The sequence below is a fragment of the Salarias fasciatus genome, chromosome 7 (genome assembly GCF_902148845.1).
Source record: "Salarias fasciatus chromosome 7, fSalaFa1.1, whole genome shotgun sequence".
NCBI classification, from domain to species: Eukaryota; Metazoa; Chordata; class Actinopteri; order Blenniiformes; family Blenniidae; genus Salarias; species Salarias fasciatus.
In genome coordinates, this window is record NC_043751.1 from 645 (window position 1) to 72,300 (window position 71,656).

The 71,656-nt window shown below is 48.8% G+C and overlaps 1 protein-coding gene, 1 long non-coding RNA gene and 3 pseudogenes across 2 annotated transcripts; all 5 read left to right on the top strand.

Annotated features, from left to right (window-relative positions):
- The first annotated feature begins 2,281 nt into the window (after positions 1–2,281).
- LOC115391236 (uncharacterized) lies at positions 2,282–2,662 on the top strand. Its single transcript, XR_003931753.1, has 3 exons — positions 2,282–2,315; positions 2,402–2,502; positions 2,589–2,662. It is a non-coding gene; the product is annotated as an uncharacterized LOC115391236 (long non-coding RNA).
- A 5,592-nt stretch (positions 2,663–8,254) lies between these two features.
- Positions 8,255–31,300, top strand: LOC115391473 (ATP-sensitive inward rectifier potassium channel 15-like; annotated as a pseudogene).
- A 4,317-nt stretch (positions 31,301–35,617) lies between these two features.
- Positions 35,618–36,616, top strand: LOC115392083 (ATP-sensitive inward rectifier potassium channel 15-like; annotated as a pseudogene).
- Positions 36,617–53,355: 16,739 nt separating this feature from the next.
- Positions 53,356–58,943, top strand: LOC115391474 (mitogen-activated protein kinase kinase kinase 14-like). The gene is made up of 6 exons (XM_030095749.1): positions 53,356–53,380; positions 56,869–56,978; positions 57,078–57,216; positions 57,303–57,403; positions 57,490–57,565; positions 58,933–58,943. Exons 1-6 carry the CDS (start codon positions 53,356–53,358, stop codon positions 58,941–58,943), a joined length of 462 nt encoding a protein of 153 aa, XP_029951609.1.
- Positions 58,944–63,194: 4,251 nt separating this feature from the next.
- Positions 63,195–64,193, top strand: LOC115392146 (ATP-sensitive inward rectifier potassium channel 15-like; annotated as a pseudogene).
- The last annotated feature ends 7,463 nt before the right edge of the window (positions 64,194–71,656 follow it).

The window sequence follows — 71,656 nt, forward strand, 5'->3', positions numbered from 1 at the left end:
CCCCACAAGGCACGTCGTTCCACGTTTTGCTATCCTTGTGGAGACATTTGGCCCCGACAAGGATAGAAATACAAGAAAACACACACACACACCACACACACACACAACACACACACACACACACACACACACACACACACACACAGCCCCCCCTTTTGTGCTGCCTTCACTGCACTAATACTGTAGGAGTAATGAAAGTCATACTGACCAATTAACAAATAGCAGAGCTGTTTTAGTATATTCTCTGCTTCAGTTTGATCTGATGTAGTTTATTCTTATTGCCGATGCACTGCTATAACTTTTTATTTTATCTATTTATTTATTTATTTTATTTTGGATTTTTATTTCAAATGACCGTGCATATGTTAATTACTAATATTAAAAAAAAAGATGCTCCAATCCAGTGCCTGAACTGACATCCAATTGAAATACCTCTGCTACAATGAAGAGCTATAAGAATATTCCAGAGGTTAAGAGTCAAGGAACCTCTGTTCAGATGTTTTCGTCTTAAAAACATTTTTTTAAAGGTCCACTGCTTGTTCCTTGGAGGCAGCAGCACGAGGCTCGCAGCAGCTCGCCCCGCACCTCCAGCCCCGCCGTGAGCCGCCGCCGCAGCGCCGTCGCTCCGCGGACCAGCGGCGTCCCGCTCCTTGGAGCAACCCCGGCACCTGGACAGACCGGAGCGTCTTCCCGCCGATCCTCCCGGGGCGCGATCAGCCCAGACGGTCCCGCGCTCCCGAGACACGGAGCGCCCGTCCGCTCGACCGCACCTGCCAGCAAACATGCAAATAAAGGCCGTCAGGCCCGTTACATCTTCCAGAGAGCAGCAGTCCCTCCTCTCCCCCGTTTCAGCGCCCCGCAAACGCTCCAGGCTGCACTCTCCACCGGCTTCGGCTCGAGTGAGCATTTCTCTCCGTCCCGGCCCGGATCCCCGCCGTGGGGTGTCCCGGCCCCGGCCGCACCCATAGCGCTCTCAGCAGCGTTTGTCCGCCGACCTCCGCTCTGTTAGCATGACGAGGCGTCAGAGCGGCGGTGCCGTTACGCCCCGGGCTGCCGACGTGCAGCGCCCCAGCCCCGGCGCCACTCATGCCGCTCCCAGCGGAGTTTCTCCGCCGAACGGCGGACTCACGCCGGCCCGGGTGTACCGCCGTAAAGCGTCCCGATCCCGGCCTTATTCGTGTTGCTCCCGGCAGCGCTCCCTCGGCTTCCCCGTGTGTTGTCACGGCGGAGCCTCGGAGCAGCGGAGCTTGCCGTCCCGGGCTCCCGCTATTGAGCGTCCCGGCTCCGGCTTCAGCACCCCGGCCAGCGACCCGGAAGGCTCCGACATCAGCACCGAGGACAGCGACCCGGAAACTCCGGGATCGCGCTGCCTCTGCTCGGATTGTCCCCAGCAAAGCGCGGTCCGCGGCCCCTGGCGGCCGCCCGCACTCATTCAGGGGACCCCCGCTCCACAACCCTTTCGCCGGGCCCCCGTCTCCCGAGGCCGGGAGGAAGGGTGGGCCGTCCCTCAGGCCGTGGTACAGCACTCACGCTCCGGTTTCACGCGTGGCGTGTTCTGTTGGGACCGCTTTCTCCCTGGCTGTCCAGGACACTGAGAAACGGTTTTATGCCCTGCAGTTCACCGGTCGTCCGCCTCTCTTCAACGGCATCCTTCGTACGCGGCTCGCATGCCTGCGGGTGCGCCGCTCTCGAGGCAGAAGTAGCCTCACTCCTCCGCCGGGGTGCGGTCCGGAGCTGAGCGCGACAGAGGCGCCCTCGGGTTTTTATTCCCCCTACTTCTTAGTCCCCAAGAAAAACGGGGGGGGGGGGGGGGGGGGGGGGGGGGGGGGGGGGCATTCTGGACCTGAGGGTCCTCAACACTCACCTAGCCACCAGGAGGTTCTGCATGCTGACGATCAAACACAAATTTACATATTGACGTGGGGTTGAAGGTGAGTTGATTTGAACCCGCTCACCGCTCTCCTGCAGATTTCTACCTGAGCAGTCTGTCGCAGCTTCACTCGGCGGAGATGCAGGAGCAGCTCCTGTCCTGTCTCAGCAGCGGTCCGTATTCCAACTGGGAGCCATGGGACAAGAAGGTACTGAGAGCATCACGTGAATCCACGGCACGGGAAAAATAATCAGCTGTTAGGTCTGACCGTAACCAGTCTGGTGTTTGGTTTTGTCCCCGCCCGCAGGACTCCGGCCGCTGGTCCCTGAGCCTCGGAGACGACCTCAGCTCCGGCGTCTTCTCCTCCAACAGTCAGCCGGACGCGCCGGTGTTCAGCGTGGATCTGCGGGCCACGCTCAAGTGCCGCCGCCCTGCTGCTTTGAAGGTGCCATGTCAGACATGACCACACATCAAACTGTGTTCCCAAACGGTGGATCTCTGACGTGTCTGCTGTGTGTCTCGGCGGCTCAGGTGTGGACGTCTGCATCCCAGACTTCAGCCGGAGGAGCATTCGCATCAGAGAGGCCCGGCGGGTGAAGGTGGGCCACATCGCCACAGGAATCAGCGATCAGGTGAGGACTGGCAACGTCACGCAACTCGCGTCTCGCCGAATCAGTCAGCAGAGGTCAGAGGTCACACGTGCGTTTCTCCCGTTCAGATCTCGGAGAGGGTGTTCACGCTGCAGACCCCGCACGGCTGGCACGTGGCGCACGACGACGAGGTGCAGGACTCCGGTATGGAGCCAGACCCGTTGCCAGACATTCGTCTCAGGGGGGTCATATCAAGTGTATGGGGGGGCACAAATGTGCGTTCAGCGGGGGTGGGGGGGCTCTTGCCCCTACGTAGACCCGGCCCTGTTTGAAGCGCTGATTGGCTGAAGTGCGCTGTAGTCAAAGGAGTAACCAACACCCCCTGCAAGAAGTTTCAATGGGCTCCTATCCAGACTGAGCTTAACTCCAAATCCAAATGTGGATGAGGAGTAAGTGGGTCTGGTTACGAGGCAAATGACAATAACCCAGACTCTTTCTTTCTCCCTTTACTGCCCAGACCGGTCGATACTTGAGTTCCTTTTATTTATTTCTTTACAGTTGTGTTGAAACTTAAACAACTTCTGTAACGGATGGTGTTGTGAGTGCATGAAATGTAATTTAAAATCCAACAGGTGGCGGTGTTGCACTGTATGTAATTTTATCTTGCGTTTATTTGTATGTTGTATTATAAAGAGTCACGGTGAATATTGTTTGTTTTGCATATTAATTGAAGTATTTTGATAAGAATTAAATTTATACTTTATTTATTTATATGAAAGGGGAAAAATTGTATTAAACCGTTCAGTTCACTTCCGGGTGATGACGGAGTGTCCGCATCTGATCAGCTGATGGCAGAAGGTTCCTGGTAGAAAGTTTCTTATAAAGCCAAGATGTGAACAGAAGAAGACTCAGCCTTAGCCATAAGCAGGCCAAAGCGGTATGTGCGTTTTCCGTTGTAAATATGTGTATATGCTGGTTTTTGGGTGTTAATCACTTTATGTTTTGTGATTAGTTCTACGGTGTTTGGTGTTTGGTGTGGTGTTGATCAAGCCAATAACATCTGTGACGGAACATCACGTCTTCGCATTCTGACTGAGGCTGCAAAACCTTCTTCTCTTCTTCAGCTGAAATGATTTCCTCTTTGGAGATGGCGGACGCTGGCGCGCGTTGGCTGCCGCTCCGTCTGTGTTGCCACTAATTTAACACTGTCATCTCTACCCTGGTTCCTGATCACGCTCTATCTGCCTCGTTTTTGATGCCCAACAACTTGGATAAGGACTTTTTACGATCATCAGGATATATCACTTCCAACAACTGGCTTACCGCTTCTGCTCCTGTCCCGCGCCGGTTCCTGTCCCACCAGCTCCTGTCCGGTGGCTGTTCCACACAGCTGTTCATCTAACGGTGTCTGGCCTGTATTCTATCATCCGGAGTGGTGTCCCTCGCTGTCACGTCAGTCTGGCCTCTGTCCCACTGACTGTCCACCAGGATCTAACGATCCCGGTGCGTTCGGTCCGGTGGGAGCACGAGTGCCCCGCTGGTCCCACAGCCTTGCAGTGAGACACACTCCCATGCAGACAGCCCGTCCTCACACTGGACCCCAGGCTTCGGCCTTCCACCGGACTCCTTGCTGGGCGATGACTTGCATCCTGTGGACTCTTGTCAGCTCTCTTTGCCTCTCTGGATTTAATCATCAGCCTCATCCCGCCAGTATCCAGCTCCGCCGGTCTGAAGCTAATGCTAGCTCCCTGCTAGCATCTGCCACTCGGAGCATGCCGCCGCTGCAGTCCTCCGCCTCTGCGCTCCTGGGCTCAACAACAGCCGTCGTCCGGCCTGCGCCGCCTCTCTCCAGCACCTCGGACTCCTCCGCAGCTCCCGTCCTCCTCATCGGGGATCTGGGCGCTCATTCTCCCGCCACATCGCCTCTGAAAACGCCATTCCCTCCATCTGGTCTATCGTTCAGCCACTTCCGCATTACGTCATCACAACAATCCACACGTGAGTCGGACCAATCTCCGCCCTCTCCCCCGGGACCCACAGCACACAACCAACACACGTCACCTCAGTTTCTCCCTCCTCAACAACCCGCTCACTCAATAATAAGGGACTCATTCTAAATGATACATCACTGACAATAACTGGATTTTCTCTGTTTGACTGAAACCTGGCACAAACCCGTGGACATTAAATTAACTCCCATATCCCTCACAAACACCCACTCCTTCGAACACACTGCCTTCAAACTGTCCGGTCCCTCTCCACTTGTCACTGCTGTCATCTACCGTCCCCCAAAGCCCAACACCTCCTTCCTATCAGAACTCACAGACTTTTTGACCCAGTTAAGTTCCATCTCCTCATCCATCCTCCTGCTCGGTGACTTCAATTTCACATTGACAATCCAAACTCCAAACCTGCTGCTGAATTCCTGGACCTTCTCATCTGCTTCAATATCACTCAGTATGTCAATTTTCCCACACACAATCACGGCCATTTTCTCGATCTCATCTGCTCCACTGGTCCCACTATACACAACCTTTCCAGCCATAACCTCAACATATCGGATCACTGAGCCATCACATTCAGCAGACACATTCCTCTCACAGCCCCCAAAATAAAATGTGAAATAACCTTCAGAAACCTCAAATCCATCGATCCACCTGCACTTTCAGCCCTCCTCACCACCAAACTGACCACCTCCCCTCCACCACCGTCCGATAACCCCTCTGATCTGGTCTCTCATTACAACAACACTCTCTCCTCCTGCCTCCATGAACTTGCCCCCACCAAAACTAAGACAGTCTCTCAGGTCTTACTGTGCATTTACAGATCTACACAGAATACATTCAGCAAGACAAAGATGCACTCAACTCTGCTCGGTCCTGTTATTACTCCAACCTTATCCACTCCGGCTCCAATAACCCCAAGGCACTCTTCACTACCATAAACACACTTCTCAAGCCCCGTAATAACACTTCATCCTCATTCACTACTGACAAATGCAATAGTTTTCAGTCTTTCTTTCAGTCCAAAATTGACACCATTTCCATTTCCATTGACCTCTCTGCCGCCCCCATTGCTGCACCTGACTCTCCTCCCCCTGCTTCCTGTCCACAGTTCTCTCACTTCTCACCCATTTCCTCTGCTCAGTTAACACAAATTTTATCTGGCATTTAAAACTCCAACATGCTCCCTGGATCCCATTCCCTCCTCACTCATTAAAACCTGTCTTCCCATAATCTCTCCAGTCATCACTCAAATCATAAACTCCTCACTCTCATCCGGATCTGTCCCACAGTCTCTCCAGCTGGCGGCCATCACCCCCATTCTCAAAAAACCTGGTCTCGACCCCGACAACCCTGCAAACTTCCAGCCCATTTCCAACCTTCCCTTCTGTCCAAAGTCCTCGAACGAGTCATTGCTTCTCAACTCCAAACCCACCTCAGCTCAAACAGTCTCTATGAACCCTTCCAGTCCGGCTTCCGTTCAAACACAGCACTGAAACAGCTCTATGAAAAATCACTCATGATCTCCTCCTCTCTTCTGATTCTGGCCATCTTAAACTCCTCATCCTCCTGGACCTCACTGCAGCTTTCGTCACCATCAGCCACTCCATCCTCCTGTCTCGCCTCAAATCCACCCTCAACATCGCCGGCTCCGCTCTGTCCTGGTTTCAGTCATACCTCTCCGATTGTCAACAGTTTGTCCACATCAACCGCTGCTCCTCCTCCATAGCCCCCCTGCCACAGGGCGTTCCCCAAGGTTCGGTGCTTGGTCCTCTCCTCTTCATCCTCTACCTCCTCCCCCTCGGCAACATCATCCGTCGTCACGGTCTCCGCTTCCACTGCTACGCTGACGACATACAACTTTACATTTCCACCACATCCATACACCCCAACATCCACCCCCCCCCTCACCCAGTGCCTCACAGACATCAAAACATGGATGAATCACAACTTTCTCAAACTAAACAGTGACAAAACAGACATCATCATCATCATCGGTCCTCACAACATCACCAAATCCGCACAACAGTTCACCTTAAATTTTGATAACTCTACACTCACTCCATCCCCGCTGATCCGCAACCTCGGTGTTCTCCTCGACCCCACTCTATCATTTGACCCCCACATCAAACGCATAACCCGGACTGCATTCTTCCACCTCAAAATACAGCTCGACTCCGCCCATCACTCTCCTTCTCTGCTGCTGAAACTTTAGTCCATGCTTTCATCACTTCCAGAATCGACTACTGCAACAACATTCTTTACGGTACACCATCCAAAACTCTCAATAAACTACAGTACATTCAAAACTCCGCTGCCCGCCTCCTCACCCACACCCGCTTCTGTGAACACATCACCCCTGTCCTCCACCAGCTCCACTGGCTCCCCGTCCCTCAGCGCTCCACTTCAAACTCCTCCTGATCACCTTCAAAGCTCTCCATAATCTGGCCCCTCCATCCCTCCCAGACCTGCTCCACCTCCACACTCCATCTCGCTCCCTCCGCTCCTCCACCTCCACCCTGCTGTCCCTGCCGTGTAGGACCAGGCTCCCAACCTGGGGAGACAGAGCCTTCTCCATCGCCGCCCCCACCCTCTGGAACTCACTGCCCCAACCTCTCCGTGGACTGCTCCGACCCCCCACCTTCAAGAAAAAAACTCAAAACCCACCTGTTCAGAATTGCATTTGATGTTGTTTTTTTTCTTTTGTTGATTTATTGCTGCTGTGTTTTATTTATCTTTTTGTATTGTGAAGCGACTTTGAGTGTCTTGAAAAGCACTATACAAATAAAATGTATATTATTATATTATTATTATTATTATTCCTTTCTGGCTGGTTTTCTTGCTGCTTTCTGACTTTGTTTCTCAGTGTTTCATTGAATGTCTGCTCATCCTGGACTTCATGTGTCTGTGACACAGAAAGAGAGCTGTGTCAAGAGTCGCTTTGTCCTGTCGGGATGTGGACGCCGTGACGGCTCTGTGCAAAAATTAATCACCAATTCTGTATTTTCATACAACAACTTCATTCAACTCTTCGTATTTCCAGAAGATCTGAAGGTAGTCCTAGTTTCAAGGTGAACTGCAGTCAGTATACACTTTGGTCTTCCTTGATTGTGCAATTTTGGCATACTAACAAACAACGTAACAGTAATAAAGACTAATGTGTGATTAAAACGGTCATTAAATCAGATTATCAGTGGAAAATTCAACTCTCAGGGTTGGAGGACGTCTTTTCCTGTCAGAACTTCTTGTTATTTAATTACTGATTAATGATCAGGATCAAAAAAAGATCATTTTGTTAAAAAACACATTTTAGAACAGAATTCCCTGTGATTGCAGTGGAAACAAACTAAATGGAGAAAATATGCTTCAGTGTTACAATAAACACTAATATTAAAGCATCTGAAAAACATTTGATTATTTGGCACGAGACAGAGCAGGTGTGGAGTTGGTCAAGCTGTTTGAGGGTGGAGGAACTTCCTCCGAAGACAATCGATTAGATCGTCTCTGTAACACCCAGCTCATGAGATCAGTGTAAAAGACGGAAACACTGTCCAAATGGTGACCTTCACATTTACTTGAATGCATTTTATAGAAACAATATTTCTTTGTAGCTTTGTAACTGAGACGTGCCTTTCATATTAAATTCAACAGCTTGGTGAGGAATTCTAAACCTATTCCTGTTCAGATTTTAAGCTTGTGTGCATCATTCAAACGAAGGTCCAACGCTCCTCCTCCTCCTCTTCTTGCTCCGTCAGCTCGTCTGTGGCTGAAGCCGAAGCCAAACCTCCGTTCATTCATCTTCCTCTGACTGGGAGCAGCATGGCAGGCAGGAAGTCGGCGGTCCTGAGGAGGATCGTCAACAAGGACGGCCACAACAACGTGCGCATCGACAACGTGGAGGGCATGGTGAAGCTGCACCTGCACGACATCTGGACCACGGCGGTGGACATGAAGTGGCGCTACAAGCTCACCCTGTTCGCCTCCACCTTCATCATGACCTGGTTCATCTTCGGGTCATCTTCTACTTCATCGGCATGGGGAACGGCGACTTCGAGCCGGGCCTGAGCTCCAACCACACGCCCTGCGTTCTGAACGTGGAGACGCTGACAGGGGCCTTCCTCTTCTCGCTGGAGTCTCAGACTGCCATCGGCTACGGTTTCCGCTGCATCTCCGAGGAGCGCCCGCTGGCCATCTTCACCCCGGTGGCCCAGCTCGTCATCACCGGCCTGGCCGAGATCTTCGTCACCGGCGCCTTCCTGGCCAAGCTGGCGCGGCCCAAGAAGCGGGCGGAGGCCATCAAGTTCAGCCAGTCGGCGGGTGGTGTGCCGGCGCCGGGGCCAGCTGTGCCTGATGCTGAGGGTGGCCAACATGAGTTAGAGCCTGCTCATCCAGTGCCAGCTGACGGGGAAGCTGTTCCAGTCCAACGTGACGGAGAGGAGGAGAGCTCGGTGGACTTCCACATGGACTCCAGCGGCGAGAGCCCGTTCCTCATCCTGCCTCTCACCTTCTACCACGTCCTGGACGAGCGCAGCCCCCTGTCCGGCCTGACGGCGGAGAACCTGCTCACCCGCGACTTCGAGCTGCTCGTCACCCTCAACGCCACCATGGAGCCCACGGCGGCCACGTGTCAGAGCCGCACCTCCTACGTCCCGCAGGAGATCCTGTGAGGCTACGAGTTCAAGCCGGTGCTGTTCAGCACGCCCAGCGGCCGCTACGTGGCCGACTTCAAGTTCTTCGACAAAGTGCAGGCGAGCAACGGCCCGGCGTTCATCAGCAACAACACGGAGAAGCTGAAACTGGAGGACTACAAGAAGGAGGTAAACTGTTTATCAGAAATATCAGGCAATGAAATGTTTTTTAGGTAACAAAGAGACTGAATAGAAAACGTAAAATACAGGAGAAATTCGTAGCAGCTTGACCAGTGAAATGTGATTTGTAGTTGAAAGGGATATATAAGACAAAGTGATCTAAAACTACAAAACAGCGTCAGTGGAGTTCACAGAACAGCATCCCGTTGGACGTTTCTCTGCAGAAGAAGACATAGATGTGAAAGGGAATGTATTTAATGTGTTCAGCAACTTTAATCATTGCAAAAACCACAAAATGTACACACCTTTACCACAAAATGTCACGCCTGTGCCCCTGCACCCATGTGGGGGCGCTCGGGTCCTGTTTTGTGTTGGTCTGCCCTCATGTTCTCCTGCCTGGTCACCTGCCTGCTCCTCTTGTTCTCCCTCTGGTCTGTCTCGTATCTCCCTAATGTGCTCCACCTGTCCTGCCCCCCTATTTAAGTCCTGCTCTCCTGGTGCGTCTTGTCGGCTCCTTGTGCGTCTGTCTTCCTGCGTCCGTGTCCCTGCCTGCACCTCAGCTCTGTTTGCCTTTTCCTGAGTTCCTGACCTCCTGAGTTTTCGGAATAAAAGACCCTTTCCAACCATGCCTGCTGCCTGCGTCCTTCCACCCTTGCACCCATGACACAAAAATGCGTGACAATTAGAAAAGTTTAAGCTAATCCACCAGAGTTCACGTCTTAAATTTAAATCTCTGCATGTTTTTTTCTACCTTGAAATAAAAACCCAGTCACAGTCTGATCCAGTCATTTCAGTTGATACCTGTTTCAGAATGTTGATCATCCTATCATTAAACGTGAAATCAATAATTCATGCGTATCTGTGAATTGGCTTGTGGACTCTTGAAAAATACACGAATGAAAAGTTAACTGAATTTGCCAAATGTCACAATACAGATTGTGCTTCTTGCCTTTCAATAAACTGAAGTGATTTAAGCTCCTTGATCACGCAGGAGGTTCTGAATGAATGGGTTTGCTCTGTGCTCACACAGATTAAAAGCAGAAGCCTCTTCAAGGACAAAACTCGTTCCTCCAGCAGCTCAGCTGTTCAGGCTTTCAGGGTTTGTGATGGAAACATGGTGGAGCGACCAGCAACTGGAGACGAGTGTTTCTGATCCAAACAACATCTCATCTTTTTCTGTCAGAGACAATAAACTACATTTAGCAATAATTCTGTTGTTATTTTTGATATGGAGCAACTTTTCTTTGTTGCTTGTCTATCAGCAGCTACACATCCGATATTTGCTCTGATGGACTGGAGCGACACACACATTCTCACTGTAATTAACGAACGGGTGCAGGAAGCTTTTGGTTTTGTCTGTCAGACTGTACAACTCTACTGTATACGTAGAATATGAGCAACAACCCTGGACAAAATATCCTGCAGTCTTGGTCAATTTATAATGTTCTTTTTTTTTATTCTTTTTCCTCAATGCACACATACACGCAGACACACACACACACACACACACACACACACACACACACACACACACACATTGTGACATAAACTCCATTCTTCTTCTTTTCCAGCGTCGCTGTTCTTTAATAAAAGACACTTTTTTTTTAACCTATTTGTGCCTTTTTTTCTTCTAATTTTTTGGGGGGTTTAATTGAATTATGCCTGGAAATTGTCTCATTTTTTGGTTTGGTTTAACCTAAATATGCCTGGAATGTAGCCCTCTTTTTTTCTTTTCTATCCTAAATTTGTTCTGAATTTCTTCTTTCCCTCTGTCTTCTTTTTCTCTGTCCCCACTTTCCTTTCCATTGTTTTCATTTACAAATTTCTGTCCAGCTGAGCGAAGTGGATAGAAATCACTTCTTCCAGCTCTTCCGGCTCTTCCCGCTGCAACAGCTGAACAGATTCCTCCACCAGGTCCACCGGCTCGACTTTTTAACCAACTCCACCGGCTCCACAGTCTCTACTGTCTCCACCGGCTTTTCTGTCTCCACCGGCTCTTCTGTCTCTACCGGCTCTTCTGTCTCTACCGGCTTTTCTGTCTCCACCGGCTTTTCTGTCTCCACCGGCTCTTCTGTCTCTACCGGCTCTTCTGTCTCCACCGGCTCTTCTGTCTCTACCGGCTCTTCTGTCTCCACCGGCTTTTCTGTCTCCACCGGCTTTTCTGTCTCCACCGGCTCTTCTGTCTCCACCGGCTCTTCTGTCTCTACCGGCTCGTCTGTCTCCACCGGCTCTTCTGTCTCCACCGGCTCTTCTGTCTCTACCGGCTCGTCTGTCTCCACCGGCTCTTCTGTCTCCACCGGCTCTTCTGTCTCCACCGGCTCTTCTGTCTCTACCGGCTCTTCTGTCTCCACCGGCTCTTCCACCGGCTCTTCTGTCTCCACCGGCTCTTCTGTCTCCACCGGCTCTTCTGTCTCCACCGGCTCTTCCACCGGCTCTTCTGTCTCCACCGGCTCTTCTGTCTCCACCGGCTCTTCTGTCTCCACCGGCTCTTCTGTCTCTACCGGCTCGTCTGTCTCCACCGGCTTTTCTGTCTCCACCGGCTTTTCTGTCTCGACCGGCTCTTCTGTCTCCACCGGCTCTTCTGTCTCCACCGGCTCTTCTGTCTCCGCCGGCTCTTCTGTCTCTACCGGCTCGTCTGTCTCCGCCGGCTTTTCTGTCTCCACCGGCTCTTCTGTCTCCACCGACTCTTCTGTCTCCACCGGCTTTTCTGTCTCTACCGGCCCTTCTGTCTCCACCGGCTTTTCTGTCTCCACCGGCTCTTCTGTCTCCACCGGCTTTTCTGTCTCCACCGGCTTTTCTGTCTCCACCGGCTCTTCTGTCTCTACCGGCTCTTCTGTCTCCACCGGCTCTTCTGTCTCCACCGGCTTTTCTGTCTCCACCGGCTCTTCTGTCTCCACCGGCTCTTCTGTCTCCACCGGCTTTTCTGTCTCCACCGGCTTTTCTGTCTCCACCGGCTTTTCTGTCTCTACCGGCTCTTCTGTCTCCACCGGCTCTTCTGTCTCCACCGGCTTTTCTGTCTCCACCGGCTTTTCTGTCTCTACCGGCCCTTCTGTCTCCACCGGCTTTCTGTCTCCACCGGCTCATTTGTCTCCACCGGCTCTTCTGTCTCCACAGGCTCTACCGGTTCCAGTGGCACCACTGGTTCTGCAGGCTCCACCTGTGGTGGTGTTACCAATGGCTGTACTGGTTCCAATGGTTTCACAGGCTCCACCGGCTCCTCTGGCTGAACCAGCTGAGCCACTTTCCCTGTCAACAGAAAATGTAGAGTCACAGTACTGAGTTTGAGGGGTTTTATCCACTGTTTAAAATAACAATCAGCAAATCAAGCTGCTCTGATCTGCTCTGATTCTGAGAAAATCAATTTAAAATGTGTGTTTGCGTCATGCAGGTTTGGTAGGAACACCGTCAGCTCACCTGGCTCCACCCTGTGTCGCTCCGTCGCTGATGTCGCTCTGGCCTCTCGTCGTCTCTGCACGTGTTCTGATTCAACAAAGAGAGGAAAACAAGGAAGAAATACATTTTACATACGATTTGAGAGAAAAAAAAAAGGTTTTCTTCCATGATGAGTTTCCTTAGCTCAGGAGGAGACCTTACCAGAGTCGCCAGCGAGAGACCAGCCACGACATCCCTGAGCCCATAACTCCAGACCTTGTGGGCGCAGGTGGATTCTTTCATCCCCAGGGTCGGGTTTGGCGACGGCGGCCTGGGAAACTCTTGATTCTGCAAGAGATCAATCAAGGAAAAGCCTCATTATCACCATTCAGATGCAGCAGCACATCTCAAAAAAAAGACAGAAATTAATTAATTTCTCTTAATGTAATTAAAACTGACAGCCAGTATTCAACCATGTGTTCTGATTCAACAAAAGAGAGAAATTGAGGAGGAGACTTACCAGAGTCACCAGCTGGAGTCGGTTCGACGGACTCCGCCGGTTCAACGGCCTCGACCAGCTCCAGTGTCACCACTGGTTCTTCAGGCTCCACCGGCTCCTCTGGCTCCACCAGCTGAGCCACTTTCCCTGTCAACAGAAAATGTAGAGTCACAGTCGTGAGTTTGGGGGGTTTTTATACACTGTTTAAAATAACAATCAGCAAATCAAGCTGCTCTGATCTGCTCTGATTCTGAGGAAATCAATTTAAAACGTGTGTTTGCATCATGCAGGTTTAGTAGGAACATCGTCAGCTCACCTGGCTCCACCCTGTGTCGCTCCGTCGCTGATGTCGCTCTGGCCTCTCGTCGTCTCTGCACGTGTTCTGATTCAACAAAGAGAGAAAACAAGGAAGAAATACATTTTACATACAATTTCAGAGAAAAAAAGGTTGTTTTTTTCCTTCCATGATGAGTTTCCTTAGCTCAGGAGGAGACCTTACCAGAGTCGCCAGCGAGAGACCACCCACGACACCCCTGAGCCCATAACCCCAGACCTTCTGGGCGCAGGTGGATGGTTTCATCCCCAGGGTCGGGTTTGGCGACGGCGGCCTGGGAAACTCTTGATTCTGCAAGAGATCAATCAAGGAAAAGCCTCATTATCACCATTCAGATGCAGCAGCACATCTCAAAAAAGACAGAAACTAATTAATTTCAATTAATGCGATTGAACCTGACAGCCCAAATTAAAGCATGTGTTCTATTCACTTATGTATTTATTTATTTGACAAGGACATTACACAATAAATGTATTGCACAGACCAGATATAGCTAGAAGCTAATTTTCATCTTCTGATTCAATAAAAGTGATGTGTCAACTAGTTGTCTGTCCTTGTGTTTGTTTGTCCTCTGTGTTTTATGTCTACCCTCTCCCGATATAATGTATCCATGTTTGTTTGCCTTTTTGTCCTTCTCACTCGTTGTTTGTTCATAGTTGTGCTATGTTCATTGGCGTGTTCTGTGCCTTGGGCATTTTGTGACCATGTAATTATACGTATGCAGTTTTTTCTAATAAAATAAAATATTTGATCACAAAAAAAAGAGAGACATCGAGGAGAGCTTACCAGAGATGCCAGCTGGAGTCCATCCACGGCATCCCTGTGCCCATGATCCCATACCGTGTGGACGAAGTTGAATATCCTCATCCAAACTTTTCTGCAGAGGGAAAACAGAGAGATAAATATGCATTCTGTAGTCTGGAAGAAATGTGACACTCAGAAAAAGAGTGCTGGTCTAGTTTCTTCACAGACTCGATAAAGCAGTTTTGAGTTGTGTTTGTAAGAACTGAGTGCTCTTGTCTTACCCGTGGCCTGTAGGCCTGGTCAGCCTGGGTGGAATTCAGGTTCCGGACAAATGATTTCTCCATAATCGTTGGAGGAAAGTCTTGAAAAGACATGGAAAATCACCAAAACTACACTGCTCGACTCGCTCGATCGCTAGACGGACAGAATGAACCCTTCGATCAGTGGACCTCAGGAAGCTCTCATCTCCTGATGATGTCAACAGTCTCCTGGTTGTCATGGAGACACCCAGCTGTTCTGCGCATGCTCCGTGCTGGGTAGCACGTGCATAGATTTATACCAATTGTAAAAGTTCTTATATGCGGTCTATTAGTGTGTGCGTGTGTGTGCACGCACATATCTAAATATGCTTTCACTCACCAAAGCTGCGGACTCACTTTAAAGAAAGGCGCACGGCAGTTCTTTTTTTAAATAACGACCTTCATCCATTTTGACTTCCGATTGTTAGCCTTAGCTTTAGCGTCTCCCTCTATCTGCCAATCACTACTCAGGACTGTATTACTGGCTGAGATCAGGACCCGCCTACATCGGCAGCAGCCAATCAGCTCTCAGTTTGGAAATGACGCTGCAGTCTGAGCCCCACTTGTCAACAACAACAACAAAAAAAAAGAATAAAAATTGCTGTTTGTTGTTGTGGAATTTTTGGTGGAAAGAACCAAAGATGACGAGTCCAGGTGTTGACGGTCCGTGTACCTTACGGCCATTCGTTTTCCGGATTGATATGGGTAAACGAAAAACGGAAAACCATTCGATTTCCGATTTCCGTTTGGATTAAGGTAAACAAAAAACGGAAAACGAGCATTTATCTGATTGCTTATTATGTGTTTATCAAACGAAAGTCGGGAAATAAAATACGGCCGTTTTTTAATACAACCAGTTCTCAAGTTTGCGCTGCTGGAAAACCGGAAGTCGAGCTTTCTCTTCTTCTTCTTCTTCTTCTTCTTCTTCTTCTTCTGCTGCTGCTGCTGCATCCTCTGTGCTTTTGGTCCTCCACTCTCGACACCGAACTATTAAAAAAACGCGCATTTTCTTTGGAAATGTCTACGATTATACCCACTTAATAGTGGACATGAATGTCAGCGGCATGACTGCAGGTGAAATCTCTGCACACCTGTGCAGTCAGTTTCGCCCGATCCGGGGGTTTTCAGACAGAAATGTCCGAAGATGGACCTCCGAGTGCGGCTTCTCCCACTTTTGTGTCGGATGACCAACTCCAGGCCGAAGTCACCTCAGCGTCTGCCGAGGTAAGTAGCGACAAACCTCGTTAATTTATATGTATGATTAAAATCGCTGCTTTTCAGTGATTATACTGCAGTTTTACAGCGACACCTACTGGCAGCAGCAGCACACTGCAGATTCTGCTGACTCAGATCTCATTCATCACGTTGAAAGAAACAATTTCAGGAGAGAAAAATACACATCAAAACAAAAATAATAATCTCAAATGTGAGACTGCAAATGCTCTCAGTATCAGTAGGGTTGTTTGCAGTTACACTTTGGTATTTACACTTTCTAATTAACTAAATATACCATTTTGTATATTGGTTACTGGTTCATAATACAATCCAAAAATGTATTATTGTTGTTCTTAACAACCTGATGTTTTTCTATTTGCTGTTGTGTGTCATTTTCATCAACTTACTGAATTGTGTGTTCATGGAATTGATAGGTTGGGCCAACATACGCGAGGAAATTCCTGTCTTCTGAAGGCAGACCTGCCAGTGAGAGGACAGTGGAGCAGCTTTAGGAGCGGTTCATCATTGGCACCACCAGGCTCACCAACATGTAAGCCGACTTTACAGAGAATCACAATTGAACAGTAGTTTATTCCGTCAGATTTGCTTCTTTTTTGTTCCCACATATCGAAGTCGAAGGGCTCCAGACGGCCATCTGTGGAATGTCATCGAAAAAAATTGATGAGCCAAAAAATGCTGCTGAGAATCTCCATGGCATCTCAGATAACATCAATCAGCTATCTGAGATGGCCATGAACAAAATTCGGGAAGCTGATGTCCAGCCAGCAGTGGCAGCTTTCACCTGCTTGGTTTGTAAAGATAAGTAACACAGGGACTTGTGAAGTGCAAGATACAACCTTCAGCTAATGTACACTTTGTATAATTTTCAATGAACTGTTTAAATGTGATATTTCTGTCTTAGAATTGTTTGTTTGTATTTAGAGCTGTCATGGATGAGCCCATGTTTTAGACCTGCTGGTGCTCACTGGTGGGGTGTGGAGCCTGTGTGAAGCAGTGAAGCAGATCAGTTAATTATTGTTTTCTCCTTTCTCATGCACTTTCATGTTTTTGCAGTTCTCATTTTTTTAATGTACATAGTTTATCTTGCTGTTGCAGTCAATTTTTGAATGTTTGTAATGTCATTGTCTGAAATATTAAAGAATAAATATATTGATATTTCATATCCTGGGTTTTGTTTAAATGTGTGGTTCTTGATTCCTTTCTCAATTCATGAACAAACCTTGTCTTAATCTTGTGCTGCAAAAAGGAAAAAATAGCCATCCAAACTCTTTTTCAAGGAATTTTAATGGAAGAACAAACTTCTACGCTGTTTTTCTGTCCTCTGATATCTTCATTCACTGCTGACACGGATGAGGTGCTGCAGAGCATCCAGAAAGGCCGTTGGGTTGTCATTGGTGATGCCATCGAACAGGGGAGAGATGTCGCCTGTTCCAGCCTGTCGTCTCGCCTCTTCTGCTGTGAAAGGGTCGACTCCAAAACCTGAGACCCTGGTCAGGGAAGAGCCTCTCTCTGCATCGTACCAGTCTGCTGCAAGAGGCACAACGGCAGCAGGTTCTCAGGAAGCTGGACTGGACAGCCACCTGAGGCCAGAACATTGGGGATCCCTCCTCCTGCACTGGGTTACAAAAAGGACTCAAGGGACAAGAGCCACACATGAGCAACTGAAACAGCCTCAAGATGTGCAGTGACTGGTCACTATTTCTCCTCAAACTGTCATGAATGTAGACAAACTAAAACAAGAGGCATGAAAATGAAAGTACCAGAACTCTGTCAGCATTCCAGGACTCCACAAACCGGCTGATGCCAACACTGGTGACCTGGCATGATAGAGCTGAGACGCAGAATCTGACAACCCCATCCTGCATATCCAGGACCTCCTGGTCACAGATGTGTCAGGCAGGCCTTGATTTTGTAGTTGACCCTGTTATTTACCTACAAAGCCGCACTCGGAGGTCCATCTTCGGACATTTCTGTCTGAAAACCCCCGGATCGGGCGAAACTGACTGCACAGGTGTGCAGAGATTTCACCTGCAGTCATGCCGCTGACATTCATGTCCACTATTAAGTGGGTATAATCGTAGACATTTCCAAAGAAAATGCGCGTTTTTTTAATAGTTCGGTGTCGAGAGTGGAGGACCAAAAGCAAAGAGGATGCAGCTGCAGCAGAAGAAGAAGAAGAAGAAGAAGAGAAAGCTCGACTTCCGGTTTTCCAGCAGCGCAAACTTGAGAAATGGTTGAATTAAAAAACGGCCGTATTTTATTTCCCGACTTTCGTTTGATAAACACATAATAAGCAATCAGATAAATGCTCGTTTTCCGTTTTTTGATTTTCGATTTCCAAACGAAAAACGGGAGACGGCTCGTTTTCCGTTTTTTGTTTACCTTAATCCAAACGGAAATCGGAAATCGAATGGGTTTCCGTTTTTCGTTTACCCATATCAATCCGGTAAACGAATTACCTTAAGGCACACGGACCGTTGACGCTGCTCAAGGAGGATTTATTCAGGGTTGTAGAGGAAGCACACACAAACCAGCTGATGAGGAGGAACCACTGAAAGAGCTGTTTTTGTTTTTTTATTTTTCAGTTTACTTTGGAGGGTTTAAAATAAGCTGAAAATTCCTGAACTCTTTCATGTCATTTTAAAACAGATACCATGCAGGTTAACATTTAAAAAAAAATAGATTGCCTTGCAAATACAGGTTGTCTGATTTCTTTAACCCTGAATAATCATCCTCAGGGTTTTGCTCAAACCTGTCAATGGCTCCAGCAGTGACCTCTGACCCTGCACGCAGCTGGCAGTCTTGGGGAAATCAGTTTTCTCATACAGGCCTGAATCACATGCATTGCAGCATTATCCAGGAAACGGTTGACAGGTGGATCTTCTGGCCACTGCTCAACGACTGAAAACAGAAAAATAGAAATTTATTTTGACAAACTTCCAGAGGTGGAAAGAGTTCTGAAAATTTAGTAGTGAAGTACAAATACTGCTACACTGATTAACGTTTCTAGATAAACTGCTCAGAGTATTATTTCTTTAAACCAATGGACGCTTTGCTGTGTTGTCAGCAGCAGCCATCTTATTTGATTCGTCTGATACAATGCTACGTTGAAAGCCTTTTCTCAGATGAACAATGGGAAAACTCTGCCAAGACAGTTTGTCTTGTGACCAAATGTTAATATAATCAGGAATTTATTTTTACTAAATGAATTCCCCCTTTTAAAAACATTCATTGTTTTGCTTTAGTTTGGTTTTCATTTTTTAAATCAATATAATTTCTAGATTATTTAAAGTTTTTGATTGCAGAGTGAAGCCCTCCCAGGGAATCAATCACATCAAAACCCCTTCTCCTTGGTTAAAAACCTGCTTATTTTTCCTGAACTCCCTGATCTTCCTCCATATGAACAAACTCTTCTCTCGCAGTGCATGCTGGGAGTGATTGGTAGACAGTGATGGAGGACACTCATAGTGATTTTAATAATGAGGCTGAGTGGAGGAGGGAGTGGAATTTACTTCATGCCAATAAAACTCTTGTCATCAGGCCAGTTCGTGTCCACCGCTGCTCAAACATTCCACTGCTGTTCCAGCTAAACGCATTTCAGATGGACAGAAGGAGTCTGAAACACTCGGCTTGTATTTGGTTTTATTGAAGAAGAGAGATGTGATCGCCTTTTTTTAAGGCACCTCCAAAATCTACAACAAAAGCTGAACCATTTATTTATTCAGAATACAAAAATACACATCTCAGTGACTCCAAATCGTAATAAAAAGTTAACCATGAATTCTAACCATAAAAAAGGCACAGAAAACAGTCACTTAGTAGTCATAAAAATGATCAACTACTTTATCAAAAATCATCCAGAGAGTAATACAGGTGACGACCGTAACATTACATTCCAAATGTGAGAACACAAAACACATCATATCATTTAGCCTTTGGCAATAAATATGCAAATATTTGTTTATACCTACATATATATCCTTAAAAATGAAAACTGCGCCATTGTAAACGTAGTGTAAACAAATCAAACTCACTTTTCTCCCATAGTTTCAGGACTCCATGCCAGCTGGCCTGTCTTCTTAAAGGTCGTTTGAATGGGTTCTCCCGGGGTTCTGGAGGACCAGGCGGTTTGCAGCATCATGTACAGTCCACTGAAAAGACACGCCGGACGGGAGAACGAGTTGAATTTGGCCCGTTCATTGGAATGTGATTATGTCAATTTAACAGAAAATCAAACTGACAAAAGGCACCTCGTCCCTTCAGGATGGAGACATTGTTCTCTCCACCAGCACACCTCACAGAGCAGTGTTCGATGCGGCTATTATTATACAATACAGCCATTGTAATGAGAAGCTTGGACGCTGTTGTATGTATTGCATGATATTTTATTCCAACAGTGGTAAAAAAAATAATTAAAGAAATCACATTTATTACAGCCCCGGAGGGAGGAAGTGAATAAAACCTGTTGAAAGAGCTTCTGCCCGTATGCGACGCTCCTCAGAAACAGCGAACGCACCCGTATACAAACAGGGATCATCTGATTGGTCAGAGCGAGCCGGCTTTCTATTGGTTGACAGCGTTGATACACGAAAAATCCGAGAGCAGAGCAGAGATCCGTGAGCACAAGTTCCGTGAGAGCAAGAGGAGGAGTTTGAGTGCGAGCGCAGAAAATCTGCGCGAGCAGCGTCGTAACCGAGCGCGAGGACACAGTTTGAGCGCGCGCAGAGCAAATTTGAGCGCGAGAGCAGAGTTCTGAGAGACAATATCATGAAATCCGAGAATGAAATCGATAAATGCTGCTCTCAAATCAATTTAAAATGCTCTTGAATTTTGATAGGGATTTCATTCCATACGAAACAGTGGGAGAATGGGTCGGGGAGGGTGGTGCACTCTGAGGAGCTGTCTCAACTGCAGGTGCTGAAGTGCCAGTCCCCGTCCGCTTTGGCACATATGGGGGGGAAGGTGGGCGAAAAGGCAAAGCCCCTGAAAGAGCAGTAATGGGAGGGACTGCTGAAGGGGTATTGTCCAGTCCAGGTGAAAACGTCTCCTTTGGAATATTTTCCAAGTTACCTTTGAAGGATTTGAGTCTGTTGTGGTGCACAACCCATGTTCGTGAAGGTGATTTTCTCGGATCTGTAATCATATAGGTAACATCCAGGATGTCCATCTTTTGACATGCACTTCACAATGACAAAAGGCCCTTTCCATCTAGGAGCAAGTTTGTTCATCTTCTGAGCCGGATCATCCAGGAGGACAAGGTCTCCTGGTTTGTGTGGATGAAAAATGACCTTTTTGTCGTATTGTGCTTTCTGACGCATCTTACTCAGTGCTGAATTTTTGGCTGCATCAGCAAATGCATGTGACAGACGTGACATCAGGAAAGTCACATAAGCTGCTGGTGTACCTGGAGTGGGTGAGGTTACAGACGGGCTGCAGTTGAGAATAACATCCACTGGCAAGTTAGGTTCCCTGCCATGCACCAAGAAAAATGGGGAAAATCCTGTACTGGAATGCACACTGGAATTATAAGCAAGTTCCACTTGGGGAAGAAACTGATCCCATTCACCACCAGTTTGTGCAGTGTATTTTCCCAGTTGGTCCTTCAGGGTCCTGTTCAATCTCTCCACCATGCCATCTGACTGTGCATGGTAGGGCGTGGTGCGTGTTTTTGTTATCCCCAGCAACTGACACAAATGCTTGACAAGATCAGATTCAAACTGTCTCCCCTGGTCTGTGTGAATAGATTCTGGCACACCATGCTGTTTGACATAATCTTCAAAAATGATCTTTGCTACAGTGATGGCACGTTGGTCTTTCATTGGAAACACATTAGCATAACGTATGAAATAATCTGAAATGACCAGAGCATACCAATTGCCCTGGGATGTAACACGCAACTCAGTGATATCAGCAGCAATCTTTTGAAATGGTCTGTCTGCTTGAATAGGCTGAAGTGGAGCACGTTCATGGGGCACAGGAGAACCATGTTTTTGACAAGGGAGGCACTCAGTACAAAAAGTGTGCACATCCCGAGTGATGTAAGGCCAATAACAAATACCTCTGGCTCTCTGAAGTGTGCGCTCCACATTTAAATGTCCACTTAACTTATTCCCATGCAGTGCAGCTCAAGCTGTGGGGATGAGTACTTTTGGTAGAACAACCTGGAAGTTCACAGGTGAATGGGGACTGCGTTTAGTTTTTCTGCAAAGAATTCCATGCCAAATGGTAAGGTTGGAATATTCGTGCCACAATTTTCTCAGCGAAGGGGAGGACTCCCTCAGTTTACCAATAGGGGGCCTACTTGCACTGTCTTTCACCCATGAAATGACTGTACTGAGGCATTCATCATCCTGTTGCTGTTGCTTTAAAACTTCAGAGTCAATGGACAGTGTGTTTTCAACATCCTGAGTGAGACTGTCGTTTGTGGCCGTGTCTGCAGTAGGTTGTGTGTCAGTGACAGCTACAGTAACACACTGCTCGGGTCTGTCAATGTTGTCTGTGCTGGGGCGCCTGGACAAGGCATCAGCGTTGGCGTGCTGTTTACCTTCCCAATGTGTGATTCTGTAGTCATAGACATCCAGTTCAAGAACCCATCTACTGCGTCTGCCTGTGGGGTCGTTGTCCACCGGGGTTTTCTTCAGGCTGAGTAGGGGCTTATGATCTGTGATCACAATGAAGGAACTTCCTGAAAGACATTGCTTAAAATGTCTCACAGACCAAACAACTGCAAACAGTTCACGATCAAAAGTTGACCATTTCCTTTCTGAGGGACTTAGGGTGTGGCTCGCATAGGCAATAACATGTTCCTTATTGTCCTGTCTCTGTGCTAACACTGACCCAATGCCCTCAAGTGACGCATCCGTGTACAGTAAGAAAGGTTGTGAAAAAATGGGATGTGCCACAACTGGTGGGTGGGTGAGAGCATGTTTTAGTGACTGAAAAGCATCCTCACACTCTACTGTCCATCTGAAAGTAGCACCTTTGTGAGTCAGTGAGTGGAGTGGAGCAGCAATGACAGAAAAGTTCTTAACAAATCTGCGATAGTAGGAGCACAGTCCAACAAATGCTCTCACTTCTGTGACAGTCCTGGGAGTAGGCCACTTCTGTACCTTTTCCAAGTTCATTGCATCTGGCTGGAGGCCATGTTTGGAGACAACATGTCTGAGAAAAGTCACTTCAGTTTGGGCCAGGTGACATTTTGTGGCTTTAAGTTTCAGACGAGCAGCCCTGAACCGGTCAAAAACGTCACCTAGGGTCTTGAGGTGGTCACTGAATGTTCGGCTGAAGACGAGCACATCATCTAAATAGATTAAACAGTCTTTCCAGTGCAAGCCATGAAGAACCAATTCCATTAGTCTCTGGAAGGTCGGAGGAGCATTTGTCAATCCCATGGGCATAACTTTGAATTGATAAAGACCGCTTCCAGTGTTGAATGCTGTCTTCTCTCTGTCCTGTGGTTCGAGCTCAACCTGCCAATATCCACTGGACAAGTCCATGGTGCTGAACCAACAGGAACCTGACAGGCTGTCAAGTGCGTCTGCTGGACGTGGTAGGGGGTATGAGTCTTTGATGGTGGCTGCATTCAACTTTCTGTAGTCAATGCAAAATTGGTACGTGCCGTCTTTCTCACGTACCAGAACAACCGGGGAGGACCATGGGCTGTAGCTCTCTTCGATGATGTCCTGGTCCAGGAGTTGTTGAACTTGCCTGTCGATTTCAGCCCGGATGTTTGGGGACGCCCGGTATGCTCTTTGCTTGATTGGAGGAGCATCACCCGTCCGGATGCTGTGCTTAACCAGGTCTGTTCGTCCAAAGTCATGGTCATGTGCACTAAACACGTCACAGTAGGATGAAAGTAAAGCCTGAAGCTTCTGTCTCTGATCAGCTGTTAAAGCAGAGTCATTGAGATGAACGTCTGGCAACACCTGTTGAGTAGACTCAGTGTGGGTAGTAACTGCATCAACGGTAGGCTCAACTGTGCAGTATTCATCATCATCATCCTGTCCTAGGGGATAAAAATCACCTAGTTTAGTGTCACCGGGTATGTGTAAGTCAGAGGTAGTTGGGTTCATCACTCTAACATACGTAAAACCCGCCTGAACGTTAGCAACAGTCCGTGCGGCCAGTAAGCCATGGGGACTGGGTGGTCCTGGTTCAACAATACCAGTGTAGTCAATGTTGAAGTCAGGTACACCAATGGTGGGTTGTACTTGAGCGAGAACAGTCATTTGTGACATAGCAGGCACCAACAGTGGGGTCACAGTAATGGCACTGCAACTTAAAGGGGCTGTCTGTGTAGCACACAGCAGTGGAACTTTGGCTCGGTTACCCATCTTAAGGACACCTTCTTTCAGATCCAAAACGGCAAAACGTGCAAGTAAGAAGTCCCAGCCTAATATGACAGGCTGTGTAACATTCCTGACTACTTGGACTGTGTGTGTAAACATCTCACTACCTAGTGTCACATTCACAGAGAGAGTGCCTAGGTTGTCTAAGTAGTCACCAGTCACTGCTCTCGGGACAACTTGAGGTCGCTGTAGTGGTTTTGTTCTGAAAGAGGGGATGGACAATCTAAAGGCTTCGCTTATTAGTGAAATGTCTGAGCCAGAATCAATGTACACTTTTGTAGCAACATTTTCAATAATGGCTAATACATTCCGTGTGAATGCTCTACCTTTGGATTGCTGCACTGATGTGGTCGGGGCCTCTTCCCTAGAAGCAAACACTTGGCCCTCAGCGTCTGCTACCATCCGTTTCCCTGTTTGTCGTAGCTGTCGCTAAAGGTCACACGTTGATCCCTGTCGTACTGTCGTTCTCTTTCCCTGCCTGAACGCGCAGAGGGGGACCTGTGCCTACCTGAGTCGTGAGTAGAGTCATGGTCGTAGTCACGGTATGGTGAGGACCTGTCATCTCGACGTGGACGGTGCCATATCTCTGGGCTGCGGGGACGGGAGCACCTCTCATAGCTGTAGAGATGGTCCTGGCGGTGAGGCGATGATGATGATGGCCCACGAGGACGTCGGCTGTAGGAGGGGTCCGGTGAACGTCTGGAAAAGCTGTAGTCACTGTGCGACCTGCTGGATCGGTGGTAGGTTGGTGTGGAGGAGCGGGCATGTCGAACAGGAGACACCGATGGACTGCGTCGATCCCTCTCTCTGCCGCGATCATCTCTGGAGTAGTTGTCGTGTCTGGAGTGGCCCACATGATGTCCTTGTGACGCAACATGCAGCTTCAGAGCCTGAACATCTTTGGAAAGCTTTGTTATTGCATCAAAAAGTTCATCAGAGCGGTCTGCTCGGCTCTTTTCATCTTTAGTGGACACCATAGCAGACAGCGGCTCTTCTCTGGGCACAGGAGGTGTAGCATATGGTGTGGTACTCACTGTTGATGGAGGTGGAAGGAATCTTAAAGCCTCTTGAGCACATTCACATTTGCATGCCACTGCCAAAGCCTCTTCGAGTGTAGCTGCACCATGTTCATGACATTTGGATTGCAGCACAGGGTCAAGTCCCGCAACAAATCTTCTGAAGCGGTCCATGGCAATGGCTGCCTCTCCATAGTTGGGAAATGCTTCCAGTACCAGTCTTGTCACTTCTGCAGCGAAAACTTCCAATGGTTCTTTGGGCAGTCGCTGTCTTGCATTCACAAAAGTTTGAAAATGAAGCAAAAACTCCTTTCTGCCAAAAACATTGAGTTTTGCCACGCACTGATCATAGTCCTGTTGTATTCTTGGTGACAGTGAAAGCCAGTATGCTAAAGCATCTCCACTAAGGCGAGTGGGAAGTACTGTAGCAATATCTAGCTGCTGTCCATCTGCACATGCTTTAAAGCTAGGGTTGGCGACTTGAATGAGATACATTTTTTAAATACTGGTTAAAATGATCTTTATGGCCCGATGGGAAGCAATTCATGGCGTGTTCTTAAAGTAGTTTGGAAAATATCCGCTATCTTTAGCAGGAGTAAAACGGGAAAAACAGCAACCAATCGTCTTGACGGGACACCTTTTTTTAAACCAATCAAATCACTCCGCCGTTCGACCTGCCCCCTGCGCGTACATGTCAATGGCGTGCACTGGCCCTGGTTCAGTGCGCGCGTAGAAGGACGGAGCATCATTGCAGAATGACGCTTTACTTACCGGTGAGTGCGCCATAACTTGGCGTAGTGCAAATAAAGAAAAACGAAGAAACAAAGCGCTGAGGACAGGTTACGCCAGGGACGCACTGGACGCGGAAGCGCCGCGCGCGCGGAACGTCTCCGCGTCTCCGCTCCCAACGGAGCTCCTCCAATGGGGTGGGAGCTGGGCGGAGCCTTGGGAGATGCTACATTCGTGCTACATGCTAGTTTTCCAAGATCGCCAACCCTAGCTTTAACTGCCAGCTCCAGCCGAGTTTTCCACAGGGTAAAACTTTCTTTATCCTTACCATCTCCGTGAAAGCATGGCGGCAACTCCACTCGGTAGTGAAATACAGTCTTTGATGTGTCCGGTGGTGCTGCCGCACCTGCAGGAGCGCCGCCATTAGCACGTCAGCTGTCCCCAGCTCCTTCATCTGGCAGCTGCTGCAGCGACATGCTGGTAACACTGTCCAACTAAAACGACCTTGTAAAAACTCTGGGTCCACACAAAAATATCCGCAGATGACAACTGTGTATTGTCCAGGCAAGCTTCACAGGGATGTAACGAGTTGACTGCCTTGGTTAATTAGCAACGACAAAGACGAGCAAAAGAAAAAAACACCGCTGCCACCAGTCTGTAACCCTTCAAAATCGCCATCTTCTCCGTCTCCAGGGCAGTGGGTTAAGCGGGTTACAATGTCTTCTGTCCGTCGGTTCTTTTGCTGTCTTCCGTGCTAAATAAATTGATACCAAAACGGCAGGACAGGTTTCAGCACTTTTTTATTCTTCACTTCCAAGACTCTGCGCCTCCACGCTCTTTTCTCTCCCCGGCTCCACCCCCTGGTGCGCCTCTCAATTCCATCCTGACAACAATACAAACCCGGAACCTTCATCTTTAAACATTGCGGTAAACAGAGTTAGAAATAAACAAACACAAATGAATAAGATTACCCCCAAATGAAATGTTACACAAAGACTAACCCTGAAGAAATGGTTTTGCACTTTTCCTTTTTTCAGTAACAACAACATGGCCAAGAAAAGGCTGTTTCTCCTCATAAGGACCGGAAAAAGGTCCCCACAAGGCACATCGTTCCAGGTTTTCCTATCCTTGTGGGGACAGTTGGCCCCCACAAGGATAGAAATACGAGTACACACACACACACACACACACACACACACACACACACACACACACAGTCTCGTATTTCTATCCTCGTGGGGACCGTCCATTGACTCCCATTCATGTCTAGCCCCTAACCCTGACCCTTACCCTAACCCTAACCCACACCACAACAAAGCCTAACCCTAAAGAAATGTTTTTGCACTTTTACTTTTTTCAGTAACAACAACATGGTCAAGAAAACACTGTTTCTCCTACTTAGGACCAGAAAAAGGTCCCCACAAGGCACGTCGTTCCACGTTTTGCTATCCTTGTGGGGACATTTGGCCCCAACAAGGATAGAAATACGAGAACACACACACACACACACACACACACACACACACACACACAGCCCCCCCTTTTGTGCTGCCTTCACTGCACTAATACTGTAGGAGTAATGAAAGTCATACTGACCAATTAACAAATAGCAGAGCTGTTTTAGTATATTCTCTGCTTCAGTTTGATCTGATGTAGTTTATTCTTATTGCCGATGCACTGCTATAACTTTTTATTTTATCTATTTATTTAATTTATTTTATTTTGGATTTTTTTTTTATTTCAAATGACCGTGCATATGTTTAATTACTAATAATTAAAAAAAAAAAGATGCTCCAATCCAGTGCCTGAACTGACATCCAATTGAAATACCTCTGCTACAATGAAGAGCTATAAGAATATTCCAGAGGTTAAGAGTCAAGTGAACCTCTGTTCAGATGTTTTCGTCTTAAAAACATTTTTTTAAAGGTCCCACTGCTTGTTCCTTGGAGGCAGCAGCACGAGGCTCGCAGCAGCTCGCCCCGCACCTCCAGCCCCGCCGTGAGCCGCCGCCGCAGCGCCGTCGCTCCGCGGACCAGCGGCGTCCCGCTCCTTGGAGCACCCCGGCACCTGGACAGACCGGAGCGTCTTCCCGCCGATCCTCCCGGGGCGCCGATCAGCCCAGACGGTCCCGCGCTCCCGAGACACGGAGCGCCCCGTCCGCTCGACCCGCACCTGCCAGCAAACATGCAAATAAAGGCCGTCAGGCCCGTTACATCTTCCAGAGAGCAGCAGTCCCTCCTCTCCCCCGTTTCAGCGCCCCGCAAACGCTCCAGGCTGCACTCTCCACCGGCTTCGGCTCGAGTGAGCATTTCTCTCCGTCCCGGCCCGGATCCCCGCCGTGGGGTGTCCCGGCCCCGGCCGCACCCATAGCGCTCTCAGCAGCGTTTGTCCGCCGACCTCCGCTCTGTTCGCATGACGAGGCGTCAGAGCGGCGGTGCCGTTACGCCCCGGGCTGCCGACATGCAGCGCCCCAGCCCCGGCGCCACTCATGCCGCTCCCAGCGGAGTTTCTCCGCCGAGCGGCGGACTCACGCCGGCCCGGGTGTCCGCCGTAAAGCGCCCCGATCCCGGCCTTATTGGTGTTGCTCCCGGCAGCGCTCCCTCGGCTTCCCCGTGTGTTGTCACGGCGGAGCCTCGGAGCAGCGGAGCTCTGCCGTCCCGGGCTCCCGCTATTGAGCGTCCCGGCTCCGGCTTCAGCACCACGGCCAGCGACCCGGAAGGCTCCGACATCAGCACCGAGGACAGCGACCCGGAAAACTCCGGGATCGCGCTGCCTCTGCTCGGGTTGTCCCCAGCAAAGCGCCGGTCCGCGGCCCCCTGGCGGCCGCCCGCACTCATCCAGGGGACGCCCGCTCCACAACCCTTTCGCCGGGGCCCCCGTCTCCCGAGGCCGGGAGGACGGGTGGGCCGTCCCCTCAGGCCGTGGTACAGCCACTCACGCTCCGGTTTCACACGTGGCGTGTTCTGTTGGGACCGCTTTCTCCCTGGCTGTCCAGGACACTGAGAAACGGTTATGCCCTGCAGTTCACCGGTCGTCCGCCTCTCTTCAACGGCATCCTTCGTACGCGGCTCGCATGCCCTGCGGGGCCGGCCGCTCTCGAGGCAGAAGTCGCCTCACTCCTCCGCCGGGGTGCGGTCACGGAGCTGAGCGCGACAGAGGCGCACTCGGGTTTTTATTCCCCCTACTTCTTGGTCCCCAAGAAAAACGGGGGGGGGGGGGGGGGGGGGGGGGGGGGAGACCCATTCTGGACCTGAGGGTCCTCAACACTCACATAGCCACCAGGAGCTTCTGCATGCTGACGATCAAACACAAATTCTACATATTGACGTGGGGTGAAGGTGAGTCGTATTTTGAACCCGCTCACCGCTCTCCTGCAGATTTCTACCTGAGCAGTCTGTCGCAGCTTCACTCGGCGGAGATGCAGGAGCAGCTCCTGTCCTGTCTCAGCAGCGGTCCGTATTCCAACTGGGAGCCATGGGACAAGAAGGTACTGAGAGCATCACATGAATCCACGGCACGGGAAACATAATCAGCTGTTAGGTCTGACCGTAACCAGTCTGGTGTTTGGTTTTGTCCCCGCCCGCAGGACTCCGGCCGCTGGTCCCTGAACCTCGGAGACGACCTCAGCTCCGGCGTCTTCTCCTCCAACAGTCAGCCGGACGCGCCGGTGTTCAGCGTGGATCTGCTGGGCCACGCTCAAGTGCCGCCGCCCTGCTGCTTTGAAGGTGCCATGTCAGACATGACCACACATCAAACTGTGTTCCCAAACGGTGGATCTCTGACGTGTCTGCTGTGTGTCTCGGCGGCTCAGGTGTGGACGTCTGCATCCCAGACTTCAGCCGGAGGAGCATTCGCATCAGAGAGGCCCGGCGGGTGAAGGTGGGCCACATCGCCACAGGAATCAGCGATCAGGTGAGGACTGGCAACGTCACGCAACTCGCGTCTCGCCGAATCAGTCAGCAGAGGTCAGAGGTCACACGTGCGTTTCTCCCGTTCAGATCTCGGAGAGGGTGTTCACGCTGCAGACCCCGCACGGCTGGCACGTGGCGCACGACGACGAGGTGCAGGACTCCGGTCTGGAGCCAGACCCGTTGCCAGACATTCGTCTCAGGGGGGTCATATCAAGTGTATGGGGGGGCACAAATGTGCGTTCAGCGGGGGTGGGGGGGCTCTTGCCCCTACGTAGACCCGGCCCTGTTTGAAGCGCTGATTGGCTGAAGTGCGCTGTTAGTCAAAGGAGTAACCAACACCCCCTGCAAGAAGTTTCAATGGGCTCCTATCCAGACTGAGCTTAACTCCAAATCCAAATGTGGATGAGGAGTAAGTGGGTCTGGTTTACGAGGCAAATGACAATAACCCAGACTCTTTCTTTCTCCCTTTACTGCCCAGACCGGTCGATACTTGAGTTCCTTTTATTTATTTCTTTACAGTTGTGTTGAAACTTAAACAACTTCTGTAACGGATGGTGTTGTGAGTGCATGAAATGTAATTTAAAATCCAACAGGTGGCGGTGTTGCACTGTATGTAATTTTATCTTGCGTTTATTTGTATGTTGTATTTATAAAGAGTCACGGTGAATATTGTTTGTTTTTGCATATTAATTGAAGTATTTTGATAAGAATTAAATTTATACTTTATTTATTTATATGAAAGGGGGAAAAATTGTATTTAACCGTTCAGTTTCACTTCCGGGTGATGACGGAGTGTCCGCATCTGATCAGCTGATGGCAGAAGGTTTCCTGGTAGAAAGTTTCTTATAAAGCCAAGATGTGAACAGAGGAAGACTCAGCCTTAGCCATAAGCAGGCCAAAGCGGTATGTGCGTTTTCCGTTGTAAATATGTGTATATGCTGGTTTTTGGGTTAATCACTTTATGTTTTGTGTTTTATGTTTTGTGATTAGTTCTACGGTGTTTGGTGTTTGGTGTGGTGTTGATCAAGCCAATAAACATCTGTGACGGAACATCACGTCTTCGCATTGTGACTGAGGCTGCAAAACCTTCTTCTCTTCTTCAGCTGAAATGATTTCCTCTTTGGAGATGGCGGACGCTGGCGCGCGTTGGCTGCCGCTCCGTCTGTGTTGCCACTAATTTAACACTGTCATCTCTACCCTGGTTCCTGATCACGCTCTATCTGCCTCGTTTTTGATGCCCAACAAACTTGGATAAGGACTTTTTACGATCATCAGGATATATCACTTCCAACAACTGGCTTACCGCTTCTGCTCCTGTCCCGCGCCGGTTCCTGTCCCACCAGCTCCTGTCCGGTGGCTGTTCCACACAGCTGTTCCATCTAACGGTGTCTGGCCTGTATTCTATCATCCGGAGTGGTGTCCCTCGCTGTCACGTCAGTCTGGCCTCTGTCCCACTGACTGTCCACCAGGATCTAACGATCCCGGTGCGTTCGGTCCGGTGGGAGCACGAGTGCCCCGCTGGTCCCACAGCCTTGCAGTGAGACACACTCCCATGCAGACAGCCCGTCCTCACACTGGACCCCAGGCTTCGGCCTTCCACCGGACTCCTTGCTGGGCGATGACTTGCATCCTGTGGACTCTTGTCAGCTCTCTTTGCCTCTCTGGATTTAATCATCAGCCTCATCCCGCCAGTATCCAGCTCCGCCGGTCTGAAGCTAATGCTAGCTCCCTGCTAGCATCTGCCACTCGGAGCATGCCGCCGCTGCAGTCCTCCGCCTCTGCGCTCCGTGGGCTCAACAACAGCCGTCGTCCGGCCTGCGCCGCCTCTCTCCAGCACCTCGGACTCCTCCGCAGCTCCCGTCCTCCTCATCGGGGATCTGGGCGCTCATTCTCCCGCCACATCGCCTCTGAAAACGCCATTCCCTCCATCTGGTCTCATCGTTCAGCCACTTCCGCATTACGTCATCACAACAATCCACACGTGAGTCGGACCAATCTCCGCCCTCTCCCCCGGGACCCACAGCACACAACCAACACACGTCACCTCAGTTTCTCCCTCCTCAACACCCGCTCACTCAATAATAAGGGACTCATTCTAAATGAATACATCACTGACAATAAACTGGATTTTCTCTGTTTGACTGAAACCTGGCACAAACCCGTGGACATTAAATTAACTCCCATATCCCTCACAAACACCCACTCCTTCGAACACACTGCCTTCAAACTGTCCGGTCCCTCTCCACTTGTCACTGCTGTCATCTACCGTCCCCCAAAGCCCAACACCTCCTTCCTATCAGAACTCACAGACTTTTTGACCCAGTTAAGTTCCATCTCCTCATCCATCCTCCTGCTCGGTGACTTCAATTTTCACATTGACAATCCAAACTCCAAACCTGCTGCTGAATTCCTGGACCTTCTCATCTGCTTCAATATCACTCAGTATGTCAATTTTCCCACACACAATCACGGCCATTTTCTCGATCTCATCTGCTCCACTGGTCCCACTATACACAACCTTTCCAGCCATAACCTCAACATGTCGGATCACTTAGCCATCACATTCAGCAGACACATTCCTCTCACAGCCCCCAAAATAAAACGTGAAATAACCTTCAGAAACCTCAAATCCATCGATCCACCTGCACTTCAGAAACCTCAAATCCATCGATCCACCTGCACTTTCAGCCCTCCTCACCACCAAACTGACCACCTCCCCTCCACCCCCGTCCGATAACCCCTCTGATCTGGTCTCTCATTACAACAACACTCTCTCCTCCTGCCTCCATGAACTTGCCCCCACCAAAACTAAGACAGTCTCTCAGGTCTTACTGTGCATTTACAGATCTACACAGAATACATTCAGCAAGACAAAGATGCACTCAACTCTGCTCGGTCCTGTTATTACTCCAGCCTTATCCACTCCGGCTCCAATAACCCCAAGGCACTCTTCACTACCATAAACACACTTCTCAAGCCCCGTAATAACACTTCATCCTCATTCACTACTGACAAATGCAATAGTTTTCAGTCTTTCTTTCAGTCCAAAATTGACACCATTTCCATTTCCATTGACCTCTCTGCCGCCCCCATTGCTGCACCTGACTCTCCTCCCCCTGCTTCCTGTCCACAGTTCTCTCACTTCTCACCCATTTCCTCTGCTCAGTTAACACAAATTTTATCTGGCATTAAAACTCCAACATGCTCCCTGGATCCCATTCCCTCCTCACTCATTAAAACCTGTCTTCCCATAATCTCTCCACTCATCACTCAAATCATAAACTCCTCACTCTCATCCGGATCTGTCCCACAGTCTCTCCAGCTGGCTGCCATCACCCCCATTCTCAAAAAACCTGGTCTCGACCCCGACAACCCTGCAAACTTCCAGCCCATTTCCAACCTTCCCTTTCTGTCCAAAGTCCTCGAACGAGTCATTGCTTCTCAACTCCAAACCCACCTCAGCTCAAACAGTCTCTATGAACCCTTCCAGTCCGGCTTCCGTTCAAAACACAGCACTGAAACAGCTCTATGAAAAATCACTCATGATCTCCTCCTCTCTTCTGATTCTGGCCATCTTAACATCCTCATCCTCCTGGACCTCACAGCAGCTTTCGTCACCATCAGCCACTCCATCCTCCTGTCTCGCCTCAAATCCACCCTCAACATCGCCGGCTCCGCTCTGTCCTGGTTTCAGTCATACCTCTCCGATTGTCAACAGTTCGTCCACATCAACCGCTGCTCCTCCTCCATAGCCCCCCTGCCACAGGGCGTTCCCCAAGGTTCGGTGCTTGGTCCTCTCCTCTTCATCCTCTACCTCCTCCCCCTCGGCAACATCATCCGTCGTCACGGTCTCCGCTTCCACTGCTACGCTGACGACATACAACTTTACATTTCCACCACATCCATACACCCCAACATCCACCCCCCCTCACCCAGTGCCTCACAGACATCAAAACATGGATGAATCACAACTTTCTCAAACTAAACAGTGACAAAACAGACATCATCATCATCATCGGTCCTCACAACATCACCAAATCCGCACAACAGTTCACCTTAAATTTTGATAACTCTACACTCACTCCATCCCCGCTGATCCGCAACCTTCGGTGTTCTCCTCGACCCCACTCTATCATTTGACCCCCACATCAAACGCATAACCCGGACTGCATTCTTCCACCTCAAAAATACAGCTCGACTCCGCCCATCACTCTCCTTCTCTGCTGCTGAAACTTTAGTCCATGCTTTCATCACTTCCAGAATCGACGACTGCAACAACATTCTTTACGGTACACCATCCAAAACTCTCAATAAACTACAGTACATTCAAAACTCCGCTGCCCGCCTCCTCACCCACACCCGCTTCTGTGAACACATCACCCCTGTCCTCCACAAGCTCCACTGGCTCCCCGTCCCTCAGCGCTCCACTTCAAACTCCTCCTGATCACCTTCAAAGCTCTCCATAATCTGGCCCCTCCATCCCTCCCAGACCTGCTCCACCTCCACACTCCATCTCGCTCCCTCCGCTCCTCCACCTCCACCCTGCTGTCCCTGCCGTGTAGGACCAGGCTCCCAACCTGGGGAGACAGAGCCTTCTCCATCGCCGCCCCCACCCTCTGGAACTCACTGCCCCAACCTCTCCGTGACTGCTCCGACCCCCCACCTTCAAGAAAAAACTCAAAACCCATCTGTTCAGAATTGCATTTGATGTTGTTTTTTTTCTTTTGTTGATTTTATGCTGCTGTGTTTTATTTATCTTTTTGTATTGTGAAGCGACTTTGAGTGTCTTGAAAAGCACTATACAAATAAAATGTATTATTATTATTATTATTATTATTATTATTATTATTATTATTATTATTCCTTTCTGGCTGGTTTTCTTGCTGCTTTCTGACTTTGTTTCTCAGTGTTTCATTGAATGTCTGCTCATCCTGGACTTCATGTGTCTGTGACACAGAAAGAGAGCTGTGTCAAGAGTCGCTTTGTCCTGTCGGGATGTGGACGCCGTGACGGCTCTGTGCAAAAATTAATCCACCAATTCTGTATTTTCATACAACAACTTCATTCAACTCTTCGTATTTCCAGAAGATCTGAAGGTAGTCCTAGTTTCAAGGTGAACTGCAGTCAGTATACACTTTGGTCTTCCTTGATTGTGCAATTTTGGCATACTAACAAACAACGTAACAGTAATAAAGACTAATGTGTGATAAAACGGTCATTAAATCAGATTATCAGTGGAAAACTCAACTCTCAGGGTTGGAGGACGTCTTTTCCTGTCAGAACTTCTTGTTATTTAATTACTGATTAATGATCAGGATCAAAAAAAGATCATTTTGTTAAAAAACACATTTTAGAACAGAATTCCCTGTGATTGCAGTGGAAACAAACTAAATGGAGAAAATATGCTTCAGTGTTACAATAAACACTAATATTAAAGCATCTGAAAAACATTTGATTATTTGGCACGAGACAGAGCAGGTGTGGAGTTGGTCAAGCTGTTTGAGGGTGGAGGAACTTCCTCCCGAAGACAATCGATTAGATCGTCTCTGTAACACCCAGCTCATGAGATCAGTGTAAAAGACGGAAACACTGTCCAAATGGTGACCTTCACATTTACTTGAATGCATTTTATAGAAACAATATTTCTTTGTAGCTTTGTAACTGAGACGTGCCTTTCATATTAAATTCAACAGCTTGGTGAGGAATTCTAAACCTATTCCTGTTCAGATTTTAAGCTTGTGTGCATCATTCAAACGAAGGTCCAACGCTCCTCCTCCTCTTCTTGCTCCGTCAGCTCGTCTGTGGCTGAAGCCGAAGCCAAACCTCCGTTCATTCATCTTCCTCTGACTGGGAGCAGCATGGCAGGCAGGAAGTCGGCGGTCCTGAGGAGGATCGTCAACAAGGACGGCCACAACAACGTGCGCATCGACAACGTGGAGGGCATGGTGAAGCTGTACCTGCACGACATCTGGACCACGGCGGTGGACATGAAGTGGCGCTACAAGCTCACCCTGTTCGCCTCCACCTTCATCATGACCTGGTTCATCTTCGGGGTCATCTTCTACTTCATCGGCATGGGGAACGGCGACTTCGAGCCGGGCCTGAGCTCCAACCACACGCCCTGCGTTCTGAACGTGGAGACGCTGACAGGGGCCTTCCTCTTCTCGCTGGAGTCTCAGACCGCCATCGGCTACGGTTTCCGCTGCATCTCCGAGGAGTGCCCGCTGGCCATCTTCACCCCGGTGGCCCAGCTCGTCATCACCGGCCTGGCCGAGATCTTCGTCACCGGCGCCTTCCTGGCCAAGCTGGCGCGGCCCAAGAAGCGGGCGGAGGCCATCAAGTTCAGCCAGTCGGCGGTGGTGTGCCGGCGCCGGGGCCAGCTGTGCCTGATGCTGAGGGTGGCCAACATGAGTTAGAGCCTGCTCATCCAGTGCCAGCTGACGGGGAAGCTGTTCCAGTCCAACGTGACGGAGGAGGAGAGCTCGGTGGACTTCCACATGGACTCCAGCGGCGAGAGCCCGTTCCTCATCCTGCCTCTCACCTTCTACCACGTCCTGGACGAGCGCAGCCCCCTGTCCGGCCTGACGGCGGAGAACCTGCTCACCCGCGACTTCGAGCTGCTCGTCACCCTCAACGCCACCATGGAGCCCACGGCGGCCACGTGTCAGAGCCGCACCTCCTACGTCCCGCAGGAGATCCTGTGAGGCTACGAGTTCAAGCCGGTGCTGTTCAGCACGCCCAGCGGCCGCTACGTGGCCGACTTCAAGTTCTTCGACAAAGTGCAGGCGAGCAACGGCCCGGCGTTCATCAGCAACAACACGGAGAAGCTGAAACTGGAGGACTACAAGAAGGAGTAAACTGTTTATCAGAAATATCAGGCAATGAAATGTTTTTTAGGTAGCAAAGAGACTGAATAGAAAACGTAAAATACAGGAGAAATTCGTAGCAGCTTGACCAGTGAAATGTGATTTGTAGTTGAAAGGGATATATAAGACAAAGTGATCTAAAACTACAAAACAGCGTCAGTGGAGTTCACAGAACAGCATCCCGTTGGACGTTTCTCTGCAGAAGAAGACATAGATGTGAAAGGGAATGTATTTAATGTGTTCAGCAACTTTAATCATTGCAAAAACCACAAAAATGTACACACCTTTACCACAAAATGTCGCGCCCTGTGCCCCTGCACCCATGTGGGGGCGCTCGGGTCCTGTTTTGTGTTGGTCTGCCCTCATGTTCTCCTGCCTGGTCACCTGCCTGCTCCTCTTGTTCTCCCTCTGGTCTGTCTCGTTATCTCCCTAATGTGCTCCACCTGTCCTGCCCCCCTATTTTAAGTCCTGCTCTCCTGGTGCGTCTTGTCGGCTCCTTGTGCGTCTGTCTTCCTGCGTCCGTGTCCCTGCCTGCACCTCAGCTCTGTTTGCCTTTTCCTGAGTTCCTGACCTCCTGAGTTTTCGGAATAAAAGACCCTTTCCAACCATGCCTGCTGCCTGCGTCCTTCCACCCTTGCACCCATGACACAAAAATGCGTGAGAATTAGAAAAGTTTAAGCTAATCCACCAGAGTTCACGTCTTAAATTTAAATCTCTGCATGTTTTTTTCTACCTTGAAATAAAAACCCAGTCACAGTCTGATCCAGTCATTTCAGTTGATACCTGTTTCAGAATGTTGATCATCCTATCATTAAACGTGAAATCAATAATTCATGCGTATCTGTGAATTGGCTTGTGGACTCTTGAAAAATAGTGTGAAGTGATTTAAGCTCCTTGATCACGCAGGAGGTTTTGAATGAATGGGTTTGCTCTGTGCTCACACAGATTAAAAGCAGAAGCCTCTTCAAGGACAAAACTCGTTCCTCCAGCAGCTCAGCTGTTCAGGCTTTCAGGGTTTGTGATGGAAACATGGTGGAGCGACCAGCAAACTGGAGACGAGTGTTTCTGATCCAAACAACATCTCATCTTTTTCTGTCAGAGACAATAAACTACATTTAGCAATAATTCTGTTGTTATTTTTGATATGGAGCAACTTTTCTTTGTTGCTTGTCTATCAGCAGCTACACATCCGATATTTGCTCTGATGGACTGGAGCGACACACACATTCTCACTGTAATTAACGAACGGGTGCAGGAAGCTTTTGGTTTTGTCTGTCAGACTGTACAACTCTACTGTATACGTAGAATATGAGCAACAACCCTGGACAAAATATCCTGCAGTCTTGGTCAATTTATAATGTTCTTTTTTTTTATTCTTTTTCCTCAATGCACACACACACACACATTGTGACATAAACTCCATTCTTCTTCTTTTCCAGCGTCGCTGTTCCTTAATAAAAGACACTTTTTTTTTCAACCTATTTGTGCCTTTTTTTCTTCTAATTTTTTGGGGGGTTTAATTGAATTATGCCTGGAAATTGTCTCTTTTTTTGGTTTGGTTTAACCTAAATATGCCTGGAATGTAGCCCTCTTTTTTTCTTTTCTATCCTAAATTTGTTCTGAATTTCTTCTTTCCCTCTGTCTTCTTTTTCTCTGTCCCCACTTTCCTTTCCATTGTTTTCATTTACAAATTTCTGTCCAGCTGAGCGAAGTGGATAGAAATCACTTCTTCCAGCTCTTCCGGCTCTTCCCGCTGCAACAGCTGAACAGATTCCTCCACCAGGTCCACCGGCTCGACTTTTTAACCAACTCCACCGGCTCCACAGTCTCTACTGTCTCCACCGGCTTTTCTGTCTCCACCGGCTCTTCTGTCTCTACCGGCTCTTCTGTCTCTACCGGCTTTTCTGTCTCCACCGGCTTTTCTGTCTCCACCGGCTCTTCTGTCTCCACCGGCTCTTCTGTCTCTACCGGCTCGTCTGTCTCCACCGGCTCTTCTGTCTCCACCGGCTCTTCTGTCTCCACCGGCTCTTCTGTCTCTACCGGCTCTTCTGTCTCCACCGGCTTTTCTGTCTCCACCGGCTTTTCTGTCTCCACCGGCTCTTCTGTCTCCACCGGCTCTTCTGTCTCCACCGGCTTTTCTGTCTCCACCGGCTCTTCTGTCTCCACCGGCTCTTCTGTCTCTACCGGCTCGTCTGTCTCCACCGGCTCTTCTGTCTCCACCGGCTCTTCTGTCTCCACCGGCTCTTCTGTCTCTACCGGCTCGTCTGTCTCCACCGGCTCTTCTGTCTCCACCGGCTCGTCTGTCTCTACCGGCTCTTCTGTCTCCACCGGCTCTTCCACCGGCTCTTCCACCGGCTCTTCCACCAGCTCTTCCACCGGCTCTTCTGTCTCCACCGGCTTTTCTGTCTCCACCGGCTCTTCTGTCTCCACCGGCTCTTCTGTCTCCACCGGCTCTTCTGTCTCTACCGGCTCTTCTGTCTCCACCGGCTCTTCTGTCTCCACCGGCTCGTCTGTCTCCACCGGCTCTTCTGTCTCCACCGGCTCTTCTGTCTCCACCGGCTCGTCTGTCTCCACCGGCTTTTCTGTCTCCACCGGCTTTTCTGTCTCCACCGGCTCGTCTGTCTCCACCGGCTTTTCTGTCTCCACCGGCTTTTCTGTCTCGACCGGCTTTTCTGTCTCTACCGGCTCTTCTGTCTCCACCGGCTTTTCTGTCTCCACCGGCTCTTCTGTCTCTACCGGCTCTTCTGTCTCCACCGGCTTTTCTGTCTCTACCGGCCCTTCTGTCTCCACCGGCTTTTCTGTCTCCACCGGCTCATTTGTCTCCACCGGCTCTTCTGTCTCCACAGGCTCTACCGGTTCCAGTGGCACCACTGGTTCTGCAGGCTCCACCTGTGGTGGTGTTACCAATGGCTGTACTGGTTCCAATGGTTTCACAGGCTCCACCGGCTCCTCTGGCTCCACCAGCTGAGCCACTTTCCCTGTCAACAGAAAATGTAGAGTCACAGTACTGAGTTTGAGGGGTTTTATCCACTGTTTAAAATAACAATCAGCAAATCAAGCTGCTCTGATCTGCTCTGATTCTGAGAAAATCAATTTAAAATGTGTGTTTGCGTCATGCAGGTTTGGTAGGAACACCGTCAGCTCACCTGGCTCCACCCTGTGTCGCTCCGTCGCTGATGTCGCTCTGGCCTCTCGTCGTCTCTGCACGTGTTCTGATTCAACAAAAGAGAGAAAACAAGGAAGAAATACATTTTACATACGATTTGAGAGAAAAAAAAAAGGTTTTCTTCCATGATGAGTTTCCTTAGCTCAGGAGGAGACCTTACCAGAGTCGCCAGCGAGAGACCACCCACGACACCCCTGAGCCCATAACCCCAGACCTTCTGGGCGCAGGTGGATGGTTTCATCCCCAGGGTCGGGTTTGGCGACGGCGGCCTGGGAAACTCTTGATTCTGCAAGAGATCAATCAAGGAAAAGCCTCATTATCACCATTCAGATGCAGCAGCATATCTCAAAAAAAGACAGAAATTAATTAATTTCTCTTAATGCAATTAAAGTGACAGCCCTAATTAAACCATTAAACCAGAAGACTTTACCAGAGTCACCAGCTGGAGTCGGGTCGACGGACTCCGCCGGTTCAACGGCCTCAACCAGCTCCAGTGTCACCACTGGTTCTTCAGGCTCCACCGGCTCCTCTGGCTCCACCAGCTGAGCCACTTTCCCTGTCAACAGAAAATGTAGAGTCACAGTCGTGAGTTTGGGGGGTTTTATACACTGTTTAAAATAACAATCAGCAAATCAAGATGCTCTGATCTGCTCTGATTCTGAGGAAACAATCAATTTAAAACGTGTGTTTGCGTCATGCAGGTGTGGTAGGAACATCGTCAGCTCACCTGGCTCCACCCTGTGTCGCTCCGTCGCTGATGTCGCTCTGGCCTCTCGTCGTCTCTGCACGTGTTCTGATTCAACAAAAGAGAGAAAACAAGGAAGAAATACATTTTACATACGATTTGAGAGAAAAAAAAAGGTTTTCTTTCATGATGAGTTTCCTTAGCTCAAGAGGAGACCTTACCAGAGTCGCCAGCGAGAGACCACCCACGACATCCCTGAGCCCATAACCCCAGACCTTGTGGGCGCAGGTGGATGGTTTCATCCACGGGGTCGGGGTTGGGGACGGCGGCCTGGGAAACTCTTGATTCTGCAAGAGATCAATCAAAGAAAAGCCTCATTATCACCATTCAGATGCAGCAGCACATCTCAAAAAAAGACAGAGTCTAATTAATTTCAATTCATGCAATTAAAACTGACAGCCAGTATTAAACCATGTGTTCTGATTCAACAAAAGAGAGAAATTGAGGAGGAGACTTTACCAGAGTCACCAGCTGGAGTCGGATCGACGGACTCCGCCGGTTCAACGGCCTCGACCAGCTCCAGTGTCACCACTGGTTCTTCAGGCTCCACCGGCTCCTCTGGCTCCACCAGCTGAGCCACTTTCCCTGTCAACAGAAAATGTAGAGTCACAGTCGTGAGTTTGGGGGGTTTTTATACACTGTTTAAAATAACAATCAGCAAATCAAGCTGCTCTGATCTGCTCTGATTCTGAGGAAATCAATTTAAAACGTGTGTTTGCGTCATGCAGGTTTGGTAGGAACATCGTCAGCTCACCTGGCTCCACCCTGTGTCGCTCCGTCGCTGATGTCGCTCTGGCCTCTCGTCGTCTCTGCACGTGTTCTGATTCAACAAAAGAGAGAAATCAAGGAAGAAATACATTTTACATACGATTTGAGAGAAAAAAAAAGGTTTTCTTTCATGATGAGTTTCCTTAGCTCAGGAGGAGACCTTACCAGAGTCGCCAGCGAGAGACCACCCACGACATCCCTGAGCCCATAACTCCAGACCTTCTGGGCGCAGGTGGATGGTTTCATCCACGGGGTCGGGTTTGGCGACGGCGGCCTGGGAAACTCTTGATTCTGCAAGAGATCAATCAAGGAAAAGCCTCATTATCACCATTCAGATGCAGCAGCACATCTCAAAAAAAGACAGAGTCTAATTAATTTCAATTCATGCAATTAAAACTGACAGCCAGTATTAAACCATGTGTTCTGATTCAACAAAAGAGAGAAATTGAGGAGGAGACTTTACCAGAGTCACCAGCTGGAGTCGGGTCGACGGACTCCGCCGGTTCAACGGCCTCAACCAGCTCCAGTGTCACCACTGGTTCTTCAGGCTCCACCGGCTCCTCTGGCTCCACCAGCTGAGCCACTTTCCCTGTCAACAGAAAATGTAGAGTCACAGTCGTGAGTTTGGGGGGTTTTATACACTGTTTAAAATAACAATCAGCAAATCAAGATGCTCTGATCTGCTCTGATTCTGAGGAAACAATCAATTTAAAACGTGTGTTTGCGTCATGCAGGTGTGGTAGGAACATCGTCAGCTCACCTGGCTCCACCCTGTGTCGCTCCGTCGCTGATGTCGCTCTGGCCTCTCGTCGTCTCTGCACGTGTTCTGATTCAACAAAAGAGAGAAAACAAGGAAGAAATACATTTTACATACGATTTGAGAGAAAAAAAAAGGTTTTCTTTCATGATGAGTTTCCTTAGCTCAAGAGGAGACCTTACCAGAGTCGCCAGCGAGAGACCACCCACGACATCCCTGAGCCCATAACCCCAGACCTTGTGGGCGCAGTTGGATTCTTTCATCCCCAGGGTCGGGTTTGGCGACGGCGGCCTGGGAAACTCTTGATTCTGCAAGAGATCAATCAAAGAAAAGCCTCATTATCACCATTCAGATGCAGCAGCACATCTCAAAAAAGACAGAAACTAATTAATTTCAATTAATGCGATTGAAACTGACAGCCCAAATTAAAGCATGTGTTCTATTCACTTATGTATTTATTTATTTGACAAGGACATTACACAATAAATGTATTGCACAGACCAGATATAGCTAGAAGCTAATTTTCATCTTCTGATTCAATAAAAGTGATGTGTCAACTAGTTGTCTGTCCTTGTGTTTGTTTGTCCTCTGTGTTTTATGTCTACCCTCTCCCGATATAATGTATCCATGTTTGTTTGCCTTTTTGTCCTTCTCACTCGTTGTTTGTTCATATTTGTGCTATGTTCATTGGCGTGTTCTGTGCCTTGGGCATTTTGTGACCATGTAATTATACGTATGCAGTTTTTTCTAATAAAATAAAATATTTGATCACAAAAAAAAGAGAGACATCGAGGAGAGCTTACCAGAGATGCCAGCTGGAGTCCATCCACGGCATCCCTGTGCCCATGATCCCATACCGTGTGGACGAAGTTGAATATCCTCATCCAAACTTTTCTGCAGAGGGAAAACAGAGAGATAAATATGCATTCTGTAGTCTGGAAGAAATGTGACACTCAGAAAAAGAGTGCTGGTCTAGTTTCTTCACAGACTCGATAAAGCAGTTTTGAGTTGTGTTTGTAAGAACTGAGTGCTCTTGTCTTACCCGTGGCCTGTAGGCCTGGTCAGCCTGGGTGGAATTCAGGTTCCGGACAAATGATTTCTCCATAATCGTTGGAGGAAAGTCTTGAAAAGACATGGAAAATCACCAAAACTACACTGCTCGACTCGCTCGATCGCTAGACGGACAGAATGAACCCTTCGATCAGTGGACCTCAGGAAGCTCTCATCTCCTGATGATGTCAACAGTCTCCTGGTTGTCATGGAGACACCCAGCTGTTCTGCGCATGCTCCGTGCTGGGTAGCACGTGCATAGATTTATACCAATTGTAAAAGTTCTTATATGCGGTCTATTAGTGTGTGCGTGTGTGTGCACGCACATATCTAAATATGCTTTCACTCACCAAAGCTGCGGACTCACTTTAAAGAAAGGCGCACGGCGGTTCTTTTTTTAAATAACGACCTTCATCCATTTTGACTTCCGATTGTTAGCCTTAGCTTTAGCGTCTCCCTCTATCTGCCAATCACTACTCAGGACTGTATTACTGGCTGAGATCAGGACCCGCCTACATCGGCAGCAGCCAATCAGCTCTCAGTTTGGAAATGACGCTGCAGTCTGAGCCCCACTTGTCAACAACAACAACAAAAAAAAAAGAATAAAAATTGCTGTTTGTTGTTGTGGAATTTTTGGTGGAAAGAACCAAAGATGACGAGTCCAGGTGTTGACGGTCCGTGTACCTTACGGCCATTCGTTTTCCGGATTGATATGGGTAAACGAAAAACGGAAAACCATTCGATTTCCGATTTCCGTTTGGATTAAGGTAAACAAAAAACGGAAAACGAGCATTTATCTGATTGCTTATTATGTGTTTATCAAACGAAAGTCGGGAAATAAAATACGGCCGTTTTTTAATACAACCAGTTCTCAAGTTTGCGCTGCTGGAAAACCGGAAGTCGAGCTTTCTCTTCTTCTTCTTCTTCTTCTTCTTCTGCTGCTGCTGCTGCATCCTCTGTGCTTTTGGTCCTCCACTCTCGACACCGAACTATTAAAAAAACGCGCATTTTCTTTGGAAATGTCTACGATTATACCCACTTAATAGTGGACATGAATGTCAGCGGCATGACTGCAGGTGAAATCTCTGCACACCTGTGCAGTCAGTTTCGCCCGATCCGGGGGTTTTCAGACAGAAATGTCCGAAGATGGACCTCCGAGTGCGGCTTCTCCCACTTTTGTGTCGGATGACCAACTCCAGGCCGAAGTCACCTCAGCGTCTGCCGAGGTAAGTAGCGACAAACCTCGTTAATTTATATGTATGATTAAAATCGCTGCTTTTCAGTGATTATACTGCAGTTTTACAGCGACACCTACTGGCAGCAGCAGCACACTGCAGATTCTGCTGACTCAGATCTCATTCATCACGTTGAAAGAAACAATTTCAGGAGAGAAAAATACACATCAAAACAAAAATAATAATCTCAAATGTGAGACTGCAAATGCTCTCAGTATCAGTAGGGTTGTTTGCAGTTACACTTTGGTATTTACACTTTCTAATTAACTAAATATACCATTTTGTATATTGGTTACTGGTTCATAATACAATCCAAAAATGTATTATTGTCGTTCTTAACAACCTGATGTTTTTCTATTTGCTGTTGTGTGTCATTTTCATCAACTTACTGAATTGTGTGTTCATGGAATTGATAGGTTGGGCCAACATACGCGAGGAAATTCCTGTCTTCTGAAGGCAGACCTGCCAGTGAGAGGACAGTGGAGCAGCTTTAGGAGCGGTTCATCATTGGCACCACCAGGCTCACCAACATGTAAGCCGACTTTACAGAGAATCACAATTGAACAGTAGTTTATTCCGTCAGATTTGCTTCTTTTTTGTTCCCACATATCGAAGTCGAAGGGCTCCAGACGGCCATCTGTGGAATGTCATCGAAAAAAATTGATGAGCCAAAAAATGCTGCTGAGAATCTCCATGGCATCTCAGATAACATCAATCAGCTATCTGAGATGGCCATGAAGAAAATTCGGGAAGCTGATGTCCAGCCAGCAGTGGCAGCTTTCACCTGCTTGGTTTGTAAAGATAAGTAACACAGGGACTTGTGAAGTGCAAGATACAACCTTCAGCTAATGTACACTTTGTATAATTTTCAATGAACTGTTTAAATGTGATATTTCTGTCTTAGAATTGTTTGTTTGTATTTAGAGCTGTCATGGATGAGCCCATGTTTTAGACCTGCTGGTGCTCACTGGTGGGGTGTGGAGCCTGTGTGAAGCAGTGAAGCAGATCAGTTAATTATTGTTTTCTCCTTTCTCATGCACTTTCATGTTTTTGCAGTTCTCATTTTTTTAATGTACATAGTTTATCTTGCTGTTGCAGTCAATTTTTGAATGTTTGTAATGTCATTGTCTGAAATATTAAAGAATAAATATATTGATATTTCATATCCTGGGTTTTGTTTAAATGTGTGGTTCTTGATTCCTTTCTCAATTCATGAACAAACCTTGTCTTAATCTTGTGCTGCAAAAAGGAAAAAATAGCCATCCAAACTCTTTTTCAAGGAATTTTAATGGAAGAACAAACTTCTACGCTGTTTTTCTGTCCTCTGATATCTTCATTCACTGCTGACACGGATGAGGTGCTGCAGAGCATCCAGAAAGGCCGTTGGGTTGTCATTGGTGATGCCATCGAACAGGGGAGAGATGTCGCCTGTTCCAGCCTGTCGTCTCGCCTCTTCTGCTGTGAAAGGGTCGACTCCAAAACCTGAGACCCTGGTCAGGGAAGAGCCTCTCTCTGCATCGTACCAGTCTGCTGCAAGAGGCACAAGGCAGCAGGTTCTCAGGAAGCTGGACTGGACAGCCACCTGAGGCCAGAACATTGGGGATCCCTCCTCCTGCACTGGGTTACAAAAAGGACTCAAGGGACAAGAGCCACACATGAGCAACTGAAACAGCCTCAAGATCTGCAGTGACTGGTCACTATTTCTCCTCAAACTGTCATGAATGTAGACAAACTAAAACAAGGGGCATGAAAACGAAAGTACCAGAACTCTGTGAGCATTCCAGGACTCCACAAACCGGCTGATGCCAACACTGGTGACCTGGCATGATAGAGCTGAGACGCAGAATCTGACAACCCCATCCTGCATATCCAGGACCTCCTGGTCACAGATGTGTCAGGCAGGCCTTGATTTTGTAGTTGACCCTGTTATTTACCTACAAAGCCGCACTCGGAGGTCCATCTTCGGACATTTCTGTCTGAAAACCCCCAGATCGGGCGAAACTGACTGCACAGGTGTGCAGAGATTTCACCTGCAGTCATGCCGCTGACATTCATGTCCACTATTAAGTGGGTATAATCGTAGACATTTCCAAAGAAAATGCGCGTTTTTTTAATAGTTCGGTGTCGAGAGTGGAGGACCAAAAGCAAAGAGGATGCAGCAGCAGCAGCAGCAGCAGCAGCAGAAGAAGAAGAAGAAGAGAAAGCTCGACTTCCGGTTTTCCAGCAGCGCAAACTTGAGAAATGGTTGAATTAAAAAACGGCCGTATTTTATTTCCCGACTTTCGTTTGATAAACACATAATAAGCAATCAGATAAATGCTCGTTTTCCGTTTTTTGATTTTCGATTTCCAAACGAAAAACGGGAGACGGCTCGTTTTCCGTTTTTTGTTTACCTTAATCCAAACGGAAATCGGAAATCGAATGGTTTTCCGTTTTTCGTTTACCCATATCAATCCGGAAAACGAATGGCCTTAAGGTACACGGACCGTTGACGCTGCTCAAGGAGGATTTATTCAGGGTTGTAGAGGAAGCACACACAAACCAGCTGATGAGGAGGAACCACTGAAAGAGCTGTTTTTGTTTTTTTATTTTTCAGTTTACTTTGGAGGGTTTAAAATAAGCTGAAAATTCCTGAACTCTTTCATGTCATTTTAAAACAGATACCATGCAGGTTAACATTTAAAAAAAAAAATAGATTGCCTTGCAAATACAGGTTGTCTGATTTCTTTAACCCTGAATAATCATCCTCAGGGTTTTGCTCAAACCTGTCAATGGCTCCAGCAGTGACCTCTGACCCTGCACGCAGCTGGCAGTCTTGGGGAAATCAGTTTTCTCATACAGGCCTGAATCACATGCATTGCAGCATTATCCAGGAAACGGTTGACAGGTGGATCTTCTGGCCACTGCTCAACGACTGAAGACAGAAAAATAGAAATTTATTTTGACAAACTTCCAGAGGTGGAAAGAGTTCTGAAAATTTAGTAGTGAAGTACAAATACTGCTACACTGATTAACGTTTCTAGATAAACTGCTCAGAGTATTATTTCTTTAAACCAATGGACGCTTTGCTGTGTTGTCAGTAGCAGCCATCTTATTTGATTCGTCTGATACAATGCTACGTTGAAAGCCTTTTCTCAGATGAACAATGGGAAAACTCTGCCAAGACAGTTTGTCTTGTGACCAAATGTTAATATAATCAGGAATTTATTTTTACTAAATGAATTCTCCCTTTTAAAAACATTCATTGTTTTGCTTTAGTTTGGTTTTCATTTTTTAAATCAATATAATTTCTAGATAATTTAAAGTTTTTGATTGCAGAGTGAAGCCCTCCCAGGGAATCAATCACATCAAAACCCCTTCTCCTTGGTTAAAAACCTGCTTATTTTTCCTGAACTCCCTGATCTTCCTCCATATGAACAAACTCTTCTCTCGCAGTGCATGCTGGGAGTGATTGGTAGACAGTGATGGAGGACACTCATAGTGATTTTAATAATGAGGCTGAGTGGAGGAGGGAGTGGAATTTACTTCATGCCAATAAAACTCTTGTCATCAGGCCAGTTCGTGTCCACCGCTGCTCAAACATTCCACTGCTGTTCCAGCTAAACGCATTTCAGATGGACAGAAGGAGTCTGAAACACTCGGCTTGTATTTGGTTTTATTGAAGAAGAGAGATGTGATTGCCTTTTTTTAAGGCACCTCCAAAATCTACAACAAAAGCTGAACCATTTATTTATTCAGAATACAAAAATACACATCTCAGTGACTCCAAATCGTAATAAAAAGTTAACCATGAATTCTAACCATAAAAAGGCACAGAAAACAGTCACTTAGTAGTCATAAAAATGATCAACTACTTTATCAAAAATCATCCAGAGAGTAATACAGGTGACGACCGTAACATTACATTCCAAATGTGAGAACACAAAACACGTCATATCATTTAGCCTTTGGCAATAAATATGCAAATATTTGTTTATACCTACATATATATCCTTAAAAATGAAAACTGCGCCATTGTAAACGTAGTGTAAACAAATCAAACTCACTTTTCTCCCATAGTTTCAGGACTCCATGCCAGCTGGCCTGTCTTCTTAAAGGTCGTTGCATGGGTTCTCCCGGGGTTCTGGAGGACCAGGCGGTTTGCAGCATCATGTACAGTCCACTGAAAAGACACGCCGGACGGGAGAACGAGTTGAATTTGGCCCGTTCATTGGAATGTGATTATGTCAATTTAACAGAAAATCAAACTGACAAAAGGCACCTCGGTCCCTTCAGGATGGAGACATTGTTCTCTCCACCAGCACACCTCACAGAGCAGTGTTCGATGCGGCTATTATTATACAATACAGCCATTGTAATGAGAAGCTTGGACGCTGTTGTATGTATTGCATGATATTTTATTCCAACAGTGGTAAAAAAAATAATTAAAGAAATCACATTTATTACAGCCCCGGAGGGAGGAAGTGAATAAAACCTGTTGAAAGAGCGTCCGCCCGTATGCGACGCTCCTCAGAAACAGCGAACGCACCCGTATACAAACAGGGATCATCTGATTGGTCAGAGCGAGCCGGCTTTCTATTGGTTGACAGCGTTGATACACGAAAAATCCGAGAGCAGAGCAGAGATCCGTGAGCACAAGTTCCGTGAGAGCAAGAGGAGGAGTTTGAGTGCGAGCGCAGAAAATCTGCGCGAGCAGCGTCGTAACCGAGCGCGAGGACACAGTTTGAGCGCGCGCAGAGCAAATTTGAGCGCGAGAGCAGAGTTCTGAGAGACAATATCATGAAATCCGAGAATGAAATCAATAAATGCTGCTCTCAAATCAATTTAAAATGCTCTTGAATTTTGATAGGGATTTCATTCCATACGAAACAGTGGGAGAATGGGTCGGGGAGGGTGGTGCACTCTGAGGAGCTGTCTCAACTGCAGGTGCTGAAGTGCCAGTCCCCGTCCGCTTTGGCACATATGGGGGGGAAGGTGGGCGAAAAGGCAAAGCCCCTGAAAGAGCAGTAATGCGAGGGACTGCTGAAGGGGTATTGTCCAGTCCAGGTGAAAACGTCTCCTTTGGAATATTTTCCAAGTTACCTTTGAAGGATTTGAGTCTGTTGTGGTGCACAACCCATGTTCGTGAAGGTGATTTTCTCGGATCTGTAATCATATAGGTAACATCCAGGATGTCCATCTTTTGACATGCACTTCACAATGACAAAAGGCCCTTTCCATCTAGGAGCAAGTTTGTTCATCTTCTGAGCCGGATCATCCAGGAGGACAAGGTCTCCTGGTTTGTGTGGATGAAAAATGACCTTTTTGTCGTATTGTGCTTTGTGACGCATCTTACTCAGTGCTGAATTTTTGGCTGCATCAGCAAATGCATGTGACAGACGTGACATCAGGAAAGTCTCATAAGCTGCTGGTGTACCTGGAGTGGGTGAGGTTACAGACGGGCTGCAGTTGAGAATAACATCCACTGGCAAGTTAGGTTCCCTGCCATGCACCAAGAAAAATGGGGAAAATCCTGTACTGGAATGCACACTGGAATTATAAGCAAGTTCCACTTGGGGAAGAAACTGATCCCATTCACCACCAGTTTGTGCAATGTATTTTCCCAGTTGGTCCTTCAGGGTCCTGTTCAATCTCTCCACCATGCCATCTGACTGTGCATGGTAGGGCGTGGTGCGTGTTTTTGTTATCCCCAGCAACTGACACAAATGCTTGACAAGATGAGATTCAAACTGTCTCCCCTGGTCTGTGTGAATAGATTCTGGCACACCATGCTGTTTGACATAATCTTCAAAAATGATCTTTGCTACAGTGATGGCACGTTGGTCTTTCATTGGAAACACATTAGCATAACGTATGAAATAATCTGAAATGACCAGAGCATACCAATTGCCCTGGGATGTAACAGGCAACTCAGTGATATCAGCAGCAATCTTTTGAAATGGTCTGTCTGCTTGAATAGGCTGAAGTGGAGCACGTTCATGGGGCACAGGAGAACCACGTTTTTGACAAGGGAGGCACTCAGTACAAAAAGTGTGCACATCCCGAGTGATGTAAGGCCAATAACAAATACCTCTGGCTCTCTGAAGTGTGCGCTCCACATTTAAATGTCCACTTAACTTATTCCCATGCAGTTCAGCTCAAGCTGTGGGGATGAGTACTTTTGGTAGAACAACCTGGAAGTTCACAGGTGAATGGGGACTGCGTTTAGTTTTTCTGCAAAGAATTCCATGCCAAATGGTAAGGTTGGAATATTCGAGCCACAATTTTCTCAGCGAAGGGGAGGACTCCCTCAGTTTACCAATAGGGGGCCTACTTGCACTGTCTTTCATCCATGAAATGACTGTACTGAGGCATTCATCATCCTGTTGCTGTTGCTTTAAAACTTCAGAGTCAATGGACAGTGTGTTTTCAACATCCTGAGTGAGACTGTCGTTTGTGGCCGTGTCTGCAGTAGGTTGTGTGTCAGTGACAGCTACAGTAACACACTGCTCGGGTCTGTCAATGTTGTCTGTGCTGGGGCGCCTGGACAAGGCATCAGCGTTGGCGTGCTGTTTACCTTCCCAATGTGTGATTCTGTAGTCATAGACATCTAGTTCAAGAACCCATCTACTGCGTCTGCCTGTGGGGTCGTTGTCCACCGGGGTTTTCTTCAGGCTGAGTAGGGGCTTATGATCTGTGATCACAATGAAGGAACTTCCTGAAAGAAATTGCTTAAAATGTCTCACAGACCAAACAACTGCAAACAGTTCACGATCAAAAGTTGACCATTTCCTTTCTGAGGGACTTAGGGTGTGGCTCGCATCGGCAATAACATGTTCCTTATTGTCCTGTCTCTGTGCTGACACTGACCCAATGCCCTCAAGTGACGCATCCGTGTACAGTAAGAAAGGTTGTGAAAAAATGGGATGTGCCACAACTGGTGGGTGGGTGAGAGCATGTTTTAGTGACTGAAAAGCATCCTCACACTCCACTGTCTATCTGAAAGTAGCACCTTTGTGAGTCAGTGAGTGGAGTGGAGCAGCAATGACAGAAAAGTTCTTAACAAATCTGCGATAGTAGGAGCACAGTCCAACAAATGCTCTCACTTCTGTGACAGTCCTGGGAGTAGGCCACTTCTGTACCTTTTCCAAGTTCATTGCATCTGGCTGGAGGCCATGTTAGGAGACAACATGTCTGAGAAAAGTCACTTCAGTTTGGGCCAGGTGACATTTTGTGGCTTTAAGTTTCAGACGAGCAGCCCTGAACCGGTCAAAAACGTCACCTAGGGTCTTGAGGTGGTCACTGAATGTTCAGCTGAAGACGAGCACATCATCTAAATAGATTAAACAGTCTTTCCAGTGCAAGCCATGAAGAACCAATTCCATTAGTCTCTGGAAGGTCGGAGGAGCATTTGTCAATCCCATGGGCATAACTTTGAATTGATAAAGACCGCTTCCAGTGTTGAATGCTGTCTTCTCTCTGTCCTGTGGTTCGAGCTCAACCTGCCAATATCCACTGGACAAGTCCATGGTGCTGAACCAACAGGAACCTGACAGGCTGTCAAGTGCGTCTGCTGGACGTGGTAGGGGGTATGAGTCTTTGATAGTGGCTGCATTCAACTTTCTGTAGTCAATGCAAAATTGGTACGTGCCGTCTTTCTCACGTACCAGAACAACCGGGGAGGACCATGGGCTGTAGCTCTCTTCGATGATGTCCTGGTCCAGGAGTTGTTGAACTTGCCTGTCGATTTCAGCCCGGATGTTTGGGGACGCCCGGTATGCTCTTTGCTTGATTGGAGGAGCATCACCCGTCCGGATGCTGTGCTTAACCAGGTCTGTTCGTCCAAAGTCATGGTCATGTGCACTAAACACGTCACAGTAGGATGAAAGTAAAGCCTGAAGCTTCTGTCTCTGATCAGCTGTTAAAGCAGAGTCATTGAGATGAACGTCTGGCAACACCTGTTGAGTAGACTCAGTGTGGGTAGTAACTGCATCAACGGTAGGCTCAACTGTGCAGTATTCATCATCATCATCCTGTCCTAGGGGATAAAAATCACCTAGTTTAGTGTCACCGGGTATGTGTAAGTCAGAGGTCGTTGGGTTCATCACTCTAACATACGTAAAACCCGCCTGAACGTTAGCAACAGTCCGTGCGGCCAGTAAGCCATGGGGACTGGGTGGTCCTGGTTCAACAATACCAGTGTAGTCAATGTTGAAGTCAGGTACACCAATGGTGGGTTGTACTTGAGCGAGAACAGTCATTTGTGACATAGCAGGCACCAACAGTGGGGTCACAGTAATGGCACTGCAACTTAAAGGGGCTGTCTGTGTAGCACACAGCAGTGGAACTTTGGCTCGGTTACCCATCTTAAGGACACCTTCTTTCAGATCCAAAACGGCAAAACGTGCAAGTAAGAAGTCCCAGCCTAATATGACAGGCTGTGTAACATTCCTGACTACTTGGACTGTGTGTGTAAACATCTCACTACCTAGTGTCACATTCACAGAGAGAGTGCCTAGGTTGTCTAAGTAGTCACCAGTCACTGCTCTCGGGACAACTTGAGGTCGCTGTAGTGGTTTTGTTCTGAAAGAGGGGATGGACAATCTAAAGGCTTCGCTTATTAGTGAAATGTCTGAGCCAGAATCAATGTACACTTTTGTAGCAACATTTTCAATAATGGCTAATACATTCCGTGTGAATGCTCTACCTTTGGATTGCTGCACTGATGTGGTCGGGGCCTCTTCCCTAGAAGCAAACACTTGGCCCTCAGCGTCTGCTACCATCCGTTTCCCTGTTTGTCGTAGCTGTCGCTAAAGGTCACACGTTGATCCCTGTCGTACTGTCGTTCTCTTTCCCTGCCTGAACGCGCAGAGGGGGACCTGTGCCTACCTGAGTCGTGAGTAGAGTCATGGTCGTAGTCACGGTATGGTGAGGACCTGTCATCTCGACGTGGACGGTGCCATCTCTCTGGGCTGCGGGGACGGGAGCACCTCTCGTAGCTGTAGAGATGGTCCTGGCGGTGAGGCGATGATGATGGCCCACGAGGACGTCGGCTGTAGGAGGGGTCCGGTGAACGTCTGGAAAAGCTGTAGTCACTGTGCGACCTGCTGGATCGGTGGTAGGTTGGTGTGGAGGAGCGGGCATGTCGAACAGGAGACACCGGTGGACTGCGTCGATCCCTCTCTCTGCCGCGATCATCTCTGGAGTAGTTGTCGTGTCTGGAGTGGCCCACATGATGTCCTTGTGACGCAACATGCAGCTTCAGAGCCTGAACATCTTTGGAAAGCTTTGTTATTGCATCAAAAAGTTCATCAGAGCGGTCTGCTCGGCTCTTTTCATCTTTAGTGGACACCATAGCAGACAGCGGCTCTTCTCTGGGCACAGGAGGTGTAGCATATGGTGTGGTACTCACTGTGGATGGAGGTGGAAGGAATCTTAAAGCCTCTTGAGCACGTTCACATTTGCATGCCACTGCCAAAGCCTCTTCGAGTGTAGCTGCACCATGTTCATGACATTTGGTTCGATCCCCGCTCCCGCAGGCGTAAAACTGGCGTTGTGTCCTTGGGCAAGACACTTCACCCACCTTGCCCAGTATGAAAGTTGTGAGAGTGAATGGTTGGTGGTGGTCGGAGGGGCCGATGGCGCAGATTGGCAGCCTCGCTTCCGTCAGTCTGCCCCAGGGCAGCTGTGGCTACAGTCGTAGCTTACCACCACCGAGTATGGTGTGAAAGGGTTGATGTGATATTGCAGTGTGAAGCGCTTTGGGCTCTGTCAAGCAGGGTAAAAAGTGCTATACAAGTGTAGTCCATTTACCATTTACCATTTGGATTGCAGCACAGGGTCAAGTCCCGCAACAAATCTTCTGAAGCGGTCCATGGCAATGGCTGCCTCTCCATAGTTGGGAAATGCTTCCAGTACCAGTCTTGTCACTTCTGCAGCAAAAACTTCCAATGGTTCTTTGGGCAGTCGCTGTCTTGCATTCACAAAAGTTTGAAAATGAAGCAAAAACTCCTTTCTGCCAAAAACATCATTGAGTTTTGCCACGCACTGATCATAGTCCTGTTGTGTTCTTGGTGACAGTGAAAGCCAGTATGCTAAAGCATCTCCACTAAGGCGAGTGGGAAGTACTGTAGCAATATCTAGCTGCTGTCCATCTGCACATGCTTTAAAGCTAGGGTTGGCGATTTGAATGAGATACATTTTTTAAATACTGGTTAAAATGATCTTTATGACCCGATGGGAAGCAATTCATGGCGTGTTCTTAAAGTAGTTTGGAAAATATCCGCTATCTTTAGCAGGAGTAAAACGGGAAAAACAGCAACCAACCAAGGATAGAAATACGAGCACACACACACACACACACACACACACACACACGCTCAGTCTTGTATTTCTATCCTTGTGGGGACCGTCCATTGACTCCCATTCATGTCTAGCCCCTTACCCTAACCCTTACCCTAACCCTAACCCACACCACAACAAAGCCTAACCCTAAAGAAATGTTTTTGCACTTTTACTTTTTTCAGTAACAACAACATGGCCAAGAAAACACTGTTTCTCCTACTTAGGACCGGAAAAAGGTCCCCACAAGGCACGTCGTTCCACGTTTTGCTATCCTTGTGGAGACATTTGGCCCCGACAAGGATAGAAATACAAGAACACACACACACACACACACACACACACACACACACACACACACACACACACACACACACACACACAGCCCCCCCTTTTGTGCTGCCTTCACTGCACTAATACTGTAGGAGTAATGAAAGTCATACTGACCAATTAACAAATAGCAGAGCTGTTTTAGTATATTCTCTGCTTCAGTTTGATCTGATGTAGTTTATTCTTATTGGCGATGCACTGCTATAACTTTTTATTTTATCTATTTATTTAATTTATTTTATTTTGGATTTTTTATTTCAAATGACCGTGCATATGTTTAATTACTAATAATTAAAAAAAAAGATGCTCCAATCCAGTGCCTGAACTGACATCCAATTGAAATACCTCTGCTACAATGAAGAGCTATAAGAATATTCCAGAGGTTAAGAGTCAAGTGAACCTCTGTTCAGATGTTTTCGTCTTAAAAACATTTTTTTAAAGGTCCCACTGCTTGTTCCTTGGAGGCAGCAGCACGAGGCTCGCAGCAGCTCGCCCCGCACCTCCAGCCCCGCCGTGAGCCGCCGCCGCAGCGCCGTCGCTCCGCGGACCAGCGGCGTCCCGCTCCTTGGAGCACCCCGGCACCTGGACAGACCGGAGCGTCTTCCCGCCGATCCTCCCGGGGCGCCGATCAGCCCAGACGGTCCCGCGCTCCCGAGACACGGAGCGCCCCGTCCGCTCGACCCGCACCTGCCAGCAAACATGCAAATAAAGGCCGTCAGGCCCGTTACATCTTCCAGAGAGCAGCAGTCCCTCCTCTCCCCCGTTTCAGCGCCCCGCAAACGCTCCAGGCTGCACTCTCCACCGGCTTCGGCTCGAGTGAGCATTTCTCTCCGTCCCGGCCCGGATCCCCGCCGTGGGGTGTCCCGGCCCCGGCCGCACCCATAGCGCTCTCAGCAGCATCTGTCCGCCGACCTCCGCTCTGTTAGCATGACGAGGCGTCAGAGCGGCGGTGCCGTTACGCCCCGGGCTGCCGACGTGCAGCGCCCCAGCCCCGGCGCCACTCATGCCGCTCCCAGCGGAGTTTCTCCGCCGAGCGGCGGACTCACGCCGGCCCGGGTGTCCGCCGTAAAGCGCCCCGATCCCGGCCTTATTGGTGTTGCTCCCGGCAGCGCTCCCTCGGCTTCCCCGTGTGTTGTCACGGCGGAGCCTCGGAGCAGCGGAGCTCTGCCGTCCCGGGCTCCCGCTATTGAGCGTCCCGGCTCCGGCTTCAGCACCACGGCCAGCGACCCGGAAGGCTCCGACATCAGCACCGAGGACAGCGACCCGGAAAACTCCGGGATCGCGCTGCCTCTGCTCGGATTGTCCCCAGCAAAGCGCCGGTCCGCGGCCCCCTGGCGGCCGCCCGCACTCATTCAGGGGACCCCCGCTCCACAACCCTTTCGCCGGGGCCCCCGTCTCCCGAGGCCGGGAGGACGGGTGGGCCGTCCCCTCAGGCCGTGGTACAGCCACTCACGCTCCGGTTTCACACGTGGCGTGTTCTGTTGGGACCGCTTTCTCCCTGGCTGTCCAGGACACTGAGAAACGGTTATGCCCTGCAGTTCACCGGTCGTCCGCCTCTCTTCAACGGCATCCTTCGTACGCGGCTCGCATGCCCTGCGGGGGCGGCCGCTCTCGAGGCAGAAGTAGCCTCACTCCTCCGCCGGGGTGCGGTCCCGGAGCTGAGCGCGACAGAGGCGCACTCGGGTTTTTATTCCCCCTACTTCTTGGTCCCCAAGAAAAACGGGGGTGTAAGACCCATTCTGGACCTGAGGGTCCTCAACACTCACATAGCCACCAGGAGCTTCTGCATGCTGACGATCAAACACAAATTCTACATATTGACGTGGGGTGAAGGTGAGTCGTATTTTGAACCCGCTCACCGCTCTCCTGCAGATTTCTACCTGAGCAGTCTGTCGCAGCTTCACTCGGCGGAGATGCAGGAGCAGCTCCTGTCCTGTCTCAGCAGCGGTCCGTATTCCAACTGGGAGCCATGGGACAAGAAGGTACTGAGAGCATCACGTGAATCCACGGCACGGGAAAAATAATCAGCTGTTAGGTCTGACCGTAACCAGTCTGGTGTTTGGTTTTGTCCCCGCCCGCAGGACTCCGGCCGCTGGTCCCTGAGCCTCGGAGACGACCTCAGCTCCGGCGTCTTCTCCTCCAACAGTCAGCCGGACGCGCCGGTGTTCAGCGTGGATCTGCTGGGCCACGCTCAAGTGCCGCCGCCCTGCTGCTTTGAAGGTGCCATGTCAGACATGACCACACATCAAACTGTGTTCCCAAACGGTGGATCTCTGACGTGTCTGCTGTGTGTCTCGGCGGCTCAGGTGTGGACGTCTGCATCCCAGACTTCAGCCGGAGGAGCATTCGCATCAGAGAGGCCCGGCGGGTGAAGGTGGGCCACATCGCCACAGGAATCAGCGATCAGGTGAGGACCGGCAACGTCACGCAACTCGCGTCTCGCCGAATCGGTCAGCAGAGGTCAGAGGTCACACGTGCGTTTCTCCCGTTCAGATCTCGGAGAGGGTGTTCACGCTGCAGACCTCGCACGGCTGGCACGTGGCGCACGACGACGAGGTGCAGGACTCCGGTCTGGAGCCAGACCCGTTGCCAGACATTCGTCTCAGGGGGGTCATATCAAGTGTATGGGGGGGCACAAATGTGCGTTCAGCGGGGGGGGGGGGGCTCTTGCCCCTACGTAGACCCGGCCCTGTTTGAAGCGCTGATTGGCTGAAGTGCGCTGTTAGTCAAAGGAGTAACCAACACCCCCTGCAAGAAGTTTCAATGGGCTCCTATCCAGACTGAGCTTAACTCCAAATCCAAATGTGGATGAGGAGTAAGTGGGTCTGGTTTACGAGGCAAATGACAATAACCCAGACTCTTTCTTTCTCCCTTTACTGCCCAGACCGGTCGATACTTGAGTTCCTTTTATTTATTTCTTTACAGTTGTGTTGAAACTTAAACAACTTCTGTAACGGATGGTGTTGTGAGTGCATGAAATGTAATTTAAAATCCAACAGGTGGCGGTGTTGCACTGTATGTAATTTTATCTTGCTTTTATTTGTATGTTGTATTTATAAAGAGTCACGGTAAATATTGTTTGTTTTTGCATATTAATTGAAGTATTTTGATAAGAATTAAATTTATACTTTATTTATTTATATGAAAGGGGGAAAAATTGTATTTAACCGTTCAGTTTCACTTCCGGGTGATGACGGAGTGTCCGCATCTGATCAGCTGATGGCAGAAGGTTTCCTGGTGGAAAGTTTCTTATAAAGCCAAGATGTGAACAGAAGAAGACTCAGCCTTAGCCATAAGCAGGCCAAAGCGGTATGTGCGTTTTCCGTTGTAAATATGTGTATATGCTGGTTTTTGGGTTAATCACTTTATGTTTTGTGTTTTATGTTTTGTGATTAGTTCTACGGTGTTTGGTGTTTGGTGTGGTGTTGATCAAGCCAATAAACATCTGTGACGGAACATCACGTCTTCGCATTCTGACTGAGGCTGCAAAACCTTCTTCTCTTCTTCAGCTGAAATGATTTCCTCTTTGGAGATGGCGGACGCTGGCGCGCGTTGGCTGCCGCTCCGTCTGTGTTGCCACTAATTTAACACTGTCATCTCTACCCTGGTTCCTGATCACGCTCTATCTGCCTCGTTTTCGATGCCCAACAAACTTGGATAAGGACTTTTTACGATCATCAGGATATATCACTTCCAACAACTGGCTTACCGCTTCTGCTCCTGTCCCGCGCCGGTTCCTGTCCCACCAGCTCCTGTCCGGTGGCTGTTCCACACAGCTGTTCCATCTAACGGTGTCTGGCCTGTATTCTATCATCCGGAGTGGTGTCCCTCGCTGTCACGTCAGTCTGGCCTCTGTCCCACTGACTGTCCACCGGGATCTAACGATCCCGGTGCGTTCGGTCCGGTGGGAGCACGAGTGCCCCGCTGGTCCCACAGCCTTGCAGTGAGACACACTCCCATGCAGACAGCCCGTCCTCACACTGGACCCCAGGCTTCGGCCTTCCACCGGACTCCTTGCTGGGCGATGACTTGCATCCTGTGGACTCTTGTCAGCTCTCTTTGCCTCTCTGGATTTAATCATCAGCCTCATCCCGCCAGTATCCAGCTCCGCCGGTCTGAAGCTAATGCTAGCTCCCTGCTAGCATCTGCCACTCGGAGCATGCCGCCGCTGCAGTCCTCCGCCTCTGCGCTCCGTGGGCTCAACAACAGCCGTCGTCCGGCCTGCGCCGCCTCTCTCCAGCACCTCGGACTCCTCCGCAGCTCCCGTCCTCCTCATCGGGGATCTGGGCGCTCATTCTCCCGCCACATCGCCTCTGAAAACGCCATTCCCTCCATCTGGTCTCATCGTTCAGCCACTTCCGCATTACGTCATCACAACAATCCACACGTGAGTCGGACCAATCTCCGCCCTCTCCCCCGGGACCCACAGCACACAACCAACACACGTCACCTCAGTTTCTCCCTCCTCAACACCCGCTCACTCAATAATAAGGGACTCATTCTAAATGAATACATCACTGACAATAAACTGGATTTTCTCTGTTTGACTGAAACCTGGCACAAACCCGTGGACATTAAATTAACTCCCATATCCCTCACAAACACCCACTCCTTCGAACACACTGCCTTCAAACTGTCCGGTCCCTCTCCACTTGTCACTGCTGTCATCTACCGTCCCCCAAAGCCCAACACCTCCTTCCTATCAGAACTCACAGACTTTTTGACCCAGTTAAGTTCCATCTCCTCATCCATCCTCCTGCTCGGTGACTTCAATTTTCACATTGACAATCCAAACTCCAAACCTGCTGCTGAATTCCTGGACCTTCTCATCTGCTTCAATATCACTCAGTATGTCAATTTTCCCACACACAATCACGGCCATTTTCTCGATCTCATCTGCTCCACTGGTCCCACTATACACAACCTTTCCAGCCATAACCTCAACATATCGGATCACTGAGCCATCACATTCAGCAGACACATTCCTCTCACAGCCCCCAAAATAAAACGTGAAATAACCTTCAGAAACCTCAAATCCATCGATCCACCTGCACTTTCAGCCCTCCTCACCACCAAACTGACCACCTCCCCTCCACCACCGTCTGATAACCCCTCTGATCTGGTCTCTCATTACAACAACACTCTCTCCTCCTGCCTCCATGAACTTGCCCCCACCAAAACTAAGACAGTCTCTCAGGTCTTACTGTGCATTTACAGATCTACACAGAATACATTCAGCAAGACAAAGATGCACTCAACTCTGCTCGGTCCTGTTATTACTCCAGCCTTATCCACTCCGGCTCCAATAACCCCAAGGCACTCTTCACTACCATAAACACACTTCTCAAGCCCCGTAATAACACTTCATCCTCATTCACTACTGACAAATGCAATAGTTTTCAGTCTTTCTTTCAGTCCAAAATTGACACCATTTCCATTTCCATTGACCTCTCTGCCGCCCCCATTGCTGCACCTGACTCTCCTCCCCCTGCTTCCTGTCCACAGTTCTCTCACTTCTCACCCATTTCCTCTGCTCCGTTAACACAAATTTTATCTGGCATTAAAACTCCAACATGCTCCCTGGATCCCATTCCCTCCTCACTCATTAAAACCTGTCTTCCCATAATCTCTCCACTCATCACTCAAATCATAAACTCCTCACTCTCATCCGGATCTGTCCCACAGTCTCTCCAGCTGGCTGCCATCACCCCCATTCTCAAAAAACCTGGTCTCGACCCCGACAACCCTGCAAACTTCCAGCCCATTTCCAACCTTCTCTTTCTGTCCAAAGTCCTCGAACGAGTCATTGCTTCTCAACTCCAAACCCACCTCAGCTCAAACAGTCTCTATGAACCCTTCCAGTCCGGCTTCCGTTCAAAACACAGCACTGAAACAGCTCTATGAAAAATCACTCATGATCTCCTCCTCTCTTCTGATTCTGGCCATCTTAACATCCTCATCCTCCTGGACCTCACAGCAGCTTTCGTCACCATCAGCCACTCCATCCTCCTGTCTCGCCTCAAATCCACCCTCAACATCGCCGGCTCCGCTCTGTCCTGGTTTCAGTCATACCTCTCCGATTGTCAACAGTTCGTCCACATCAACCGCTGCTCCTCCTCCATAGCCCCCCTGCCACAGGGCGTTCCCCAAGGTTCGGTGCTTGGTCCTCTCCTCTTCATCCTCTACCTCCTCCCCCTCGGCAACATCATCCGTCGTCACGGTCTCCGCTTCCACTGCTACGCTGACGACATACAACTTTACATCTCCACCACATCCATACACCCCAACATCCACCCCCCCTCACCCAGTGCCTCACAGACATCAAAACATGGATGAATCACAACTTTCTCAAACTAAACAGTGACAAAACAGACATCATCATCATCATCGGTCCTCACAACATCACCAAATCCGCACAACAGTTCACCTTAAATTTTGATAACTCTACACTCACTCCATCCCCGCTGATCCGCAACCTCGGTGTTCTCCTCGACCCCACTCTATCATTTGACCCCCACATCAAACGCATAACCCGGACTGCATTCTTCCACCTCAAAAATACAGCTCGACTCCGCCCATCACTCTCCTTCTCTGCTGCTGAAACTTTAGTCCATGCTTTCATCACTTCCAGAATCGACGACTGCAACAGCATTCTTTACGGTACACCATCCAAAACTCTCAATAAACTACAGTACATTCAAAACTCCGCTGCCCGCCTCCTCACCCACACCCGCTTCTGTGAACACATCACCCCTGTCCTCCACCAGCTCCACTGGCTCCCCGTCCCTCAGCGCTCCACTTCAAACTCCTCCTGATCACCTTCAAAGCTCTCCATAATCTGGCCCCTCCATCCCTCCCAGACCTGCTCCACCTCCACACTCCATCTCGCTCCCTCCGCTCCTCCACCTCCAACCTGCTGTCCCTGCCGTGTAGGACCAGGCTCCCAACCTGGGGAGACAGAGCCTTCTCCATCGCCACCCCCACCCTCTGGAACTCACTGCCCCAACTCTCCGTGACTGCTCCGACCCCCCACCTTCAAGAAAAAACTCAAAACCCACCTGTTCAGAATTGCATTTGATGTTGTTTTTTTTCTTTTGTTGATTTTATGCTGCTGTGTTTTATTTATCTTTTTGTATTGTGAAGCGACTTTGAGTGTCTTGAAAAGCACTATACAAATAAAATGTATTATTATTATTATTATTCCTTTCTGGCTGGTTTTCTTGCTGCTTTCTGACTTTGTTTCTCAGTGTTTCATTGAATGTCTGCTCATCCTGGACTTCATGTGTCTGTGACACAGAAAGAGAGCTGTGTCAAGAGTCGCTTTGTCCTGTCGGGATGTGGACGCCGTGACGGCTCTGTGCAAAAATTAATCCACCAATTCTGTATTTTCATACAACAACTTCATTCAACTCTTCATATTTCCAGAAGATCTGAAGGTAGTCCTAGTTTCAAGGTGAACTGCAGTCAGTATACACTTTGGTCTTCCTTGATTGTGCAATTTTGGCATACTAACAAACAACGTAACAGTAATAAAGACTAATGTGTGATAAAACGGTCATTAAATCAGATTATCAGTGGAAAATTCAACTCTCAGGGTTGGAGGACGTCTTTTCCTGTCAGAACTTCTTGTTATTTAATTACTGATTAATGATCAGGATCAAAAAAAGATCATTTTGTTAAAAAACACATTTTAGAACAGAATTCCCTGTGATTGCAGTGGAAACAAACTAAATGGAGAAAATATGCTTCAGTGTTACAATAAACACTAATATTAAAGCTTCTGAAAAACATTTGATTATTTGGCACGAGACAGAGCAGGTGTGGAGTTGGTCGAGCTGTTTGAGGGTGGAGGAACTTCCTCCCGAAGACCCTCGATTAGATCGTCTCTGTAACACCCAGCTCATGAGATCAGTGTAAAAGACGGAAACACTGTCCAAATGGTGACCTTCACATTTACTTGAATGCATTTTATAGAAACAATATTTCTTTGTAGCTTTGTAACTGAGACGTGCCTTTCATATTAAATTCAACAGCTTGGTGAGGAATTCTAAACCTATTCCTGTTCAGATTTTAAGCTTGTGTGCATCATTCAAACGAAGGTCCAACGCTCCTCCTCCTCTTCTTGCTCCGTCAGCTCGTCTGTGGCTGAAGCCGAAGCCAAACCTCCGTTCATTCATCTTCCTCTGACTGGGAGCAGCATGGCAGGTAGGAAGTCGGCGGTCCTGAGGAGGATCGTCAACAAGGACGGCCACAACAACGTGCGCATCGACAACGTGGAGGGCATGGTGAAGCTGTACCTGCACGACATCTGGACCACGGCGGTGGACATGAAGTGGCGCTACAAGCTCACCCTGTTCGCCTCCACCTTCATCATGACCTGGTTCATCTTCGGGGTCATCTTCTACTTCATCGGCATGGGGAACGGCGACTTCGAGCCGGGCCTGAGCTCCAACCACACGCCCTGCGTTCTGAACGTGGAGACGCTGACAGGGGCCTTCCTCTTCTCGCTGGAGTCTCAGACCGCCATCGGCTACGGTTTCCGCTGCATCTCCGAGGAGCGCCCGCTGGCCATCTTCACCCCGGTGGCCCAGCTCGTCATCACCGGCCTGGCCGAGATCTTCGTCACCGGCGCCTTCCTGGCCAAGCTGGCGCGGCCCAAGAAGCGGGCGGAGACCATCAAGTTCAGCCAGTCGGCGGTGGTGTGCCGGCGCCGGGGCCAGCTGTGCCTGATGCTGAGGGTGGCCAACATGAGTTAGAGCCTGCTCATCCAGTGCCAGCTGACGGGGAAGCTGTTCCAGTCCAACGTGACGGAGGAGGAGAGCTCGGTGGACTTCCACATGGACTCCAGCGGCGAGAGCCCGTTCCTCATCCTGCCTCTCACCTTCTACCACGTCCTGGACGAGCGCAGCCCCCTGTCCGGCCTGACGGCGGAGAACCTGCTCACCCGCGACTTCGAGCTGCTCGTCACCCTCAACGCCACCATGGAGCCCACGGCGGCCACGTGTCAGAGCCGCACCTCCTACGTCCCGCAGGAGATCCTGTGGGGCTACGAGTTCAAGCCGGTGCTGTTCAGCACGCCCAGCGGCCGCTACGTGGCCGACTTCAAGTTCTTCGACAAAGTGCAGGCGAGCAACGGCCCGGCGTTCATCAGCAACAACACGGAGAAGCTGAAACTGGAGGACTACAAGAAGGAGTAAACTGTTTATCAGAAATATCAGGCAATGAAATGTTTTTTAGGTAGCAAAGAGACTGAATAGAAAACGTAAAATACAGGAGAAATTCGTAGCAGCTTGACCAGTGAAATGTGATTTGTAGTTGAAAGGGATATATAAGACAAAGTGATCTAAAACTACAAAACAGCGTCAGTGGAGTTCACAGAACAGCATCCCGTTGGACGTTTCTCTGCAGAAGAAGACATAGATGTGAAAGGGAATGTATTTAATGTGTTCAGCAACTTTAATCATTGCAAAAACCACAAAAATGTACACACCTTTACCACAAAATGTCACGCCCTGTGCCCCTGCACCCATGTGGGGGCGCTCGGGTCCTGTTTTGTGTTGGTCTGCCCTCATGTTCTCCTGCCTGGTCACCTGCCTGCTCCTCTTGTTCTCCCTCTGGTCTGTCTCGTTATCTCCCTAATGTGCTCCACCTGTCCTGCCCCCCTATTTAAGTCCTGCTCTCCTGGTGCGTCTTGTCGGCTCCTTGTGCGTCTGTCTTCCTGCGTCCGTGTCCCTGCCTGCACCTCAGCTCTGTTTGCCTTTTCCTGAGTTCCTGACCTCCTGAGTTTTCGGAATAAAAGACCCTTTCCAACCATGCCTGCTGCCTGCGTCCTTCCACCCTTGCACCCATGACACAAAAATGCGTGACAATTAGAAAAGTTTAAGCTAATCCACCAGAGTTCACGTCTTAAATTTAAATCTCTGCATGTTTTTTTCTACCTTGAAATAAAAACCCAGTCACAGTCTGATCCAGTCATTTCAGTTGATACCTGTTTCAGAATGTTGATCATCCTATCATTAAACGTGAAATCAATAATTCATGCGTATCTGTGAATTGGCTTGTGGACTCTTGAAAAATACACGAATGAAAAGTTAACTGAATTTGCCAAATGTCACAATACAGATTGTGCTTCTTGCCTTTCAATAAACTGAAGTGATTTAAGCTCCTTGATCACGCAGGAGGTTCTGAATGAATGGGTTTGCTCTGTGCTCACACAGATTAAAAGCAGAAGCCTCTTCAAGGACAAAACTCGTTCCTCCAGCAGCTCAGCTGTTCAGGCTTTCAGGGTTTGTGATGGAAACATGGTGGAGCGACCAGCAAACTGGAGACGAGTGTTTCTGATCCAAACAACATCTCATCTTTTTCTGTCAGAGACAATAAACTACATTTAGCAATAATTCTGTTGTTATTTTTGATATGGAGCAACTTTTCTTTGTTGCTTGTCTATCAGCAGCTACACATCCGATATTTGCTCTGATGGACTGGAGCGACACACACATTCTCACTGTAATTAACGAACGGGTGCAGGAAGCTTTTGGTTTTGTCTGTCAGACTGTACAACTCTACTGTATACGTAGAATATGAGCAACAACCCTGGACAAAATATCCTGCAGTCTTGGTCAATTTATAATGTTCTTTTTTTTTATTCTTTTTCCTCAATGCACACATACACGCAGACACACACACACACACACACACACACAAACACACACACACACACATTGTGACATAAGCTCCATTCTTCTTCTTTTCCAGCGTCGCTGTTCCTTAATAAAAGACACTTTTTTTTTTCTACCTATTTGTGCCTTTTTTTCTTCTAATTTTTTGGGGGGTTTAATTGAATTGTGCCTAGAAATTGTCTCTTTTTTTGGTTTGGTTTAACCTAAATATGCCTGGAATGCAGCCCTCTTTTTTTCTTTTCTATCCTAAATTTGTTCTGAATTTCTTCTTTCCCTCTGTCTTCTTTTTCTCTGTCCCCACTTTCCTTTCCATTGTTTTCATTTACAAATTTCTGTCCAGCTGAGCGAAGTGGATAGAAATCACTTCTTCCAGCTCTTCCGGCTCTTCCCGCTGCAACAGCTGAACAGATTCCTCCACCAGGTCCACCGGCTCGACTTTTTAACCAACTCCACAGTCTCTACTGTCTCCACCGGCTTTTCTGTCTCCACCGGCGCTTCTGTCTCTACCGGCTCTTCTGTCTCTACCGGCTCTTCTGTCTCTACCGGCTCGTCTGTCTCCACCGGCTCCACAGTCTCTACTGTCTCCACCGGCTTTTCTGTCTCTACCGGCTCTTCTGTCTCCACCGGCTCTTCTGTCTCCACCGGCTTTTCTGTCTCAACCGGCTCTTCTGTCTCTACCGATTCTTCTGTCTCCACCGGCTCTTCTGTCTCTACCGGCTTTTCTGTCTCCACCGGCTTTTCTGTCTCCACCGGCTTTTCTGTCTCTACCGGCTCTTCTGTCTCCACCGGCTTTTCTGTCTCCACCGGCTCTTCTGTCTCCACCGGCTTTTCTGTCTCCACCGGCTCTTCTGTCTCTACCGGCTCTTCTGTCTCCACCGGCTCATCAGTCTCCACCGGCTCTTCTGTCTCCACCGGCTCATCAGTCTCCACCGGCTCTTCTGTCTCCACCGGCTCTACTGTCTCTCCCGGCTCTTCTGTCTCCACCGGCTTTTCTGTCTCCACCGGCTCTTCTGTCTCCACCGGCTCATCAGTCTCCACCGGCTCTTCTGTCTCCACCGGCTCCACTGTCTCTCCCGGCTCTTCTGTCTCCACCGGCTTTTCTGTCTCCACCGGCTCTTTTGTCTCCACCGGCTCTACTGTCTCCCCCGGCTTTTCTGTCTCCACCGGCTCTTCTGTCTCCACCGGCTCTTTTTTCTCCACCGGCTCTACTGTCTCTCCCGGCTCTTCTGTCTCCACCGGCTCTTCTGTCTCTACCGGCCCTTCTGTCTCCACCGGCTCTTCTGTCTCCACCGACTCTTCTGTCTCTACCGGCTTTTCTGTCTCCACCGGCTCTTCTGTCTCCACCGGCTCTTTTTTCTCCACCGGCTCTACTGTCTCTCCCGGCTCTTCTGTCTCCACCGGCTCTTCTGTCTCTACCGGCCCTTCTGTCTCCACCGGCTCTTCTGTCTCCACCGACTCTTCTGTCTCTACCGGCTTTTCTGTCTCCACCGGCTCTTCTGTCTCCACCGGCTCTTCTGTCTCCACCGGCTTTTCTGTCTCCACCGGCTCTTCTGTCTCTACCGACTCTTCTGTCTCTCCCGGCTCTTCTGTCTCCACCGGCTCTTCTGTCTCTACCGGCTTTTCTGTCTCCACCGGCTCTTCTGTCTCCACAGGCTCTACCGGTTCCAGTGGCACCACTGGTTCTGCAGGCTCCACCTGTGGTGGTGTTACCAATGGCTGTACTGGTTCCAGTGGTTTCACAGGCTCCACCGGCTCCTCTGGCTGAACCAGCTGAGCCACTTTCCCTGTCAACAGAAAATGTAGAGTCACAGTACTGAGTTTGAGGGGTTTTATACACTGTTTAAAATAACAATCAGCAAATCAAGCTGCTCTGATCTGCTCTGATTCTGAGGAAATCAATTTAAAACGTGTGTTTGCGTCATGCAGGTTTGGTAGGAACATCGTCAGCTCACCTGGCTCCACCCTGTGTCGCTCCGTCGCTGATGTCGCTCTGGCCTCTCGTCGTCTCTGCACGTGTTCTGATTCAACAAAAGAGAGAAATCAAGGAAGAAATACATTTTACATACAATTTGAGAGAAAAAAATGTTGGTTTTTTTCTTCCATGATGAGTTTCCTTAGCTCAGCAGGAGACCTTACCAGAGTCGCCAGCGAGAGACCACCCACGACATCCCTGAGCCCATAACCCCAGACCTTCTGGGCGCAGGTGGATGGTTTCATCCCCAGGGTCGGGTTTGGTGACGGCGGCCTGGGAAACTCTTGATTCTGCAAGAGATCAATCAAGGAAAAGCCTCATTATCACCATTCAGATGCAGCAGCACATCACCAAAAAAGACAGAAATTAATTAATTTCACTTAATGCAATTAAAATGACAGCCCTAATTAAACCATTAAACCAGGAGACTTTACCAGAGTCACCAGCTGGAGTCGGTTCGACGGACTCCGCCGGTTCAACGGCCTCGACCAGCTCCAGTGTCACCACTGGTTCTTCAGGCTCCACCGGCTCCTCTGGCTCCACCAGCTGAGCCACTTTCCCTGTCAACAGAAAATGTAGAGTCACAGTCGTGAGTTTGGGGGGGTTTTATACACTGTTTAAAATAACAATCAGCAAATCAAGCTGCTCTGATCTGCTCTGATTCTGAGGAAACAATCAATTTAAAACGTGTGTTTGCGTCATGCAGGTTTGGTAGGAACATCGTCAGCTCACCTGGCTCCACCCTGGGTCGCTCCGTCGCTGATGTCGCTCTGGCCTCTCGTCGTCTCTGCACGTGTTCTGATTCAACAAAAGAGAGAAATCAAGGAAGAAATACATTTTACATACAATTTGAGAGAAAAAAAAGGTTTTCTTCCATGATGAGTTTCCTTAACTCAGGAGGAGACCTTACCAGAGTCGCCAGCGAGAGACCACCCACGACATCCCTGAGCCCATAACTCCAGACCTTCTGGGCGCAGGTGGATGGTTTCATCCACGGGGTCGGGTTTGGCGACGGCGGCCTGGGAAACTCTTGATTCTGCAAGAGATCAATCAAGGAAAAGCCTCATTATCACCATTCAGATGCAGCAGCACATCTCAAAAAAAGACAGAAATTAATTAAACCATTAAACCAGGAGACTTTACCAGAGTCACCAGCTGGAGTCGGTTCGACAGACTCCGCCGGTTCAACGGCCTCGACCAGCTCCAGTGTCACCACTGGTTCTTCAGGCTCCACCGGCTCCTCTGGCTCCACCAGCTGAGCCACTTTCCCTGTCAACAGAAAATGTAGAGTCACAGTCGTGAGTTTGGGGGTTTTTATACACTGTTTAAAATAACAATCAGCAAATCAAGATGCTCTGATCTGCTCTGATTCTGAGGAAACAATCAAATTGAAACGTGTGTTTGCGTCATGCAGGTTTGGTAGGAACACCGTCAGCTCACCTGGCTCCACCCTGTGTCGCTCCGTCGCTGATGTCGCTCTGGCCTCTCGTTGTCTCTGCACGTGTTCTGATTCAACAAAAGAGAGAAATCAAGGAAGAAATACATTTTACATACGATTTGAGAGAAAAAAAAGGTTTTCTTCCATGATGAGTTTCCTTAGCTCAGGAGGAGACCTTACCAGAGTCGCCAGCGAGAGACCACCCACGACATCCCTGAGCCCATAACCCCAGACCTTCTGGGCGCAGGTGGATGGTTTCATCCACGGGGTCGGGTTTGGGGACGGCGGCCTGGGAAACTCTTGATTCTGCAAGAGATCAATCAAAGAAAAGCCTCATTATCACCATTCAGATGCAGCAGCACATCTCAAAAAAAGACAGAGTCTAATTAATTTCAATTCATGCAATTAAAACTGACAGCCAGTATTAAACCATGTGTTCTGATTCAACAAAAAAGAGAAATTGAGGAGGAGACTTTACCAGAGTCACCAGCTGGAGTCGGATCGACGGACTCCGCCGGTTCAACCTGCTCGACCAGCTCCAGTGTCACCACTGGTTCTTCAGGCTCCACCGGCTCCTCTGGCTCCACCAGCTGAGCCACTTTCCCTGTCAACAGAAAATGTAGAGTCACAGTCGTGAGTTTGGGGGGTTTTATACACTGTTTAAAATAACAATCAGCAAATCAAGCTGCTCTGATCTGCTCTGATTCTGAGGAAACAATCAATTTAAAATGTGTGTTTGCGTCATGCAGGTTTGGTAGGAACATCGTCAGCTCACCTGGCTCCACCCTGTGTCGCTCCATCACTGATGTCGCTCTGGCCTCTCGTCGTCTCTGCACGTGTTCTGATTCAACAAAAAAGAGAAATCAAGGAAGAAATACATTTTACAATTTGAGAGAAAAAAAAAAGGTTTTCTTCCATGATGAGTTTCCTTAGCTCAGCAGGAGACCTTACCAGAGTCGCCAGCGAGAGACCACCCACGACATCCCTGAGCCCATAACCCCAGACCTTCTGGGCGCAGGTGGATGGTTTCATCCACGGGGTCGGGTTTGGGGACGGCGGCCTGGGAAACTCTTGATTCTGCAAGAGATCAATCAAAGAACAGCCTCATTATCACCATTCAGATGCAGCAGCACATCACCAAAAAAGACAGAAATTAATTAATTTCACTTAATGCAATTAAAATGACAGCCCTAATTAAACCATTAAACCAGGAGACTTTACCAGAGTCACCAGCTGGAGTCGGTTCGACAGACTCCGCCGGTTCAACGGCCTCGACCAGCTCCAGTGTCACCACTGGTTCTTCAGGCTCCACCGGCTCCTCTGGCTCCACCAGCTGAGCCACTTTCCCTGTCAACAGAAAATGTAGAGTCACAGTCGTGAGTTTGGGGGGGTTTTATACACTGTTTAAAATAACAATCAGCAAATCAAGCTGCTCTGATCTGCTCTGAATTTGAGGAAACAATCAATTTAAAATGTGTGTTTGCGTCATGCAGGTTTGGTAGGAACATCGTCAGCTCACCTGGCTCCACCCTGGGTCGCTCCGTCGCTGATGTCGCTCTGGCCTCTCGTTGTCTCTGCACGTGTTCTGATTCAACAAAAGAGAGAAAACAAGGAAGAAATACATTTTACATACGATTTGAGAGAAAAAAAAAGGTTTTCTTCCATGATGAGTTTCCTTAGCTCAGGAGGAGACCTTACCAGAGTCGCCAGCGAGAGACCACCCACGACATCCCTGAGCCCATAACCCCAGACCTTCTGGGCGCAGGTGGATGGTTTCATCCACGGGGTCGGGTTTGGGGACGGCGGCCTGGGAAACTCTTGATTCTGCAAGAGATCAATCAAAGAACAGCCTCATTATCACCATTCAGATGCAGCAGCACATCACCAAAAAAGACAGAAATTAATTAATTTCACTTAATGCAATTAAAATGACAGCCCTAATTAAACCATTAAACCAGGAGACTTTACCAGAGTCACCAGCTGGAGTCGGGTCGACGGACTCCGCCGGTTCAACGGCCTCGACCAGCTCCAGTGTCACCACTGGTTCTTCAGGCTCCTCTGGCTCCTCTGGCTCCACCAGCTGAGCCACTTTCCCTGTCAACAGAAAATGTAGAGTCACAGTCGTGAGTTTGAGGGGTTTTTATACACTGTTTAAAATAACAATCAGCAAATCAAGTTGCTCTGATCTGCTCTGAATTTGAGGAAACAATCAATTTAAAATGTGTGTTTGCGTCATGCAGGTTTGGTAGGAACACCGTCAGCTCACCTGGCTCCACCCTGTGTCGCTCCGTCGCTGATGTCGCTCTGGCCTCTCGTCGTCTCTGCACGTGTTCTGATTCAACAAAAGAGAGAAAACAAGGAAGAAATACATTTTACATACAATTTCAGAGAAAAAAAGGTTGTTTTTTTTCTTCCATGATGAGTTTCCTTAGCTCAAGAGGAGACCTTACCAGAGTCGCCAGCGAGAGACCACCCACGACATCCCTGAGTCCAGAGCTCCAGGCCCTGTGGACGCAGGTGGATGGTTTCATCCACGGGGTCGGGTTTGGGGACGGCGGCCTGGGAAACTCT

Excerpts from the sequence above, each read along its gene's own strand:
- LOC115391474 (XM_030095749.1), top strand. The coding sequence starts at position 53,356 with ATGATGGCCCACGAGGACGTCGGCT. Across the intron at positions 53,381-56,868 it reads GGCCCACGAGGACGTCGGCT|ATTTCTACCTGAGCAGTCTG; the intron begins GTAGGAGGGGTC and ends GCTCTCCTGCAG. Across the intron at positions 57,404-57,489 it reads CCACAGGAATCAGCGATCAG|ATCTCGGAGAGGGTGTTCAC; the intron begins GTGAGGACCGGC and ends TCTCCCGTTCAG.